The sequence below is a fragment of the Megascapheus bottae genome, chromosome 6, assembly GCF_031878675.1.
Source record: "Megascapheus bottae isolate mThoBot1 chromosome 6, mThoBot2.hap1, whole genome shotgun sequence".
Taxonomy (NCBI): domain Eukaryota; kingdom Metazoa; phylum Chordata; class Mammalia; order Rodentia; family Geomyidae; genus Megascapheus; species Megascapheus bottae.
In genome coordinates this window covers 64,509,477-64,580,285 of record NC_143514.1, presented here as the reverse complement: position 1 = coordinate 64,580,285, position 70,809 = coordinate 64,509,477, and the positions used below count along the sequence as shown (strand labels likewise).

General features: G+C 45.4%; 3 protein-coding genes across 8 annotated transcripts in view; 1 reads left to right on the top strand and 2 right to left on the bottom strand.

Moving 5' to 3' along the window:
- The window catches only part of Ak2 (adenylate kinase 2), a 21,814-nt gene extending 8,710 nt beyond the window's left edge, over positions 1-13,104 (bottom strand). Inside the window, exons 1-3 of one of the 2 annotated variants that reach the window (XM_090335307.1) lie at positions 12,920-13,104; positions 2,159-2,284; positions 1-62 (exon numbers count right to left, since the gene is read on the bottom strand). The exon at positions 1-62 is cut by the window's left edge and continues 49 nt beyond it. In XM_090335307.1, coding sequence (XP_090191433.1) covers positions 1-62; positions 2,159-2,284; positions 12,920-13,018 — 287 coding nt within the window. In that variant the 5' untranslated portion in view covers positions 13,019-13,104. The remainder of the gene's footprint in view (positions 63-2,158; positions 2,285-12,919) is intronic. The other variant, XM_090335308.1, reaches the window with a different exon arrangement.
- A 20,652-nt stretch (positions 13,105-33,756) lies between these two features.
- Azin2 (antizyme inhibitor 2) lies at positions 33,757-59,888 on the top strand. 5 transcript variants are annotated; one of them, XM_090335303.1, is made up of 12 exons: positions 33,757-33,881; positions 33,979-34,099; positions 34,708-34,889; positions 36,533-36,706; positions 44,040-44,212; positions 44,921-45,055; positions 45,760-45,925; positions 46,816-46,861; positions 47,107-47,247; positions 48,622-48,734; positions 56,618-56,832; positions 59,403-59,888. In XM_090335303.1, the coding sequence occupies exons 3-12, from the start codon at positions 34,785-34,787 to the stop codon at positions 59,539-59,541; spliced, it is 1,407 nt and encodes a 468-aa protein (XP_090191429.1). In that variant the 5' UTR covers positions 33,757-33,881; positions 33,979-34,099; positions 34,708-34,784; the 3' UTR covers positions 59,542-59,888. The 5 variants fall into 5 exon arrangements, with proteins under 5 accessions (XP_090191429.1, XP_090191431.1, XP_090191428.1 ...); XM_090335302.1 differs by having other exon boundaries at positions 33,758-33,881; positions 46,820-46,861; positions 47,085-47,247; XM_090335305.1 differs by lacking the exon at positions 36,533-36,706 and having other exon boundaries at positions 46,820-46,861; positions 47,085-47,247.
- A 7,838-nt stretch (positions 59,889-67,726) lies between these two features.
- The window catches only part of Trim62 (tripartite motif containing 62), a 24,945-nt gene continuing 21,862 nt past the window's right edge, over positions 67,727-70,809 (bottom strand). Inside the window, exon 5 of the mRNA XM_090335301.1 lies at positions 67,727-69,692. Coding sequence (XP_090191427.1) covers positions 69,142-69,692 — 551 coding nt within the window. The 3' untranslated portion in view covers positions 67,727-69,141. The remainder of the gene's footprint in view (positions 69,693-70,809) is intronic.

Genomic DNA, 70,809 nt, shown 5'->3' with positions numbered 1-70,809 from the left:
TTTTTGCATGCAGGGGTCTCCAAGTTCTTCTCAATGAGCTCTACTACCATCTCGTCACTCACCTGGAAGGTAAGAACAAAGCAGCTGGAGTTGAAATCTGTTATTAGGTGATATTAGCCCAACTCCAGAGTCATAAGTGAGAGAAAGAGAGAGAGAGAGAGAGAGAGAGAGAGAGAGAGAGAGAGAGAGAGAGAGAGAGAGAGAGAAAGAGAGAGAGAGAGAGAGAGACTTGCTCCTCCTCTTCTTGCCCTTCTCCTAGCAACTGTGCTCTGTCATGTGATCTCCACCTTGTGCTGCTGGTAGGAGCCCAGAAACAATAAAACCAAGTAACTTTCGACTGAATCCTCTGATACCATGAGCCAAAATAAATATTTCCTCCTTTAAGTTGATCTTGTCACAGTGATGCAAAACTGCCTGATACAGGCACCATTTGTAAGCCAAGATTTCCATATTTGCCATGTATATAATCTCTTCTCCTGAAACTCTCCTGTGTTCCAATAAGCTGGTGAGGGAAGAGGGTCTCCAAAGTCCATTGCCCTAACCAGGAAAGCTCCATGTCACAGGTCCTGAAGGCCTGCAAGTAGAACCAGTCTTAAACACAAAATAACAGCTTATTTTGATAACTAGCTGTTCTCAAGTCACAAGGAAAGTGAGGGCAATGGCAAGGAAATTACCTGAGGAGGACTAGACTTGGGACTGACTAGAAGAACGCACGAAGGTGCTAATTCTCCTGGATTCACAATTTTCACTAGGCTAACAGTATTATTACTGAGATGGGTGCTTGTTACATATTTGGGCAATCCTGGACATACATGAAATCCTGTGCTTTTTTTATTGTAGGGATAATGTATGGAGGGGTTACAGTTACATTTGTCAGGTCAGGTAATGGGTGCATGACTTCTCACACACTGATACCCCTTCTCATGTTTCTATTCCCATTTCCTTCCCCCTAGAAATCCCATGCTTTTTGCTCAGGCCAGTCTGGGACTGCAGTTTTTCTAGCTGGACCTCCTATAAACCTGACATTACAAGTGTGTACCACGATTCCTGCCTTCCCCGTCCTATATTCTGTGAGATTCATTTATCTTCAGTTAACTACCAAAAGGCCAGAAGTAGAGATGTGGCTCTAGCCACATGCTAGCCACATGCTAGCCTTGAGCAAAACAGCTCAGGGACAGCACCAATCCTCCTGGCATTCAAAAAAATTTTTTTCTTTTCCTTTTTGTGCTTTCATAGAAACAAAACTTCCTGTTCTATATCATATAGATTGGCAGGCTATTATCTCTTAGACCCAGCTATGAAGGTGGGGACAAAGTACAAACTCTATTACTAAATGAAGACTGGGGATTAGCAATCTTATTGCCACATGCCATTTTTTTCAGTACAGTATTTTCTGCCAAGACCCAAAGACCAAAATATCTAGCTTTCTGTTTGATTCAAAGTCTCACTAAAATAAAGGGAAAGCTAGAAAACAATGGGTAGATGGGCAGATGGGTAATAGTACCACAAAGCCAACAGGACATAACTTGGGAATGAAAATAAAGTTCAGCCCTTATTCAACAAATATTCCCAGTCACCCTAGGTTTGAGGATCAATCTCCAGCATGGTCAAAAAACAAAACAAGGGCTTGGAATGTGGCTTAGTGGCAGAGGGCTTGCCTAGCATGCATGAAGCCCTGGGTTCAATTCCTCAGTACCACATAAATAGAAAAAGCTGGAAGTGGCACTGTGGTTCAAGTGGTAGAGTGCTAACCTTGAGCAAAAGAAGCTCAGGGACAGTGCTCAGGCCCTGAGTTCAAGACCCAGAACTTGCCAAAAAAAAAAAAAAAAAGAGCAAATAAGTACAAAATGACTTCTAAAAGTTATTCCCGGAGGTCAAATTCCAGAATTAACTATTACAATCAAGCTCTGGCACTAATCAAAGAATTAGCAGATAATACATTTGTCTAATCAGACTAACTAAAACTAAGGGAAAATGCTATCTATCAGTTTGTTAAAAGATCCTCTAGTGCAAATTTCTATGAAGAAGAAAATGGCCTGTGTCTGTACTTGCTGGTGAAGGTCTAAAATACGGCTTTAGGTCTAAAATCCGACTTTGACACTGGACAGTGCAGATCTACACTGAGGATACTCAGCACTCACTGTATGACCAAACTTACCAGCTTTCCAGCATCCATAGTTGCCTTCAGCTTTTTCCCCAGTTCTGAGCCAGAAGCCACCATGGCCCTCAGCATATCACCAGTGGCCAAATGACAGACACAGAAGTTCTCAGCCAGTTTGGGTGCCTGTGAAGAAAAACACAAAAACCAAGCTAAGAGTTAATACTGCAGGCCTGGAGTCAGATGGCCTGGGTATGAAGCAGGTCTTGCCATGTTTATACATGTTTATATGTGGCTATGTGAATTCAGGCCTGAATTCATCTATCTTATATTATATTCCCATGTAAAATGGTTATAGGATTATGGTAACAAAGATGACAGCATATGTAAAATACTCAAAACAACACAGATAATAGAAGTCAATATAGCTATTATTACTACTTTCACCAAGCAAATATCAGTTTCCCTATTATAAATGGGAATAAAAATAGCAGTATTGGGGCTGGGAGCATGGCCTAGTGGTAAAGTGCTTGCTTAACATGCATGAAGCCCTGGGTTCGATTGCTCAGTACCACATACACAGAAAAGGCTGGATGTGGTGCTGTGGCTCAAGTGGTAGAGCGCTAACCTTGAAAAATCCCAAGGACAGTGCACAGGCCCAAGTTCAAGCCCCAGGACTGGCAAAAAAAAAAAAAAATTAGTATTATCAGGTGCTGGTTGCTCATTCCTGTAATCCTAGGTACTTAGGAGACTGAGATCTGAGGATCACAGTTTAAAGTCTGCTCAGGCAGTAAAGTCCTACGAGACTCTTATTTCCACTTAACTACCAAAAAGCCAGAAATGGAACTGTGGCTCAAAGTAGTAGAGCACTAGCCTTGAATACAAAAGCTCAGGGACAGTGCCTAGGCATTGAGTTCAAGCCCTAGGACTGGAGTATGTACAGGGATGCACACACACACACACACACACACACACACACACACAAGCACATGCAGTATTATTAATACTTCATATAGCTGTTACAAGGTGTAAATAAAGCCATATATATATGACATATGACACAAAGCATGACATAATGTACTGAATACTTGCCGGAGAAGTGAATGAATGAGTTACTGTCATATACAGCAGTGCCGGGATGGGAGGGGCCAAAAAAGAACAGGGGTTTACTCCAGTCAAATTTGGGCTCTTTCCCTTCCTTGTCAGAGGTAGCTACGTCACTGCCTTGGCCAATCCACTGAACTTTCCACAGACTTAGCTTCCTCATTTGCTTGATATAAAGCCACACGATCTTCTCAGAAGGTGGTTATAAGGCTTAGATGAGATTATTTAGACAGGAAACTTGCCAAGTTGTGCAGTATGGTCTCCCTGACTCACTTTACTTAGTAGTCTTGCCTTAAACTCTGGCTTAGAATAACTTTCTTTCCATTAAAGGCATGAACTTATAAATCAAACTGCCTGGGCCTTAGACTACAGGTCACCCATCTCTACATACGTAATAATTTGAGAAGTCACTACACCTTTCTAAGTTTTAGGTGTGCTCTGAAATGGAGATATTGACCATGGCTGTCATCACTGCGTCGATGAGAAGATGCTATGATACTGGGCATATATATGTAGCACAGCATCTAAGTCTTCAGTGAGCATCAGCTGTTAGTTATCCCTGCACTAGTCCTCCATTCACTTACATTGAAAGGAATCACTTACTTTATTAATGTCCCGCCAAAAAACCCTGATAAGAGTCAAGGAAGACCAGGAGTTTGGCCAAGCGGTAGAGTGCTTGCCTAGCAGGCACAAAGCCCTGGGTTCAATTCCTTGGTTACCATATACACAAAGAAAAGGCCAGAAGTGGTGCTGTGGCCCAAGTGGTAGAGGTCTGGCCTTGAGAAAGCTCAAGGACAGAGTTCAAACCCAGGACTGGCACCAAAAAAAAAAAAAAAAAAAAAAGCCAGGAGTTTGGCCTAGGTAGAACGAAGACCTGGTACCACATACATAGAAAAACTGACGTGGAGCTGTGGCTCAAGTGGTAGAGCGCAAGCCATGAGGAAAGCCCACAGAGAGTGCTCAGGCCCTGAGCTCAGTACCCAGGACTGACGCTCGCGCTCGCACGCGCACGCACACGCACGCGCACGCGCACACGCACACGCACACACACACACACACACAAAAGAGTTAAGGAAATAAATGAGCAGGAGATATAGGGCTTGTGCTCAAAGCTCATAATTTTGAACCAGGACTATGGCTTAGTGGCAAATAGTTCCCCAACGTGTACAAGGTCCTGAAAATCAAATCCAGTACAGTTTGGTGGACTATAAATCAGGATGCACAATAGAGGGGAAGGGATCTTGAATGGTTCAACAAGAGTTTTGTTATAGCTAAACAAGGAATGTAGAACTCAGGTGGAATTGAATCAGTTCAAGGAGCTCATGCCTCTCTTTCTGGTTCAATTGTTTTAGTTGGGTTCCAGTTCAAACCAGTTAATCGGGACTTTTCTTAGGTGCATACCACGAAAGTAAATAGATGGGTCTCAATGCAGGAAATTCTGGTTTGTGATTCATGGATTAATTCAAGTGAAGACATTTCTTCAGAACAAAATGTAACTCAGATGAGCAGGCATTAAAAACTGCATCTTCTGGTGAGGTTGTGGAGAAAAAAGAACCCTGCTGCACTGCTGGTGGGATTGTAAACTAGTTCAGCCACTCTGGAAAGCAGTGTGGAAGTTTCTTAAAGAACTGAAAATTGACCTCCTCTACGATCCCGCCATATCACTCCTGGGCATCTACCCTGAACATCACAATCCAGGATATGATAAGGACACCTGCTCAGCTATGTTCATCTCTGCACTATTCACAATAGCCAGGTGATAGAAACAATCCAGATGCCCTACTGCAGATGAATGGATACAAAAAATGTGGTATATACATACACAATGGAATTCTACATAGCCAACAGCCAAGATAAAATAATGACATTTGCAGGGAAGTGGATAAATCTAGAGCAAATCATGTTGAGTGAGATAAGTCAAGACCAAAGCAATAAAAGGCGCCTGGTATCCTTAATATGTGACTATTAGATCCAAAGAATACAAGAGCGAGGACTCAATATTTGCATACCCAATGCTATGGATATGGTATTAGAAATATAAACACAACTACATAGACCTAAAAATCTATGACTCTATAGACGTGTTTTATTACATAGATTAAATCTAAGTAAGTGCCAGTGATTGTATATAGAGTCCCTTCTTGAATAATTGTTTGTTAAATACATCATTTGAAATATGATGTAAAAATCAATGTTAATACATTTTTTTTAATAAAAAATCATTAAAAAAAAAAACCTGCATCTTGCCAGGCACAGTGGCTCATGTGCCTAGCTACTCAGGAGGCTGAGATCTGAGGATCACGGTTCAAAGCCAGGCACAAAAGGACCTGAGACTTTTATCTCCAATTAACCTCTAGAAAATGGGAAATAGGGCTTGGCTCAACGGTAGGGCCATAGACTTGAGCAGAAGAGTTCAGGGACAGCACCCAGGCCCAGAGCTCAAGCCCTATGACTGACAAAAAAAAAAAGACAAAAAAAATTCATCGTTATTATAAAGGCAATATAAAGTTACATAATCCAGATTTAAACAGTTACATAAGGGGGCACAATTATGTAGGTGAGTTAAAGTGTATATTTCTTTTTGGACAGTGTCATCCCTTCCCTCACTATACACTGCATCATAATGTACAAAAAGGAGACTGGCGAAGGGGAGACCAGTGGGTGGGGAAAGAGGAAAAGGAGATGGTCTCGGGGGTGGACAGGATGTATATGCATGTGCATCCATGCACACGTGTAGATAGTATACTAAAACCCACCAACACTGAAAAAGCACAAAGGAGAAAGGCCAGTTAAGGGTATATAACAGAGGAAGTGAATCTGTTCAAAGCACAGGGAATGCATCTATGTAATTAGCACAAGAACTCCTGTAATACTATTAATGTATGCTAAAAAATAATAGTAACCTTCTACCTTGGAAAAATAACGGTGGCAATGGAAAATAATGTTGACACTGGCCACATACCCAGAGAATGCTAACCTTGTATATGGTTGTTAAAGCTTGGGTAAATAAACCTAGGTACAGGTGGCTTACACCTGCAGTCCTACTCAGGAGGCTGAGATCTAAGAATTAAGGTCAAAGTCAGCCCAGGCAGAAAAGCCCCATAGGCGCTTACCTCCAATTAACTACCAGAAACTGGAAGTAGAGTTGTGGCTCAAAGTAGGACAGCACCCACGTGCTGAATTCAAGCCTCATGACCAACAAAAACAAACAAACCAAAATCCAAAATCAGCAACAACAACAACAAAAAAACTTGGGTAAACAATCAAGAGGTCAGGCTTACTCATGGGGGCAAAAATCGTGTAAACACCACAGAGAAGAACTGGGCCAACAAAACCAAACTGCTCAAGTGTTACCACTCTCAAACTGCACCAGGAGCCAGGCCTGGTGCTTGAACTCAGGGTCTGAGCACTGTCCTTGGGCTTTTTCCTCAAGGCTAGAGCTCTACCACTTGAGCCACAGCACCACCTCCAGCTTTTCTGTGTATGTGGTACCATGGAATTAAATCTCTTCATGCATGCTAAGCAAGTACTCTTCCACTAGGCCAAACTCCTGGCCCCTGCAGGACTCATATACTGTTCTGGGTGGCTGGGTTCTACATCTGCATAAAGCACACATACCAGTACGAAGATGAGGCCTAAAGTAAGACTATCCCCTTTACTTCCTGTTGGTCAGGTGGGATCCATGAAATTGGTTGCAAAGAATGTGGCTAGACTTGAATCCTGAGACTCTCAACAGCTATGTGATGTGGGACTACTCAGTTCTCTGACCTTTAAATGGAATAAAATACAAAATATCAGACATATAGAAGGCACTCAATAAATGGTCTTTCTTATGTTACCCTTTATTTACAGAGTATAGGAACCTGCTAACTTCATTGTAGTTCCTTAGCACTTTAGACTTACATTTTGCACCAGATCCTCCTCTCTAAATTACCTGGGCTGGTGGAGGGTGTTGCCAACACGCAGATTCTGACTCAGTACAGCAGTCGTCTAGCATGTGTTTAATTTTAAGCCATCTCTTCTACAGCGATGGCCTGGGCCACACTCTGAGAGCAGAGGTCTAAAGTCCACTCTGTTCTGCTGCTGACCACATGGACGCTGAGCCCAAAGAACAGGCTCAAAACCTGGACAAGAACCCTGGCAGTTGGACAGGGTGAGGGAAGACTGTTTTAAGGTGTGGATAGGAATGGCTAAAATCACTAGAGGAAGTGTTTGGGGCTTTGTGGTCTTCAGACTTTCGTCTACTTACTGATAGGCCCTGGGCTTGCTATGGTTTGAATTATGAATCCTCTTCTCTCTCCCTTTCCCCTCCTCTATTCCTCCCACACCTTTTTCTATCTTGTGCTGGTATCATGGCTCTGTCAAGGCCCTTTTGTTTATGGCTGGCCTCCTCTACCTCTGACTTCCTGTTGGTTAATTGGAGAAAGGAGTTCAATTAATCAACACATCTGTCTGTTTAGGCAAGATCCTTGCATCTCAGCCTCTTGAGTAGTTAAGAGTTATGGGTATGAATCACTGGAGCTCAGCTAAATGTTCTTTTCCTTTTCTTCCTTTTGAGTATGTGTGTAAAAACACAAGTTTATTCTGAAATGTACAGAAGACTCCCAGGACAACACTTCATTCTAGTTATAGCTGGTAAGAGGTGTTATGGAAGGGAACCTAGATATTTAAATAGAAATGGAATCAGGAGACTCCATAATCTTAGACAAAAGGAACAGATACATACAATTAAGTGGTTACATATATTTTACAGTACTGTGACATAGTTACTCTTTGGCCACATTTCTTATATCCAACTGTGGCCAGGTTCCCTTTCCAATGTCTTCATTCCTTTCTTGTTTTTGTTTAGAAGCCTTATCTTTCCCATCCTTTTCTTTTGGGCTGTTTCTTGAACTATTTCAAAGTTTTATTTTGTTATTTTCCTGGTCAGACATGCTTCCTGCCACCTCTTCCTCTTCTTTCTTCTTTCCTCCTCCTCTTCCTTCATATTTTTGGTGTGTATTGGTCCAGGGGTTTAAACACAGAGCCTGAGTGCTGTCCCGGAGCTTTTTTGTGCTCAAGGCTAGAACTCTACCACTTGAACCACAGCTCCACTTCTGGCCTTTTTTGGTGGTTAACTGGAAATAAAGAATCTCACAGGAACTTTTCTGCCTGGGCTGGCTTCAAACCAAGATCCTCAGATCTCAGCCTTCTGAGTAGCTAGGATTATAGGCTGAGCTACCAGCACCTGGCTTATAATGACTTTTAATGATGGGATACATTATCAGAATGTAACTCCATCAAAAGAAGCATCTGTGTTATCATAATCATCCAAGGCACTTGCTTAAAATACAAATACCAGACCCATTCTTGACATTTATGATTGTTCTCAGGTGGTATCTAGATTTTTTTTTTTTCCAGATACTCTTGATCCACTTGCTTCAACCTTCCAAGTGTTAGTATGATAGGCATGTACTACCACACTTGGCTAAGAAATACACTTGGTTTTGGTCACTCTGCAGGAACACCCAATTCTAGAAAGGAGAGAAAGAAACAAAATAAAAAATAGCAAGACTGGCAAGTATGGCTCCGATGGAAGAGTGCTACCAAATAAATAACCTCAAGTATTCAAAATGCTTTAAAACACTACATCAATACAAAGTCAGACCATTTTCAAGTGGCTGTTTTATTGTAAAATCAGGAGTTTTCAAAGGAAAGATGATTGCAGTCATGCCTATATGGAACACACGGTACAGTGCGTTATATATGTATAACAGGAACTAGTTATATAGGTATAACAGGAACTAGTTATATATGTATAACAGGAACTAGTTATATAGGTATAACAGGAAGTAGCAATGGGAAGAATACAAATGTCACTGAGGAGGTTCCAGTCACTAACCTCCACTTTAGGGATTATACAGCAAATATTGCCAACATTTGCCAATGGGGGCCAAGCAGGCATTGCAAATGAACGAGCCAAGTCTACTATAAGCAACAGTCAGTGAGGGGACAGGGGACAGGAAACCTCCTAATTAGCACTACCACTCTGCTGCTGAGGAGGCCCACTGCTGCCCAGTCTTCTCATTCCTCAGGAGAGACTGGAGCTCTAGGGTTTCACACAGCACAAGTGAAAACACTCCATCGTCCATTTTGTATTTTGAAAGTTGACAAAAGGAATAAATGAAGCCTTTGGCTTTATACAAACCGCAAAATGGGGTAAATGAGTAGAGAAAGGAACATTTCTTTTGATAGAGTATCGCAGCCAGTAATTGAAAATTGAACATCAGAATTAGGACACCAACCATTTTGTCATCCATAGTGAATGACTGCATCATGGCACTGAGTAAGAGTCTCTGGAAACAGCCCAGAGGTGACAGACAGCAGATGCTTCCTAATGGACAGCGGGCATGCCTTGTGGCACTGGGAGCAAACCCTACGTTTGACTAAGCATAGGCAGTAAACTAAGGAATTACAGAGACTATGACAGAGACAAGTGTTAAACACTAACAGGGCACATTTGAAAATTCCTAGAGTAAGGAATAGCACTTCTAGGACGTACTAGATTCTTCTACAAATGTATAATATAGAAAAAGTGAAAGGAGTAAAAACTTAAGATTTCAAATGATCACATTTGTAAGACAAACACAAACTTTGCAATTAAAATTGTTAACTTCTGGGTGCTATCCCAGAGCTCTTTTGTTCAAGGCTAGCACTCTATGACTTTGAGCCACAGCTCCACTTCCAATTTTCTGGTATAGAGAAAAGAATCTATGGGACTTTCCTGCCCAGGCCAGCTTTGAACCACTATCCTCAGATCTCAGCCTCCTGAGATCTAGAGTAGCTAGGATTATAGGGGTGAGCCATCAGCACCCAGCTTAAAACTGTTAATTTTTAAGAAAGAAAAAGGCCAGGAGTGTGGGCTAGTGATAGAGTGCTTCCTTAGCATGCATGAAGCCCTGATTTGATTCATTGGTACCACATACACAGAAAAAGCTGGAAGTGGTGTTGTGGCTCAAGTGTTAGTGTTAGCCTCGAGAAAGCCCAAGGACAGTGCTCAGGCCCTGAGTTCAAGTGCCAGGACTGGCAAAAAGAAAAAAAAAATAAAAAAAAGAATGTTAACTTTTTAGAGCACATTTGTGTGTGTGTGTGTGTGTGTATCAGTACTGGCACTTAAAATTCTGGATCTTTATTTGGCCTTTTTCATTCACAGCTCTAACATTTGAGACATATACTTCCACTTCTGGCTTTTTGCTGGTTAATCAGAAATAAGAGACTATTGGATTTGCCTGTCCAGCTGGCTTTGAGCCACGATTCTCTGATCTCAGCCTCCTGAGTAACTAGAATTGTAGGCATGTGCTTCTGATGCCCATCCTGTACTTCTATTTTTTGCCAGTCCTGGGCTTGAGCTCAGGAGCCGAGCACTGTCCTTGGGCTTTCTTAAGGGTAGAGCTCTACCACTTGAGCCTCAGCACCACTTCTGGCTTTTTTCTATGTATGCAGTACTGAGGAATCGAACCCAGATCTTTGTGGATGCTAGGCAAGCACTCTACCACTAGGCCAAACTTCCGGCCGTGTACTTCTATTTTTTAAGGAAAGAATTCATCTTACAGAGGTTCTGAAATATTCACAAGGGGGGTATTATGGTACCTGAGAGTAAGGACTTGTAATAATTGTAACTTGTAGGGAGAAGCAGATGGTTACTGGAGGGGGGGGGTAATTATACTATCTTTGTCTTCAGTGCATTCAGAACTCTTCATAATAAAAAGTTAAGTGTGGGGTGTGTCTGTAGGCTAAATGCTCCTGCAGACCTCTGCAACCTCTGACTTATAAACTTTTCAAATACAATTACCAGAATTCCTATTGTTCTGTGAATTGGGAGGTGTGCCTAATTATGTTAAATGACTTCTGTAACTCTTACCCTTTCCTTAAGTGCCTCTTCCAATCCCTCCACTTTACAAAGCTGTCTCTGAACAGTTCTCGCCATTCCTACAGCCTTGCCAACCAGCCTGTAAGTGTAATTTTCTTCAAAACTTTCTTTTTAACAAATCAGCTTTTATAAAGATATACTTCAAAGTTGGAGGCAGAGAGATGTGTTACAAAGATAAGGGAGTCAATATGCATTAAACACGTATTATGCTAGACCTTCCAGTATCCTTGTGACCTTTTTCTCTTTCAGGAAAGAACATGGAGGCTCTGAAGTTACTGAACTTGTTAGACCATAAAACTCTTTTTTCACTACTGGGATGGGCTATTCACTTCACAACTACTCAAACTACTGATGTAAAAAGAAAAAAGGAATCGCATTTGAACTATCCTGTTTGTACTTCACTTGTCACAGCACAAGTAGTTCATAGGATCTGGTGTGAAACATGCCTAGGCTGCAGATTAGCTAATAACAGAAGTTGGCAGGAACAGGAAAGAGGAGATATCGACATCATTGGGTGCAGAGGGGGTAAGGTACTAGTGAAGTCCCAAAGAGAACTAGCTCAGTTTACAGACAGACCTGGGAAAGCGGCCCTTCCTCATCTAGAAGTGGAGGTAGCAAGCAAAGTCAGGCTCATCACCTACATTAATTATGTCATTCATTCATTTCCACTAACCCCAAGCAGTCAAGCAGTGTGCCACAGCAGTCCCCAAAATGAGCAAGATGGTCTGTTTGCCCAGACTTTGGAACTTGGCAAGAGCCAGGAAAAGTGGGTAAAAAACAGTCCTCACTCATGTAGAGCCCAGACCTATTCAAATTCCCTCTTCATAGTCTAAGGATGAACAAAGGCAAGGCTTGACATGTGTGTAGCGAGGCAATGCTAAACCCCAGGCAGAAACCCAACCAACAACCCAATCCATGGGTTTATGAATCCTAAGTGAGATTATAAATCTGAGTCCTAATCTATTATGGTCTAGATCAAGAGAGAGCCTAGATCCCAAGAGAAACCCTGCAATCTGCTGGGGCAGAAGGCAACTACAATCTCCAGTCCTCTGTGAACCCAAAGCTTCTAAATTTAGCTTCATCTCCAAGAAATCAATTTCACTAACTTGGGCAAAGCCCGTTGATTTCTCTAGACCTGTTTCCTTACCTGTTGATCCAGGAAGTTATTTCAAGTTCCTTCTCATCTAAAATCATTTGAGTCACCCTGAGCTGCTCTGCCTTCCAGAGACTGATCCCAGCAGTCACCAGAGGCCTCGTGCCCATTAACCACCCTCCTGGCTCCGAAAGTTACAAACTGGATCTATTCTTCCACCTCAGCAGTACCTCTCCTCAGCACATACCAGCTCCCATTCTGCTCCACGTGCTGGAGACTGTCCTCCACCCCCAGTCAGAAAAGTTCTCCTACCCCCCAGCACCTGAGAGTACACCTGACTCGGGACCATCCACTCCTAACTCGCAGGTACTCCGGAAGTTCTGGCCTCCATGTGGCCGGTAATCCAGGGCCTCAACCCCGGGTACCTCCACCCCTTGACTCTTTCAGAAAGTCTATTACTCCCCCGCCCCCTAAGGCATCTAACAACCCCTTACATCCTCCCTCACTCCTTCCTTAAGCCATCCCCATCCTAACTCAAACCTGCCCACCTCCGATTTGGACCGTGAACACTTCACCAGACCGCGGGGAGTCCCTCCTCCCCACCGGGCCTCAGCCCACCACCAGATCCTGGACGAGAAAAGGGCTTGCCAGAGCTCAGGCCGCCCTGACCTTGGACTTTCTCGGGCTCCAGCACCGAGCCGATCTGGACGCTCACCTGGGTACCTTTGCCAGCTCCGGGAGGCCCCAATAGTACCGCCCGGATGCCTTTGGGATACTTCGGTTTGGGGTCGCTCGCTAGCGCGGTGGGAGCCATGTCCGCCAACACCTCTCACCGCCACCCGCCAAGCACACCTCCCAGGTCCAGTGCTTCCAGGCCAGCGCGCCACGCACACCACGCACCGCCCGCTCGCCAAGGCTGCACACTGGCTGGCCGCTCAGTCCGTCAGGCCTTTTGGTCCGCCCCCAGAGCTAACGGACAGTTCCGTTTACCAGTCGCTCGTCGATCCTGAGGAAGACTGCTTCTAATTGGACAGAATGGATTCTAGAGTAAGGAAGAGGCGGGACTGAGTGAGGCGGGGTGTTCAGGAGGCTCGCGGCCTGTGTGCAGAGTGGGCGGGAAAACGTGAAGGCTGGCAGCGGCCAGGACAGGGAATTCTAGTTCGGCAATCGACAGTTAATGACAACTGCAACTCCGTTCAGGTCCTGTGAAATTGCCCGTGGGCAATGGGTAAAATTACTCTTAGGAAACAAGTAGATACTATGTATCACCTACAAACTTTTTGGTCCCGGAATTCAAGGGACATAATGATACATAGTAAATTTTGTGTAACAAAGAGTACTACCCAAAGCCTAAAACAAAACAAAACGAAAAAGAAGAAGAAAAAAAGCAAACAAGTAGCTTCGATGTCTAACAATAAGAGATTGGTTAAATTAATTGCAATAAATGTGCATACTGAATCTCATTGCATGACTAAATCACATTGGGAAATACTCATTTGTGGTATACAAAATTACGGTTGTTTGATCATTACAAGTGGAGATCTCTGTCTTGTAACTAGAGGAGTGTCTCTCCTTTATACAGTTTTATATTTCCAAATTTTTCTGTAGTAAACATTACTTTTTAAAGGAAACTAAAGATCCTTTTTAAAGTACAAAAAAAAATTTTATCTCAGGAGAAATGACTGTCTTTTGGACAGTGAAATAATTTCTACAGCTTTTTTGGTGTGTGAAAGTTTCATCAAGCCCCAAGGGTCCCTTTGGACCTAAATTTAGTGAAAGTGTGATTAGGAAACCATTATGTTTTGCCTACAGGCTCATAGCAACTATTTTCTACCATTCGGTAATGAAATTGCTCTCCAATCATTTTTCACTTCTTATCTCCACACTGGACTTTTTCTTTTTTTTGAAAGCAAGTAAAATCTGATATACTGTGATCAAATCAAAGTTACACAATAACAGAATTACAAATAAGACTGGGATAAACTGGCACCTCAGAGGGCAATAAGACAAGTTTATTGGGGTTTACCGTGAGCAGGGCACTAAGAAAGGCGTAGTGGAGCAGTCCTACCTTTCCACCTCCAAACCGTGTAATGATTTCCATAGGCATGAATTCCTAGGAGGAAAATCAACTAAGATTACACATAAAGATGCAAAAATGTAAGATCCAGTTAAAATATTCAAGGCTGGGGGGGGGGCATAAGAATATTGACATCCCAGGACCCTCATTCATTTAGTCACACAACTATTAATCTCTAATTATAACTACATCCATCTACATATTACTAGGTGTTATGTGTCAAACGGTGGACTAAATAATTTACATATAATAGCTTACTTAGTTCTCACTGTCACTTGAGGATGAATAGCTACTTTATTATCTGGCTTTAAAAAAGAAATGTGTGTATGTATGTGCCTTTACTATTACTTGGATTCAGGGCCTGGACACTCTTCCTTAGCTTTTTCGGCTTCAGGCTGGGGCTCTGCTACTTGAGCCCCAGCTCCACCTCCAGCTTTCTGCTGGTTAACTGGTGATAAGATTTGTCTGTCCAGTTGGTTTCAAACCATGATCTTAAGATCTCAGTCTCTTGAGTAGCTAATATAACAGGTGTGAGCTAAGGGTGCCTGGCTTATCAGCATTTTTTTTTTTTTGCCAGTCTCGGGGGCTTAAACTTAGGACCTGAGCACTGTCCTTGGGCATTCTCAAGGATAGAACTCTACCACTTGAATTGCAGCATAATTTCTAGCTTTTTCTATGCATGTAGGACAGAGAAATCGAACCCAGGTCTTTGTGCATGCTAGGCAAGCACTCTACCACTAGGCCAAACTCCCAGGCTCCATATATATATATATATATATATATATTTTTTTTTTAAACAGACAGGAAGCTGACATACAGAAAAGTTGAGTATTGTATTGTACTTTGCCCGAGGTCACAAGACTAGCTGTGGCTGAACAGAGAGATTTGAGCTCTGGTCTGGCTAGCTGGCACTCAGCACCGCCAGGTAACAGTCGTGGAGCTCACAGTCCACCTGGATCCCATCAAGAGTAAAACAAAAGTACCTTGAAATGATAGACAGGATTTATTTGGCTTTGGGTAGGAGATATTTCAGCCTGACAGAATCTCCAGAAACAAAATACAGCCATTGTGCTGTGAGTTTTATTCACTTGGTTTGGGGAACTGAGAAGTTTGCCCTAATAATTTGCATTATTTAGAGATCATTTGCAGGACCAGATCGGAGATGAAGGAAACAGCAGTTAAAAGGTGTTTTGGGGGATGGTGGGAGGGAAATGGGGACAAAAACATGAGAAGGGGTATCAAATATATGAGAAGTAATGTACCTACTACCTGACGAATGTAACTGTAACCTCTCTATACATTATCCCAACAAAAAAAAGAAAAAGAAAAAGAAGTGTTTCTGAGCTTGGTGCCAGTGGCTTATACTGATATCTAAGGATTGCAGTTTGGGGCCGGCCTGGGCAGGAAAGCCCATGAGACTCTTATCTCTAACTAGGCAGCAAAAAGCTGGACATGGAGACATGGCTCAAGTGGTACGGCATTAGTTTTGAGCAACAAAAGCTAAGGGACAGAATCCAGGCTGAGTTCAAGCCCCACTACCTGAAGAATAAAAAAAGTGTTTCTAAGGTAGGGGCTGTGAGACTCCTGTATTCCCAGCGTTAGCAGAAAGTCTAGATAGGAAAATACCATCCAAGATCAGCCCTAGGTAAAAAGTGCAAGACTATCTGAAAAATAAAGCAAAGGAGGGCCAGGGCCATAGTGATTTAAGTGACAGAATGCTTGCCTAGCAGGCACAAGTCAAGGGATGATGGCAATTGCTGAAGCTGGAGAAAGAAAGCAATGGATTCTCTGTTGGAAGGAATATGGCCCTGCTGACTTCTGCTGATCCCTGGAATTTATTCATATAAACCCATTTGGTCTTCTCATCTTTAACACTGTAACATCATAAATTTACAGCAACGGACACGAATACAAATTCTTTTGGATGCAAGTAACAGGTACAGCTTCCGGCTTCATAAAGCAAAGGTGGAATTCATTGGGAAGTTACAGTTGTACAGCTATGGCCTTTGGGAATGAAAGGAACCAGAGCCCCTTTAGGTAAACTGGATACCAGCAGTAGTACCAGCAGTACTATAGGGGAACATTTATTCATTGTCCTTAGCTTCTTCCATGTGAAGGGATCCTCTTTACAGTGACACACTTGCCTATTCCCTGCATCTTCCTGTTATTTCTGAGAAGTGCAGGAATAATATGCAGTAACTGATTCGTGAGTTAGAGGAAAGTGAATGAGCTCATCTGAGCTTTTCTTTTCTCTCTCCTATGTTCCTGCCCACTACAAGCACATCTACATGCTTTATTCCAAGGGGTTAAGCCTCATTGAGAACTCTGTGCTTGGGGGTTTTATTTCTTTTTATTTTGTTGGTTGTGGGGCTTGAACCCAGGATCTGGATGCTATCCCAGAACTCCTTTTACGCAAGGCTAGTTCTCTACCACTTTGATCCGTAGTGTCACGTCCTGTTTTTTTTAGGGGGGGTTCTAGTTGTTTTATTTGTTTGTTTGTTTGTTTGAGGGAGGGAGTGTCTTATTTTGTTGCCTAAGCTGTCTTTGAACTCTTGTACTGAACGAATCCTCTTGCTTCAGTTTTGTGAATAGCTAGACCTCTAGTCATGTCCCACTGAGCCCAGCTAGGGCTATGATTTTCTAATATTACCTGGGACTGAGTGGAGAGGTTTAATTTCAGCCCACCAGTGAGCACATATCTCAAACAGCTATCAGAATAAAGAAGACATTCTGATCTCCCTCTACTTTATTTCCGTGGCTTTAGTTTATTTAGTTCTAAATTTTGGTAAGACCACTCCCCAAAACAAAAGAGTAATTCTGTCTGTCTCTCTCTCTTCCTCTCTCTCTCTCTTTAGGTCTCTCTCTCTTTAGGTCTCTCTCTCTTTAGGACTCTCTCTCTCTCTCTCTCTCTCTCTCTCTCTCTCTCTCTCTCTCTCTCTCTCTCTCACTCTCTCAATCTCTCTCTCTCCCTTTCCCTGAGACAGGGTCTTGAACTTGGTACCCAACACTTGTTACTCATCTCCTTTCTTTTTTTTATATAGACATTTCCCTTCAGTGTGCAGGAATTGGGAAACATAGTTCTCTAAAAGCAAATAACAGCAATTTCCAAAATAAGCAGAGAGAGCTATTGAGCAGAAACAAGATACACTCTGAGGTGATCTAGTACAAAGGTCTAAGGGAGTCTAAACTATAGAGGTTGAATTAATGGGATTTAAGTCCAGTCCAGATGGAGCTGAAGAATGCCTGAGTATGGAGCCAGGTAACTTAGAAGATGGTGGTCCCATTAATAGTCATCTCTCAGTCTTTTTTTTTGTACCAGTCTTGAACTCAGGGCCTGAGCACTGTCCTTGGGCTTTCTCAAGGCTAAAGCTCTACCACTTGAACCAGAGCACCACTTCTGGCTTTTTTCTATGTATATGGTATCAAGGAATTGAACCCAGGTCTTTGTGCATGCTAGGCAAGCATTCTACCAAAAGGCCAAACTCCTGGCCCCTCATCTCTCACGCTTGAACTCATTTAAAATACATTTGGTAGGTTCTTAGTAGGTACCCAGTATTGTGTTTGCTGTTCAGGATCCTGTGATGGGTATGGGTGGGATGCCCACTCCTGCAGTCTTAGGAAATGCACAAATAAAGCAAGGATGGTTGAGCACTAGAGGCTCATACCTGTAATCCTAGCTACTCATGAGGCTGACATCTGAGCATTCCAATTTGAAGCCAGTCTGGGCTGGAAAGTATATGTGAGACTCTTATCTCTAATTCACCACCAGAAAGCTAGAAGTAGAACAGCGGCTCAAGTGGCAGAGTGCCAGCCTGGAGAAAAAGCTAAGGGACAGTGTCCAGGTCCTGAGTTCAAGTTCCAGTACCATACCGCGCCCCCCCCCCACACACACAGGACAAGGATGGAGGATATATATAGGCTATAGAGAGAACATAATAGGGATACATCTGCCTCAGATTTGAGGGGTTTGGAGTATGTCATCCAAGGGGGAAGACACTTTGGGGACAAGGTTGAAAAGCAGATTCCAAGAGGAACAGTGTTTGTGCAAAGACCTGAGATAATGGAGCTGGGGGATAGCTCTCATGAACTTCAGTACTCTTATGAAGATTCTCTGCTGCAAGGGACTCAGCAGAAAACCTCTTCAGAGGTAGAAAGGGCAACGCTTCCCTGCCACCTGGCCACAGGCGCGAACATATGACTAAGTTTGCCGTTGGGTGTTTTTGCCCAGGACTTTGCCCTTTGAAAAGTGACTGGTCTGACCTTGGAGGTGGTGGAAGTCTAGCAGCAGTGGTTGTCCATTGGCCCCTAGTGGTTGTCCAGCTATACTGCTTGTGCCACGGCTAACTAATTGCTTTTATTTCCTACTTGGGTTTGAGATTGGTGAGAATCCTACATTGTTCAGATTTTTTTTCCCCACTGCTTAGGCTGGCCACTAAACATCCTGAATGGGGCAGAGCCAGGAGAGGGCCAGTCTAGCTGGAGTTACAACAGGAGAGGGAAAGCAAAACAAGGAAGGGGAAGTAGAGTCCCACAGAGTTTCTCCAGAAGCCTTTTTGGGGAAGGCTTTGCTTTCCAGTAAAAAGAAAAAGGAAACTGTGTTTCCATCAGTGACTCATACCAGTCACCCTAGCTACTCAGGAAGCTGAGAGCTGAGAATTGCAGTTCAAAGCCAGCCTGGGTAGGAAAGGCCATGAAACTTTTATCTCTATTAACTACAAAAAAAAAGCTGGAAGTAGAGCCATGGCTCAAGTGGTAGAGCAAAAAAGCTCAGGGATGAAGCCCAAGTTCAGAGTTCAAACCTCAGAACTGGCAAAACAAAGAGCTGGAGGGAGAAACTTCCTTCGTGCCTGTTTTTACATGCTGAGAGAAGATGCAGTGTCTGAAATCTTAGCTATCTTGGTACCATGAAGGACTCAAAGAAAAGTTAGCCAAGGTCTGATACCCTTCAATTGCTGAAATAAACATGAGGATCACCTTGCTCTTACACTTCTGGTGACAGAAGGAAACAACCTCTAATGTGTAAAGTGTTCTGTTTTTTTTTTTTTTTTTTTTGCCCATCCTGGGGCTTGAACTCAGGGCCTGAGCTCTGTCCTTGTTTTGTTGTTGTTGTTGTTGTTGTTGTTGTTTGTTTGTTTTTCCTCAAGGCTAGAGCTCTACCACTTGAGCCTCAGCACCACTTCCGGCTTTTTCTTATGTATGTGGTACAGAGATATCCAACCCAGGTCTTCGTGCATGATAGGCAAGCACTCTTACCACTAGGCCAAACTCCCAGCCTCATGTAAACTGTTTTATTCAAATATTCAGGTACCTGCTGCTGTAAACAGCATTTGATTTCTCTGGGCCTCCGTTTTTCTTTGCAGTCAGGTTCATAATTCCTACCTCACATGATGATAGTGAGTGCTGTGACACAACACTAAATAACAGAAATAAATATTTAGCACAGCACCTTACTTATGGTAAATAGTTAATGTTAACTATTATTACCTCAATGCGATTGTCCTAGAAGAAAGAGGGTATAGAGAAGAGAAAGGGGATGGAGACCAAAATCTGGGAAATCAACAATTAAGAAAAAAGAAATGGCCTGACAAAAAGTCAAGGAATGATTAGTGTTAAGATAAAAAACATGACATTTCTGGAAAACTCTTGTTATTCACCCTTTGAAATCTGGTATAAAGTTGGTCATTAGTGGCTCACATCCTGTAATCCTAGTTACTCAGATGGCTGACAGCTAAGGATGACCATTCAAAGCCAGCCCCTGCAGGAACATCAGGACTGACTCTTCTTTCTTTTTGTGGTTATGGGGCTTGGACTCAGAGCCTGCACACTGTTCCTGAGGCTTCTATTCAAGGCTAGTGCTCTACCACTTTGAGCCATAGCTCCACTTCCAGTTTTTCAGTGGTTAATTTGAAATAAGAATCTCACTTTTCTGCTCAGGCTGATTTTGAATCCAAATCCTCATATCTCAGCCTCCTTAGTAGCTAGGATTATAGGCATGAGCCACCAGCACTGGCTAGGGCTGAGACTGTCTCCAATTATTCATCAAAAAGCTGGAAGTATATCTGTAGCTTAAGCAATAGAGTGCTAGCCCTGAGCACAAAACTCTGGGATAGCTCCCAGGCCCGAGTTTAAGCCCTACAAGTAGCGTGCACACACACATTATCTGGTTTAAATATTCCACTCTCTATTAAGCCTTCTGGGCCATTGGTTTATAGACTCATGTTCCAAGCTAGCTGTTCTGATGCTCTGATTTCCCTCCTGTTCTTGCAGTTATCGTAATTTATTGTGTCATAATTTTTGTTTTTGCTTTGGTCTCATGGTGGATGAACTCCTGAGAAGACAAGAAGACTGCTGGATCTCATGTTCTTAGCCTGAGGTCTGGCAACTAGTAGTAATAGTAAAAGCTTGCCATTTGATACACAGTGTTAAGCATTTTACATGTGTTCAGTTATACAATCCTCATGACAAGTTGATGAAGTATGACTTGCTGAAGATGATGGCTAGCAGTATTATGGCAGAGCTATCTGCCTCTATAGCCTGCACTGTATCCACTCTATTATGTTCTCTCTTCTTTGAAGCAGATGTTGATAGTTCATTGGTTGATTTAAAAGATGAGGAAAGCCTGTTACCAAACTCAGAGTTTTTAGGGCATGTATTAGTTAGCATCAGTTAAATGGTGCTGCATGACAAATAATCCCCAAATTCTGCTTACAGAAAGGAAGGTTCCATGTGAGTTGTAGATCATGACCCTATCAAATATTAGGAACACAGCTTCTATTCCTAGCAAGAACAATGCCATTCCCAATGGAGAGAATGAGGTACATTGTTTCCGGACTTGACTTGCATTAAGGAGAGCTGATGGTGTGTACTTCTCAACCTCATACGAAGTAGCAGCTTAAAATTGGTCACAGTGGGAACCTTAAAGCTATGGAAGTTATGAAATAAATTTCCCTTTGGAAGAGCTAGTTGTTAAATAGATACCAGCACCATACTGGAAAAGGACAATGCATAGTACACATTCTTAAAGCCTCTGCCCAGAAGTGACCCAGGTCATGGAAGTACCCACATGTACCCACAGATACTCACATTGTACTTGTCAGAGAAGTCTCATGGACAAGTTGGCATTGGTAGGGCCATATGCTTCTCCCACTGAAAGGGGACTCTTTGAGTCAATGAATATAGTGAAGTTAAAACAACATCTAGCTCAGATGCTGGTAGCTCAGGCCTTTGATCCTAATTAGATGGGAAACTGAGAATAGGAGGCTCACCCTTCAAGGCCAGCTTGTGAGACTCATTCAACCCACAGTTAGACACAGTGGGGTGCATCTGTTGTCCTTAACTATATGGGAAGTTGAGATTGGGAGGATCGAGTTTCCAGGTGAGCTTAAACAGAGAAGCCTGAAAGACTCCGTCTCAATGGAGAAAAACTGGATGTTGTGTGTCAGCAATGATGGGAAGGCTGTAATAGGTGGGTGGAGGTCCAGGTGTATGCTCAGCAGAAAATGAAACACTATCTCAAAAATAATCAGCAAGGCCGGGAGAGGTGGCTCACGCCTGTAATCCTAGCTACTCAGGAGGCTGAGCTCTGAGGATCAAGATTCAAAGCCCAGGCACAAAAGGACCTGAGATTCTTATCTCCAGTTAACCTCTAGAAAATGAGAAGTGGGGCTTGGCTCAAGGGTAGGGTGGTAGCCTTGAGCTGAAGAGCTTAGTGACAGCACCAGGCCAAGTCCAAGCCCCATGACCCCCCCCCCCACACACACACAAAATAACCAGCAAACACATGGTGAGAAATGTAGCTCAGGTGTAGAGCACCTACCCACCAAGTATAAAGCCGAGTTCAAACCTCAGTACCACCAATAACCATGATCCACCTTTCTGGAGAAGAAAAAAATTAGAACTGAGAAAAGCCCTCTCGGAATCAACACCAACAACTTTGTCCGTGACCTCCAATGGAGAGCAGTTTCAGTTTCAAAAGTTGCTATGGCAGAATTATTGTTCCTACTTCATTCTCGGAGAAACTGAGGCTTGGCATGATTAGCTGTCTTGCTTGGAATCATATAGCTAGTGGAATCTCCCTCCACTGTTTTTTCTGTTTTTGGGGGGGTGGGGTTGGGGCAGACTACTGTTTTCCACAAAATGTTCTGTATCTCCTACTAGGATTATACATATTTCCTGTTTTGAGGCCAGTGTGTCCTAATACTGATTTTCATAAAAGCTTCCAGCTTTCAAAGAAAGAAAAACACCTTATGGTATTAAAAACAATTGTTAAAGAAAACAATCCAATAACAACTTGTTAAAGCAGAGAAAGGCAGACTTTGCTCAGGACCATGGTAATAGGTAAAATAGGACTACTGTAAAGGAGTCTTTTAACAGGGAAAAGACAATAGGGTCACCTCTGAATGCAGCAGGGGAAGTGGAGATTTTTAATTAGAGAGCAGAGGAAACATTCTAACTAAGGATTCTGCTGAAGGCAGGCCAGGGTGATGTGGAAGATGGTAGAGGATAAGGAACAGATCAGATACCAAGAATGATCCAATATCTAAGATGGGGATTCTTTTTCCTGACCCAATTTATCTGAATTCTTTGCTACAGTTGGTTTTATAAGAAAGTATAACAGATAGGTGGGTGCCAGCATCTCATGTCTGTAATCCTAGCTACTTAGGAGGCTGAGATCTGAGACTCCTGGTTCAAAACCAGCCCTGGCAGTAAAATCCATGGTTAGTTGAAGACTCTTATAGTCAAAAAGCTGGAAGAGGAGCTATGGTTCAAGTGGCAGAGTGTTACACTTGAACAAAAAAGCTAAAGGACAATGACCAGGCCCTGACTTCAAGCCCCTGTACTGATGTACACACACACACACACACACACACACACACACACACACACACACACGCACACACACACACAGGCCTAGTAGAAGACTCTGAAGTCTGACTACAGTTTGCCCAAACAAAAAACCTGTATCACAAATATACAACAATTGGAAATGTTCGACATTAAACACATCCTGTGAGGAAAGTCCTGTGGAATGAGCTAGAAGTTTTATTGGAAAATGACAATGCAGAGCAGAGGGCAATGGGAGCAGATATGCTTGAAGAACAACACTTACTGAATGCCTACAATGCCTGATGATCAGAACTCTGTGGTCTCTGAGTTAGGAAACTCTGTCAGTGGTAGAGACAGGCAAGTTAAGTAAGTAGGGGTGCTAAGACATGGTAACAAATAAGAACCATTATTCTATCCATCAATCCATCCTCTATCCACCAATACTTATTTATTGAGCTTTCCTGCTGTGATAGTGACTGGGCATTGAGTATAAACAAGGGAGGGACCATCCTTATCCTCTTCAGGTTAAGAGTCTAACAGATATGAGGAGTAGGTGCAAATTCCCAAGGGAACATTTAGCAGGGGACAACTGAGGTGGAATGAATGTGGAATTACGGGATACATTTTTTTTAGAGGACATGATCCTAGAGCTGATTCCTAAAGGATAAGAAAGAAGGAAGCAGAAAAGAAAAAATGGGAAGGACATTTGGGGCAGAGGAAACCAGAATAAGCAAAGGCCTGGAGGCATGAATCAGCTCATTAGATACCAAGTCATTGATGTGAGCTGAAAACATGAATATAAAGAAGGGTACTAAAGCTGGGCACCAGTGGCTCACTCCTGTAACCTTAGCTACTGAGGAGGCTGAGATCTAAAGATTGTGGTTCGAAGCCAATCTGGGCAGAAAAGTCCTCATGAAACGCTTATCCAATTAACTACTCAAAACCTGAAGTGGCACTGTGGCTTAAGTGGTAAAGTGCTAGCCTTGAGCAAAAAGAGGCTCAGGGACAATACTCAGACCCTGAGTTGAAAAAGAAAAAGAGAGAAAAAGAAAGAGGCTGGCAGACAGACAGACAAACTAGACAGATAGGAAGTGTGTGTGTGTGTGTGTGTGTGTGTGTGTGTGTGTGTGTGTGTGTCCTGGGGTTTGAACGCAGGATCTAGGCACTCTCCCTTAGCATTTTTGTTCAAAGCTGGTGCTCTACCATTGAACCACAGCACCACTTTTGGCTTTTTGCAGGTTAATTAGTTTCATGGACTTCCCTGTACAGGCTGGCTTTAAACCAGCCCCCTGAGTAGCTAGGATTACGGGCATGAGCCACCAGGGCTCAGTTGCCTTTTGGAATGATCTTTTTGGGGAACAAAGAAAAATGGTGTAGATGGTAACATATCAGAGCCAAGAAACCAAATTAGAGACACATCGGGGGCTTAATAAAAGAAGAGCTAGCTGGGTTGGAGAAGTGGCAGAAGGTTTAGGGCACATATCTAGAAATTGAAGTATCTAGAAATTGAATGCACAAGACCTGGTGACCGAGTGACTAGACTTCTAGTTAATTGTTTATTGGAGCCTGAAACTATAAATATATTTGAGTAATTAGCCACTTAATGTCTGAGATCCGTATCAGGCACAATTCCTGACATACAGCAGATGTATATGAGTGAGTGAATAAATGAGATTTCAAATGGTTGTGCTCCTGACCCCTTGGGCTGCTTGGCACATTGTTTTAAAGTGATGGATACCAAGCAGCTCTTCTTTGCTGGCAGCTTCTGAACTATCTCTTTGTCCCCAGTAGCCTATGGAGACTACTTTCTACAACCCTAACTCTCAGACCTGTGGACCACGTTGATCCGTTGACCAATTACATCCTGGTAACATCCTTGGCTTTCTTTCCCCACTATCCTTTCTCCTATTTTCTTTCAGTAGCATTAGGGCAGGTTGGCAAGTATAGTAAGCCACTCAACAGACATCAAGAATGAGAAGTCACACGCCCCCTGGTGGCATTTCAAGGCAGATGACTAATTCATTTGGCTTTGTCCCCGTTATCTGCAACTGGGTACCATGTCACCCCAACCTTGGTAGCATAACATCATCATCATTTTTATCTTACTCATAGAGGCTGAGTCAGGAATTTGGCAAGACCAAGGAGACATGACTGGTCTCTTCTCGTAACGGGCAGTCTCCAAAATGGCTCCAGGTGAACGGATTTTCCTGGTATTCATGCTACTGTGGAGCTTTTGTCCACATTGGATTATCTCAGTGTACGACCAGTGGAACGGGGTGGAAGGAATGCTGTGTGCTGTGGCTCGGGGATGGCCTATTGTGTCTCTCAGAGTTTCATGTGCTGAAAGCTTGGTCTTCAAGTATATATTGAGGGATGAAAACTTAGGGGAAAGTAATTAGGTTATGGAGGCGGCACCATTCCCACAAGTGATGAATGCTGGTCTTGTGGAGTAAGTTAATTGTACTAAGAAGGAGTTGTTGTAAAGAGAGCAAACCCTGAACCCTGAATCCTTCTGGCATCCTACCTTGTCCTTTGTTGTCTTCCTTCCACACACACATACTTCTGCCACTGTGATGCTACCTCTCATCAGAGGCCAACAGTCTCTTTTCTTTAAAAAGCACCCAGCCTCAGGTATTTTGCTATAGCAATAGAAAACTAACTGTAAGAGCTATTGTGACTTTTGGCTCTTGCTTCTCAGATCATTTATTTTGGGGAGAGCCAGCTGCTCTATTGTAAGGACTCTCCTTTGAGGTATCCTGCCAAAGGCCATGTGAATGAATTTAGAAATGGATCTTCAACCTGTAGAGAAAATCTTGGATGGCCACAACTGGTCAACATCTTGACTTTAATTCCATGAGAGATTTTGAGTAAAAACTATTCAGTTATGCCTGTCCTTTTTTAAAAAAAAAAGTATGTTTTTTTTCCTCACAAATGCATTACAGGCAAAGTGCTGGAATTGTACAAAGATCCTAACATGAAAGTGAGCTTGGATATTAGCAAAACAAAGAAAGGGGATTCACTGGTCTTATTTTTTTGCCTAGAATCGATTCCCCTTCTTTAGATAACACATCTCCAATTCTTCCTTTGGGGAATCATCCATTTTTTGCTTTGTTCAAAGTGAATGTGGGGGGTCATACCACATCTAAGCTGGTGGAGGGGGGTGGCTGAAGATCTAGCCAGTTAGAGACAGCCATATCAAAGAACTTGGCTAAGGAGGTGGGGTTGGGTCAAAGGATAAGAGCCAAAGAGGGCTAGGGAAGGAAAGCTTGGGCGATGACTGTGGGTGGACTTAGGAGATGGGCGTAGATGACTCTAGAGCAGAGTCCCAGGTGGACCTCATGACTGTAAGGGTCTGAGACTTTGTCCCAAGGAAAAAAATGGTAGATCATGAAACCTTTTTTTTTTTTTTTTTGCCAGTTCTGGGGCTTGGTCTCAGGACCTGGGCACTGTCTTTGGACACTTTTTGCTCTAGGCTAGCATTTTGCTACTTGAATCACATTGCCATTTTCTTCCTGTGTATGTGATACTGAGGAATCAGACCCAGGGCTTTGTGCATGCTAGGTGAGCACTCTACCACAAGGCTATGCTCCCAGCCCCGTTCTTTTATTTTTAATTTACTTTTTCAACCAGAGTCTCCCAGTGTAGCCCACGCTGGCCTCAAACTCATCCTCCTCCTGTCTCTGCCTCCTGAGGGCTGGAATTACAAATGTCATCCCACCAGGTTCTTGATGCTATTTTATTATGAGCACTCTGCCTGCAGTGTGGGGACTAGACTGATGGGGAGATGATTGATGACTCAGAGTAGGCATTGGATAGATTTGGTAGCTGTCTCCAATATGGCTCCAAGCATACCATGTCTCTTCATATGCATGCCTCATGTAGTCCCACCCCTCATGGAATCTAGGACAGCCAATAGAGTGCAGAGGAACTGATGCAGTGCCAGTGCTGAACCAAAGATTTAAGAAGACCTGGCAAGCTCTTCACCTCTCAGGAGGTGAAGACAAAGCCCAGCTCCTTTTCTGTGAGTCCAGGTGGAAGCTTTGACACTCAAGGGCCACAGAGAGGCCCAGTTACACCATTGAGCTTCTAGATGACTCTAGGTCCCAGTTGACATCAAATTACTACAATATAGGAGAATGTCTTTGTCTCTTCATATCTTACAATAAACTACCTAGATAAATTTCTAAACCCATGGACAAACTTCTTGCAGTTCTGGAGGATGAGAAGTTCAAGGTAAAGGCACCAGAAGGTTTGGTATCTAGTGAGGGCCCAATCCTCATAAATAGTACCATCTAGGTATCCTCACAAAGTGACAGGGTCAAAAGGATAAGGCAGGGGCCAGGAGTTTGGCCTAGTGGTAGAGTGCTCGCCTAGCATGCCAAAGACCAGGGTTTGATTCCTCGCTACCACATACATAGAAAAAAAAACAGAAGTGATGATGCTGTGGCTCAAGTGGTAGAGCTCTAGCCTTGAGAAAGTCCAAGGACAGTTCTCAGGCCTTGAGTTCAAGCTCCAGGGCTGGCAAAAAAAGAAAGAAAGAAGAGAAGGGAGGAGAGGAGAAGAGAAGAGAAGAAAAGAGAAAAGAAGAGAAGAGAAGATGATAGGGCATTCTCTGAAGCCTCTTTTCTGAGGGTATTAATCCCATTCATGGGAGACAAATCCTTTAGTGTCTAATTACTTCTCTCTCTCTCTCTGTCTCTGTCTCTGTCTGTGTCTCTCTCTCTCTCTTTCTCTTTTGCCAGTCCTGGGTCTTGAATTCAGGACATAGGCACTGTCCTTGGATACTTTTTGCTCAAGGCTAGCACTCTGCCAGTTGAGCCACAGCACCACTTCTGGCTTTTTTTCACTCTTTTTTTTTTTTTGCCAGTCCTGGGCTTGAGCTCAGGGCCTGAGCACTGTCCTTGGACTTTCTCAAGGCTAGAGCTCTACCACTTGAGCCTCAGCACCACTTCCGGCTTTTTTGTATATATGTGGTACCAAGGAATCGAACCTGGGTCTTTGTGCATGCTAGGCAAGCACTTTAATCACTAGGCCAAACTCCCGGCCACTTCTGGCTTTTTCTATGTATGTGGTCACGAGGAATTGAACCCAGGGCTTTGTGCAGGCTAGGCAAGCACTTTACCATTAGATCATACTATTAATTGGGGTAAAGTTCAAACATACAAAATTTGGAGGGATGCAAATATTTAAACCATAACAGACCTTAAATGAGATCTGCCAACACACACACACACACACACACACACACACACACACACACACAGAGCAGCTCAACACAGACTGGTCAAACTATTTGTATTGTAAGCAATAATAGAAATTATGAGTGGTTTTTTTAAGCCACTGAGATCTGGAGTAATCTCTTGCAAAGCAATAACTAATCAAAGCACATGTAAAAACTATTCAAGAAGTAGAAAGGAGGATTGAGAATGGAGGAAAATGTATCAGAGTAGATGTGAAGGAATCTAGTTTGGGGCTCATGAGTTCAGAAATGAGAAAGGAATCAAGTTGGAAAGAGATGATGAGTAGGATTTTGGATACCTTCTTCCAACAATCCTGTGAAGTGCTTTTTTCCAGGCTATACTTGAGCTAGAGTCAAGCAAGGGCAGAATGTCAGGAACAAAAGCCCACCCAATCGATGCAAACGACAGGCAGTAACAATGGAAATGCTGATTGTCGAATTTGTACATCCAGATTAGACCAATGGCTTAGTCCATTTTGATGACTATATCTTAGCCTAGTTAATTGATTATTTTGTTTTTGTCAGTCTTGGGCTTGGATTCAAGGCTTAGTCACTGCCCCTGAGCCTTTCTGCTCAAGGCCAGTGCTCTGCCACTTTGAGCCACAACTTCACTCTTGGTTTGTGGTGGTGAATTGGAGATGAATCTCATAGACTTTCCCGGGCAGGCTGGCTTTGAACTGTGATCCTCAGATCTCAGCCTTTTGAGTAGCTAGGATTACAGGCATAAGCCACCAGCACCAAGATAGACTAGTTAATTTATAAATCACAGAAATTCATTGCTTATACTTCTGGAAGCTTGGAAGCCCAATACCAAGGAACTGTCAGATTTAGTGTCTGGTGAGGACTGTCCTCTGCTTCAAACATGGACCCTCTGGTCCTTCCTGTAATGACCACTTTCTAGAAAGTGATAGCACATGGTGGCTTCTTAGGCTCAGAGCCGCCAGGAAAGTTGCACTCCAAGTTTGATCCCATTTATTTGGAACTTTCAATCCAAGACCCCAACATGATAGCCCTTGTTCTCAGTCTCCTGGCTTTGTGGCTTTTGGTGCTGTGTGTTGCTAAAGCAGGAGATGCAGTTGCTGTCTTGGTAGATGTGGCCCTCAGCAATCCAGATGCTGATGCTTGCTTGGGGGTATAAACACAAAGAGATGTGACTTTGAAAGTCTCCTGAAGCAAATCTTACTCTGAATACCTTTGTGCTATTGATACAAAACCTGAGCTTTTTGGAAAGTAGTAAAAGTAGGGGGTGATTTCACATGTATCCATAAAATGGGTACAGATATATCTGTTCAAGAAAATGGTGTTTTTTTTCTTTATAACAAAGGCATAATGAAATTGGAAGCCTATAATTTGTATTTTGGGGTTTGAAGGGAGGCAAACAAGTAAGATGGCTTAATTTGTAGTTTCAGACTTCTCAAAGCACATGAAATGAAAGAAGCTTTTACCCAGAACCCCAGGGTGTTGCCACTGTTCCATTATAACAACTACTTCCAGCACCACCAGAGGCTTTTCTTTTGGTTAAATCGACCAAGTTGGAAACCTAAGAGTTACCTAACAATTGAAAATTTCATCTCTGGGGAAAAATGTGCAAAGAAATATTCAAGCTGGACGCAGTGGCTCATGCCTCTAATCCTAGCTACTCAGAAGGCTGAGATCTGAGGATCATGGTTCAAAGCCAACCCTGGGCACTAAAAGTCCACTGTCCATGAGACTCTTATCTCTAATTAATTACCAGAAAACCAGAAGTGATGCTGTGGCTCAGGGGTAGGGTGGAAGCCTTGAGCTGAATCGCTCAGGGATAGTGCCCAGAACCAGAGTTCAAGCCCCATAATTGACAAAAAAAATACCTATCAATAGTTCAGGTACCCAAACAGAAAAAAGATAATGCCTCCCTGCCAGAGAGAGACTGGGGCAGGAAGCTGATGGATCTTTCCCTCCCTCCCTCCCTCCCTCCCACCTTCCCTCCTCCCCTTCCTTCCTCCCTCCCTCCCTCCCTCTCTCCCTCCCTCTCTCCCTCCTTCTCTTTTTTCTTCCTTCCTCCCCTCCCTCCTTGCTTCTTTCTTCCATCCCACCTTTCTTCCTTTGAGACCTGGACTATATATTTCAGAGTAACTTGGAAGTTATGATACTCCTGCCTTAGCTTCTTGAGTTCTGGGACTATACCAGCTGGTGACTTCTTCTAAAGCTTTAACCTCTTGGCTGCCATACTTCAAGGTCCTTCATGCTGAGAGGTTTTCCAAGTATATGATTCTGTTTTCACATTTGTCCGTAACCCTTAAGAGAATGGAAATAAACACAAAGAGATCCTGACCGGTACTAATGGCTCAGTCTGTAATCCTAGCTACTCAGTAGGCCGAGATTAGAGGACTGAAGTTCAAAGCCAATCCGGACTGCAAATTCCTGAGGGCATGAGTGACTGGAGGCACTGAAGTCACAGAAGGCAGAAGCAGAAATTTGCAATGTAGTCAGTTTGGCCTGAAACTCACCATCCTCTGCAGGGCAGGGATTACAGGAGTGAGTAACCACACCTGGTAGGACTTTTTGAGGTTGGAGCCATCCACATGTGAAGGATGAAAGCTATAAGGAACACTGTCTACTGAACATTATGCTATTTCTGACTGTATTATCTGTGTTAATAGTAATTGCTAATATGTCTGAGTGCTTGCTATTGTATATCTATCCTGTTATCCTGCCTACTCAGGAGGCTGAGATCTGAGGATCCTGTCTCAAAGGCAGCCTGGGCAGAAAATGTCTGTGAGACTCTCATCTCCAATTAACCAGTAAATAATGGAGTGGCTTAGAGGCATGGCTTAAGTGGTTTAGCTCTGGCCTTGAGCTGAAAAAGCCAAACAAGAGCAAAAAGCCCTAAGTTCAAGTCCTCATATTAACACACACACACACACACACACACACACACACACACACACACACACACAACCCAACCACGTTTTTTTCCCCATCTTAACAAACCTGCCAAATGGGAAATATTATACTTACTCCATAATGTCCTGTTCTACTGTTGTTTCTTTTGCTCACATGTTATGGTTTTATTTCTTCTTCTAATATCAGAGCAGAAGTCAGGGCTTTGTACTCAGTTTGCTTATCTGGCATTCTACCATTTGAGACATGAGAGACAGAGCCTCATGGACTTTCCTGTGCAAGCCAGCTCTGAATCATGAGCCTCTAGATATTGGCTTCTAGAACTTCTCTACATAGCTAGGACTGGAGGCATGAACCACTGGGGCTTTATCATCACTGGGGCTATTTTAAAGACTATTCTCTAGTCATTACTTTTTGTTCTATCTAGTACAGGAAATCCTTCCTCCCCCTACCTTTATTCCCTCATCTTTTTTCTTCTCCCTTCCCCTCCTGTTCCTTTCTCCACTCTTCTCCTCTACCACTGAGCCACACCCCTGGCTCCTTCCTTCTTCTTTTCCAAGAATCTTTTGGCTGTTTTTTTTCTTCCAGTCCTAGGGCTTGAACTCTGGGCCTGGGCGCTGTCCCTAAGCTTTGGTTCTTCCAGCCAAAGCTTGAGCCTCTTCTAGCTTTTAGTGAGTAGTTTATTGGAAACAAGAGTCTTACAGACATTCATGACCAGACCGGCTTCAAAATGAGATCCTCAGATCTCAGCCTCTGGAGTAGCTAGCATTACTGGTGTGAGCTCCTGTCACCCAGCCTTAACTAGTTTTAGAATAGCTGTTCCAGGTGTGTGTGTGTGTGTGTGTGTGTGTGTGTGTGTGTGCAACTTAATTTCCTACTTTTCTTTTTTTGCCAGTCCTGGGCTTGAGCTCAGGGCCTGATCACAGTCCTTCGGTTTTTCTCAAGGCTAGAGCTCTACCACTTGAGCCACAGCACCACTTTTGGCTTTTTTTCTTTGTATGTGGTACTGAGGACTAGAACCCAGGTCTTCATGCATGCTTGGGAAACACTCTATCACTAGGCCAAACTCCTGCCCCCTCCACTTTTTTCCCCCTTTTTTTCTTTTAACCAGTCCTGGGGCTTGAACTTAGGGCCTGAGCACTCTCTTTGTACTTTTCCCCAAGGCTAGCATTCTATCCACTTGAGCCACAGCACCAATTCCGGCTTTTCTATGTATGTGGTACTGAGGAATCAAACTCAGGTCTTTGTGCATGCTAGGCAAGCGCTCTACCACTAGGCCAGACTTCAGCCCCAATTTCCAACTTTTTGCTGGTTAATTGGAGGTGAGAATCTCGTGGTCTTTCCTGCCCAGATTGACTTTGACTTCAATCCTCAAATCTCAGCCTTCTGAGTGGCTAGGATTACAGGCATGACCACCTGTCCCCCCCCCCTTTTTTGAGATGGTCTTGCTATATATCCCAGGTGGTCTCCAGTTCAATACCAATTCATCCTCTTCAGTGCTGGGATTACAGACAAGTACCACCACACCTGGCTTTTGAATCTTTTTTGTTTTTTCACTTTCAGCTATCCCAGGCTCTAGTACTGTAAAGAGATAAGCTGTCTTCGGAGTTTACAGAGCAGCCAAGTGTCATCATGACAAGAAATGGAAACATCAGGAACCTTAGCTACAAGAAGAAAGACTCCCATGAGTGAGATGTCGAGGTAGACATAAGTGCCACCAGTTATAACATTGTCTCTTGGGTCTAGAACAGTCATGGAAGGCGTAAGAGAGGAGGCAACACTATATTGGACAGTGATGAATGAGCATTGAAGAAATGCTTTGAGGAGAGTGGAGAAAACCTCTTGGAGGAGACACATTTTAGTCAAGATTTTTTTTTCCTTTTTGTCGGATGTGGGGATTGAACTCAGGTCTGAGTGCTACCACTTGAGCCACAGCGCCACTTCCGAGACACCTTTTACTTGACCGTGAATTCGTCTGATTAAGAGGGTGAGGGGCAGAGGAATCGTGCTGAGCCTGTAAACTCCCCAAAAGATTCTCTGATCCCCTTGGAGCTGGGGTATGAATTTAAAAAATAACTTTATTAGAAAACAATACGAGATGACATCTGACTTAGTCTTCAAGAGATCAACAAATACTTCGCCAGGCCAAGAGAGTTCAGCCAGTGACAGAAAAGCTTTGCAAGGAGTCGAAAAGTGGCCTTCTTGCGCACTCTCCAAGACCCAAGATGCAGGAAGGAAGGTTTCCATCCGCGCAGACGCTGGGGACCCGTGGGTGACGGCCCCGCACTTCCCCATTTCCCAGCGTGGGCATCTAAAGAGAGAGAGGTCAACGCTGAGGACTGTGGCGCAGGTTTGCCTAGCTGGCCGCCGCCGCTGAATGCTTTATGTCCGAATCGACCAATGAGCTGGCGGCACCCGGTTGCCAAGGATACGGGGCGGGCGGAGGCGGGGTCTGAAGGCGAGGGGCGGGGCCGGGGCGGGGCTTATATAAGCGGGCCGCGGGCGGAAGGCGGGGCGTGGGGTCGGTGGCTGCTGGGCGCGCGGGGCGCAGGCCGCGGGGCCGGAGGCGGGGGGAGCGAGCGAGCGGAGGCGCCGAGGATCCGGTTCACTCGCTGGGGAGACCTATGGGCCGAAGCCGTGTAAATGCGTTTTAAGGCGAGTGCAGGGAGTGGCTTGGGGGAACCCCGGGGAGCGAGCGCCCCGGGGCTCGGGATCTGACCTGTCCCCACCGGCCCCTTTTGCCTCCTCTCAGCAGGGGCCTCGGCTCCGCAACTGCCACTCCTCCTCGGGGTGTTGCACAAGTTTCGAGGTCACCGGCGACCCCCCCTAGCAGCGCGCCTGGCTCTGGCCCCCGCGTAGGAGGACGGGGCTTGGTAAGGGGGTTCGGGGGAGGGGCGGGGCGGGACTTTCGCCCTGCACTCGAGAGGGGTTACCCGGATAGAACCTCGGCTTTCAGTCCTTGCCCGGGAGCCCGCGGACCCCACCCGCTGTGTGGCGACCCCCCCCCCACCGCCCCATGCACGCTTAGAATGATCTAGCACGTCGGGACCAATCGTTTACCAAGCGGGAAACTGAGGCCCCCAGGGGAGGCACGCTGCCCCGAGCGCTGCGGGTCCCTCAGCTCCAGTTCTGGGGCTGAGAATCTCGGGCCTGGGCCACCGGCGCCCTCGTTAGGTGGGCGTGCCCAGGGCCGGGGCCTCCTGGAAACTTGCACACCTGGGTTTCTCAGATGGCCTCCGCCGGACTTTAATCCTCTCCGAATTTTAGAACTGGAAAGCAGCTCCAAATCCACCCATCCCCACTCTTCCCGGTGAACCTCGCCACCCCTCCTCCCCCGCCACCCCTCCTCCCCGGCCAAGTTTGTGCTGGGGGTTGGGCTGGGCAGGATTTGGAGTCCTGATCTGGGGAGGTGAGCCTACCAGAAGAGAGATCTCCATCTCAGCCTCCTTCCCTCCCCCCTCCGGCCCCCCCCCCCCCCCAGTGTGTTGCATACTTTCTAAGGCGGCTGAGGCGGCAGTTGCTGCGGGGGCTCCATCCAGCCAGTGGCTCCTGGTCGGCATGGCAGGCTACCTGAGTGAATCGGACTTTGTGATGGTGGAAGAGGGCTTCAGCACCCGAGACCTGCTGGAGGAGCTCACTCTGGGGGCCTCCCAGGCCACCACGGTGAGGAGCTGGGAGTGGGGGCAGGGACCTGTGCCTTTATCTTGTATACTCACTTATACAAGAGACCAGCTGTTTGATCTCCACTTCCTGGACCTTGCCCCCAAATCCATCGCGTTTCTATGTTTCGTCGTGTGAGGCTTTACCAACAGCCTCCAGACTTACAACCCAGACATTTGTGTGCTCTCTCTCTCCCTCCCCTCACACCTCACCTCTAGGTATCACCAAGCTCTCTGAAGTCCTTAAATAACCCTGCAAGCAACTCATGAAGAACTTATCTTTGTAGCCCAGTTCCAGTCTCCCTAAGGGCCCTCTGAGCTCAGTTTCATTCCACTCCTTCTTCCAACAGAGCCCTCCTTAAAAGCACAAGTCCTTGGCAAGTTCCCCATTGCTACAGGATCAAGTCAACCTCATCAAGTCTACATTAGCCCCGTTTCCCACTCCATTCACGTCTCCCAGTGATGAGATTACTGGGAATCTTAATTCACATGCCTTTGCCTGGAGCATTTCCTGCAACCTGGGGCATCCTTCTGCTGGCCTCTCCCCTTTGCCCATGTCTAATGTTTCCTTACTTCCCATCAGTGTTGCAGCATCCTGGATGCCCCAAAGAGGTTTTCTATTTTCTTTTTTCCATGGTCTCTAATACCTTTTACAGAAGCTCAAATGTAGCATTTATTGAAAGGACTTGCAATTAGTTTAGTGTTCATGTTCCTCCAGACCCAAGCCCCATTAGCTCTAGATCTCTTTCTGGTCATCTCTGTCCCTTAGCATTGCATCTGGTACCAATGGATATCAATTAAAATGTGTTGTGTGAAACAGGGAGGGTTGGGTAATATAGTCTCACCCACCTCCTCATTCACAGTCAGCTGTCAGCTGGTCTGTGGTGCCCAGTTGACCACAGTGGCAGTGGGATGAGCACGTGTATGTAAATGTCAGTGGGTTGTAGGCCACAGCTTCTGCCTTCCCCCAAACTGACCCTTTCCTGGAGCAGACAGATGTGTATATTATTCTAATGCACATGTGCTTTGGAAGCAAAAATGCAAACAGTCAGCCAGGCGCCAGTAGCTCACACCTGTAATCCTAGCTACTCAGGAGGTTGAGATCTGAGGATCACAGTTCAAAGCCTACCCGGGCAGAAGTGTTTCCATGAGACTCCTGTCTCAATTAACCACTCAAAAACCAGAAGTAGAGCTGTGGCTCAAGCACAAAGAGGCTTGAGGACAGTGTCCAGGTCCTGAGTTCAAGCCCTGCAACCACCACCACCACCAACAACAACAAAAAAGCAACAGTCCTGAGAACTTTCATGATTACCTTATGGGTTTGGGGAAGAAGCATTTAAGCTGAAATTTGAAAGTAGACCGTGATATCCCCAAACCTATCAGAGAAGGCTTGGAGAGAGAATATGATCCAGTATGAGTTTTGGCTGCATTGATGGAGACAGACTATAATGCAGGATTACAGAGCCTTGATGCCAAGCTGAGGAGTTTATGTTCCATTCTCTAGGCTCGGGGAACACCTCCCCCCACCCACCAATGACAACAGGGTAGTTTCTTGTGGCTAGAGTAGAACTGGGGGAGGGGTGAAAGCATGTGCAGGGAGGTAGCGGGGTGTGGGGGGTGTCTCACATCCATATGCCTCTTGTATAGGATAAGGTTGCTGCCTTCTTCGTGGCTGACCTGGGTGCTGTAGTGAGGAAGCATTTCTGCTTTCTGAAGTGCCTGCCTCGAGTCCGGCCCTTTTACTCTGTCAAGTGCAACGGCAGCCTGGGTGTGCTGAAGGTCCTGGCTGAGCTGGGGCTGGGCTTCAGCTGTGCCAACAAGGTGAGCCCTGACCCCACGCATACACTGACCACTGAAACCTGCCTGGGAGTGGATCCTGGGGAACAAGAGTGACCTGCAGTTGGCCACAGCCCTTTAGGAAGGTCACCCAACCAGGAGGAGGCTGCAGGGAAAAGGGAGGAGGAAATGTGTATAGAATTTGTCAGCCTTGAAGTTCCAAATTGGATTCTTGTGTGCCCATGAATAGAACGATCACTTTTTTAAAGTGGAAGTTTTCAGTTTGTTGTCTTTTTCAAAAATCCAGCTGGAAGTTTTAAAGTGTGCTAGCACAGAGCTATACATACTATTCTAACTAAAAGCAAAAATACTTCTATATTGTTGGCTTTATTTAATTAATTTTATTTATTTATTTGGTGTGTCATGGGGCTTGAGCTCTTCAGCTCAAGACTACCACTCTTCCCCGGGCCTGGGCATTATCCCTGAGCTTTTCAGCTCAAGGCTACCACCCTACCCTTGAGCCAAGCCCTACTTCCCCGTTCCCCTTTTTCTAAAGGTTAATTGGAGATAAGAGTCTCAGGTTCTTTTGTGCCCAGACTGGCTTTGAACCTTGTTCTTCAGATCTCAGCCTCCAGAGTAGCTAGGATTGCAGGCATGAGCCACCATGCCCCTCTTTATTTTATTTTTTGTAATCAACCTGTAAGCACATTTTTCTTAAGTAATCCTTGAATGATTCTATTGCTATTATTGTTGCAAATTCTTACTTGATTTCTACTATTAATTATAAATTAATTTCTTTCTGCTGTCCTTGTTGATTAGGCTTACATCTTGTCACTCAGCAGTCACTGAATGGCGCTATGGTAGTTGACTGTGCTGGGGAGGGCTGCTGGAGAGCCAGGCAGACCTTGAGTAGAATGCTTGATTCATCTACTTTTCTTCTTCCTTACTTGATTTAAAAAAAGAAAAAAAGAAAAGCCTTGAGCCATGAAGTTTCCTCAAGGTACAGCTTTGGGCGTGTCTCATTTATTCATTCAGCAAATAGTCACTAAACAAATACTATTGCCGGATATATGGTAGGTGAGAATATAGGCCAGAATAAAACAAATTTTAAAAAGCCTTTCCTTCATGGATCTGGTATTCTAAACCGACAATGAAAATATATAGGATTATAGGTGGGAAACAGGGAATGCTGAATGACAGTTTGGTCAAGGAAGGCTTGGCAGATTTGAATACAAATCCTAAGGAAGCAGGAGGTCAAACCAGGTGAAGTAAGGATGAGCCTTCTGGTTAGAGGGACTAGTAAATGCAGAGGCAAATCTCTGGGCTGTGGCTTGTGACATTGGCACAACTGGTCACTGGTCTTTTCACAGCTGGTCATGGTGGTTCTGGAGCAAATTCCTTTTAACTCCCAGATTGGTAGTGTGGCTCGGGGTTGTGAGGAGAGTTCTGGAAAGAATTCCTGAAGGAGAAGGGAGGTGAGCTAGCCAGGATAGGATGATAGGGCCCGAGCAAGTAAGATGCTCAGAATGTGTAGGCTAGCCTTTGCCAAGGACCAGATGCTTTTGATTTTTGCTGTTTGTAGTGGACAACTCTCTTCTTCTGGCCCTGGCTTTCCTACACCTTGTTTCATGTATACCTTACATGAAAATCTAGGAAACATTCAGAGGAGACTATGCAGAACCAGAGCTTTGCCCTCTTCTGCTGTCTTCCATGGCCTGGTGGGCCTCTCTGCAGAGTTACAAGGGATAACATTCTTTTCACTCCTTGGGAATGAAAGATAGGACCAAACCCCCACTGACTAGAATCCTTTTCTTCTGGAATCAGGTGAGTGGCTGGCCCTCTAGTCTCAGGGGCTGGCTTCCCAAGGGCACAGCAGTAGGGGGTATGAGGGAATAGAAGTCATTAAAGACAGTAGGGGACAGAAGAAGCTTCTACTGTTGGTTGACTGCAGCTGCTGGGCCTGGTACTTTGCCAGGCCTTTTCCTGTGCACGGTCCTGTTTTATTCTTGCAATAATCCCATGAGGTCATTATTGGGAAGATACACTGAACATAGAAGGAAAGGCAGAGCTTGAGTGACTCACCCAGGGTTATGCAGTAGGAAGTGGCAGCCTTAATTCACCAATGTGGTTCTCTCAGCCTCTATTACTGGTGTATTTTCCAAGATCCTCAGGGAGGAAGTGGCTGAGCTGGCACTTGTCCAATGATGGGACACCTTGACCTCATTTTTCATCAAGGGCAACAAGAGCCCTAAACCACATCCCTGGGGTGGGTTAGGTGGAGGTTTTGGTGCAGTTACTAAGATAAGAGATGGCTCCTGAAACTCCCCTGCCCCTTACGCTGCACATTGAACCCAGAGCTTCCTGTATGCTAGGCAAATGCTTTCCCTACCTCGCTCGACCCTCAGGTACATAACTTAGAACATCTTCTAATGGGGTATGGCTGCCCTCTTGTGGTGAATTATAGTGGTTGGTCATGCATAATGGAACCACAGGCTTCTGGATGTTGACCAATGTGCTTGATTTGACCTCGGGCTCATGGAGAAACCCATTGGACAGGCTCAAGAGCCAGGGACATAGGCTATGACTTGCCAAAGGAACACTGGCTTACCAGACCTTTTTCCCAAAGTAACTTGTATTATCTATTTCACCCATCTCCATCCCTGCTCTTTGTTGCCTAGGTCACTCAGCCTTTTATTAAAAACACACAAAACCAACAAGAAAACCACCCTTCCCCGGATAACATATCTGCCTGTAGTCCAAACACTTGCTCCCTCCTTGTGAACAAACTCAGCCGAGTTGTTTCTGTTTGCCTGTCTTTCGTTGGCCACTGCTTCCTGGCCTCTGCTTTGATTCCTCCAAAGAATTTCCTTGTAACAAAAGTACTCAGGGGGCCTGGAGTTTGGCCTAGTGGTAGAGTGCTAGCCTAGCATGCACAAAGACCTAGTTTTGATTCCTCGGTACCACATACATAGAAAAAGCCAGAAGTGGTGCTGTGGCTCAAGTGGTAGAGTTCTATCCTTGAGAAAGCCCAAGGACACTGCTCAGACCCTCACTTCAAGCTCTAAGACTGGCAAAAAACAAAGTACTCAGGGATATCTATGATCCAGCAAGCACTTCATATTCAACAGTAATTGTTAGTACTTAACTAATACATTGGTTCATTCACCCAAACTGAAAATGAGACACCAGCCTTATATCTCCACAGATAATCACACATCATGGATTTGGTAGATATATAGCACTTCAAAATTCACAAAGGGTTCAGAGGAAGTCTTTTAAGATGTGTTGTGGTGTTTTAAATGAAGCATGAAAGGCATTCCTAGGGTGCATCGAGTTCCACGGTAACTTTTAACTCAGCAGGTTTTGGAGCTCTGCCCACATGGATGGATTTGGACCTGGCCTAAGGGACACTCTATGTTCTTCTGTCTCTCTCATCAACATTCTCCTTTTTAAAGTAGTCAATAATAAAATACACTCCCAGTTTTTAAGACTTCAATAGATGGGAGATCTGCTTGCTACTCCCCCCTCCCCCACCCATGTTCTAGCACTTCTGCTGCCTAAGAATGTCATGATCACATCTGTAGTGTCCTCTCTTCTTTACCTCTCCCCTTGTGTCCAGGGAGACCTGCTTTCCCAGTATCCCCCTGGGTTCTATCATCCCCCTTCCCCTACTCCTTGTAAACTTTTCCTCCATTAGGGAATGTCACTTTCTTATCCCTTTAAACACTGTCAAGTTTTGATAACTGCATGTACCCAGCACCTGGATGGTCACATACATTCCTGACCCCCCAGCATCCTCTCATGAGGACCCGGATCTACTGGGTAGGGGGGGGAATCCCTTCTCATTCTCACCTCACATTGCTGCTTTCCAGCCGGAATACCTTTTGAAATGGGTGCTGTCACCTGTCCCGGATGACTGATAGCTACTAACCAGTCTCCCCAGAATCCTCTCAGGTCCCTTCTTGAGTGGCCAGACGATAGACATTCAAACCATGTTATTTCATGTTCATGTCTCTCCTCTCTCTCTCTCTCTCTCTCTCTCTCTCTCTCTCTCTCTCTCTCTCTCTCTCTCTCTCTCTCTCTCTCTCTCTCTCTGTCTCTCTCTCTCTCTCTCTCTTATTCCTCTCCCTCCCCCACTTTGTCATGTTGATACTGGGTCTTGAACTCAGGATTTGAGTGCTGTCTTTTAGCATTTCACTCAAGGTGTGTTCTGTCACTTGAACCACCACCCATCACTTCTGGCTTTTTGATGGTTAATTGGAGATAAGAATCTCATTGACTTTCCTGCCCAGTCTACCTTCAAACCTCAATCCTCTGATCTCAGCTTCCTGAGTAGCTGGGATTGCAGGCATGAGCCGCCGGTACCCAGTATCATGTCCCTTCTTGAAATCTTCACCATCTTCTCCCACCACGTTCAGGGGAGAGGTCCATCCGCAGCCTTCTTGGTTCCTTGATGGCTCTGCCCATCGCTATCTGACCTCCAGTTCTCCACTGCAGTACTCCTGCCCAGACTGCTCCAGCATTCTCTGGCCTGCTGGCCTCAGAAGGTTTCTCTGCTGAAAGCAGCCTTCCTTTCCCTCAAGGGCATTTGTGACTGCTAGTATTCCCTGAACACTGTGTGAGGGCCGAACCCTGGCTGCTTTCTTTGCTTGTCTGCATCATGCATGTCAATAGATGATCAAAAGGAATCTGCCAGCGGAGGCTGAGGTCTGACAATTACTTTGCCAGATATACCAGTGGGAGATATGAAACTTTGGATAGTCACTCAACTCTTCTGAGCCTCAGCTTCTTGCTTCATATGATTATTATGAGGATTGAGTGAGAATCCAAGTGCATTTTTCATGCAGAAGGCTGACACCTAGTAAGCTTCCTTTCAGTGGCATGCTTATTCACTAATCAAGGCTCAGTCACAGCCTCTCGGTGCCGTCATTGCTCTTTTCACTCGTTTCGTGTAAAAGCACATTTGCCCAACCACCCAAACTCTTGGTGGGAGCGCATTTGCCTCTAGGAAGTGAGCTTCATGGCCCCCAGTTCAGCTCTGGAGATGAACATTTGTGTCTTCTGTGCTGCTCGTGACCTGTCATCACAGGCAGCAGGCCCCAGTCAGATTTTTCCTCTGGGAAATATGGCCAGTCAGTACTTCCTAGCATCCTTAAAAGAATTATAAAAAATAATTCATATAAATACCTGGTGCTGGAAAGTTACCAAATTCGAATTCATCTTAGGATGGCTACAAATGGCTCTTTCATCTCCTATCATGTTTCAAAACTGGTTCTTCTAATTCTTTCCTCTCTTTTGTGGTGAGTCATACCTGAGTGTGAAAATTGGTTTTGCCAAGTACTTGCTTCATCGCCTTAGTAGGTTGCTTTCTCTGTAGAATAGAGCTTATACCCATTCCAATAGGTCCTACCCCAGTCATTCGAGTTCACTTTGGCATGTCTGCGGTTGCTTTCACGCTGCCATGGCATCACATTGAGGAACTTCCTGTGACTTCTCTCTCTCCCTCTTCCCGGCCTTACCATGCAGCAATCAAGCTGTACCATGTCACATAAGGGAGGTAGGGCTGCGAGAGGAGCTCAGAGGGACTGCATCCACCTAGCATATACGAGGCCCTGAGTTCATCCTCGGCACTACAAATAAACAAGCAAACAGGCCAGATGCTAGTGGGTCACATTTGTAAACCTAGCTACTCAAGAGGCTGAGATCTGAGAATCTCAGGGAGAAGGCAACCCAGGCAGGAAAGCCTGTGAGCCTCTTATCCGTAGTGAACAATCAAAATGCTGGAGGCAGAGGTATGATTCAAGTGAGAGTGTGCCAGCTTTCAGCAGGTTAACTAAGAGAGAGTGTGGGCCTCTTAAGTTCAAGCCCATCTACCAGTGCAAAAAAACAAAGCAAACCAAAAACAACGCCAGAAAGGTGAGGAGGAAGAGGAAGCCTCGGGAAAAGCCTGCATGGACTCACTCAGCACAGCACCCCACACAGCACAAACCTTTGGAACTGAGTGACCTGTGTTGGAAAAACTCTTGAGCTTGTAGGCTTTCAAGTATACCAAATAACATTGTGTTTTATTTATTTAACAAGTTAATGATAGTTATGTATTTACCATATGCACAGGATGTTTGGTGGTATTTTTTGTTTGTTTTTGTTTTTCCTTTTCTTTTCGGGTCCTGGGGCTTGAACTCTGGGCACTATCCCTGAACCTGCCCAGGCTAGCTTCAGTTCATGATCCTCAGATCTCAGCCTCTTGCGTAGCTAGGATTACAGGCATGAACCACCAGCACCCAGGTCACACAAAATACTTTGGTATATGTTACATTGCTGAGTGGCTAATTCAAATTGACACATGAATTAGCTCGCATACTTACTGTATTCTTGTGATGAGAACACCTAAGATCCCTTCTTTTAGCAGTTCCCAAGTAAGTAGTACTCTGCTATTACCTATTGTCACCATCATGTAAAGTGTGGTCTTAAACTTATGCCTTCTAGCTGGACCTGTGTATTCTTTGACCCACCTCTCCCCATGACTCCACCCCACCCCCAGCTTGGAAATGACTGTCTGCTGTCTACTTCTCTGAGTTTGACTTTGTAGATTCTGTATGTAAGTGAGATCATGCAGTGTTAGTCTTTCTGTGCATGTCCTATTCCTCTAGATTCATTCATGTTGTCACAGATAACTTCCTTTTCAAGGTGAAATAATATTCCATTGTGTGTATATATTATGTTTTCTTACCTTTCTTTTCCCTCCTTCCCTTCCTCCTTTCAAACAGTGATCCTCAGATTTCAGCCATTTGAGTAGCTAGGATTAATAGGTAGCTTTAAAAAAGATACCTAATGGGACTGGAGTTTGGCCGAGTAGTAGAGTACTTGCCTAGCATGCACAAAGACCTGGGTTCGAGTCCTCGGTACCACGTATATAGAAAAAAACGCCGGAAGTGGTGCTGAGGCTCAAGTGGTAGAGCTCTAGCCTTGAGAAAGTCCAAGGACAGTGCTCAGGCTATGAGTTCAAGCCCCAGGACTGGCAAAAAAGGGGAAAAAAAGCCCCAATAATGAATATACTGGTTTTGTTAGGATGAGATTGTTGGTTTTTTTGCAATGTTGGGATTTTAACTCAGGGCCTCATGCCTCCTATGTAGGTGCTCTAACTTGCATAGCCATGCCTCCAGCCCTGATTTTTTTCTTGGTTATTTTCACTAGATTGCACCTGGGTGGATGACCATAAAGTCCTAATGGTGGCTAATCTGCTGTCTTAAAGGGCTGTGTACTTGTTATGGGATCCCGCCATGAGCAATTAGGACTTTCCCCTTCATCTGAGCTTCGTTGTGCTCCCTGGGCCAACAGGTCCTGGCGCTTCCTTACCACTGTTCTTGGGATCCCACAGGCAGAGATGGAGCTGGTCCAGCACATTGGTGTCCCTGCCAGTAAGATCATCTACACCAGCCCCTGTAAGCAAATCGCGCAGATCCGGTATGCTGCTGAGCATGGGGTGCAGCTGCTGAGTTTCGACAATGAGATGGAGTTGGAAAAGGTGGTCAGGAGCCACCCCAGTGCCAAGTAAGCCAAGAACTGCTTCTAAGGTGGGGGAAGCAGGCAAGGATCCTGGAGTGAAGGACCTGAGGAATGAATGGAATATGGGGAGGGCATAAGTGGAAAGCTGCAGAAGCAGGTGCCTGGGTGTCGGGAACAGCAGGGGGCATCAGAGGGATATGTAGAAATTTGTTGTGGCTCAAATGTGCTGAGCTGTGTGTGTGTGTGTGTGTGTGTGTGTGTGTGTGTGTGTGGTATAAGTGTATGCACACACTATAGGGAAGGGACCCGATGAATGACACTGGGCATAGATCAGGTACCTGAGCAAATAGTTTCTGGAAGGGTCCAAGACTGGCCATCTTGCTCAAGCTGTGGGGTCCAGGGGGACTGGGGTAAGGCAGGTTGTTCAGAGGGCTACTCTGGATCACTCAGCTTGGGTTTCACTGTGAGATTTTGGTGCCCGTCATCTACCATGAGTTTTAAAACTGCTTGGTGTGGAGCGAGTTCGGAGGACTGGAGCTGTCTAGAGGAGAGCTGCTGAACTCTCAGGAACTGTGGGAATGGGTCCTTGGTGGTGGCTTCTTAGAGATTGGTTGATACACAGGTAGAGAAAGGAGTAGGATTCCTGTGTGCCCAGTGAGACCTGAGCCATGCGGTTCACAGTCCTGGTTTCCCAGGAGAAGTGGCGAGGAAGGAATGGGGGCTCCCCCTCCGCCATGCCCTGTGTCTCCTCAGGATGGTTCTGTGCATTGCTACGGATGACTCCCGCTCCCTGAGCTGCCTGAGCTTGAAGTTCGGGGCGCCGCTGAAATCCTGCAGACACCTGCTTGAAAATGCCAAGAAGAGCCACATGGAGGTGGTGGGTGTGAGGTGTGCGCTGGGAGTCCCCCCTCCCCCCCACCCGCTGTCACTTTCCTAGGAATTAGCCATGCTGCATAAGACTTTTCCCTAAAAGTTTGGGCCTGGAATTCTGCAGGTTGGGAAATTCCTCTCCTTGGAAAGGAGGTTTATAGATGTTCCCCTACCTTAGCCCCATAGTCCAGAAGGTTTTGTCCTGGGAAGGCCCTCCCCCTCCCCTCCCCGCCCCGTACCTATAGGCCATATAGGTTAGCCTATAAGCCACAGGTTATGTAGCCTGTTATATAGCTTCATTTATTTAATTTAGTCATTAGTCATTCATTTATTCATTATTACTTCCCACACTATGCTGAGAGTCTCATTTCCATCATTCCACGGTCTGTGCTGCAGGCACTTATCCTTGCTTAATAGACAGGGAGACATGTAGAGGTCAGGGGTGAGGAGCTTGCCCAGGCCACAAACTGACAGGTATATCCAAGACTGGATACCTTGGGGCCCTGGCTCACCTTCTAGAAGTTTCTCTCTCAGGGAAGCATTGAGGGAAGGAGCACCAACTGCCTCCTGTCCACTCCTTGCCACATGGCAGCCCATTTAATATGCCAGGCCTCAGTCACTGTATCTGTAACATGTGCACATTGTCCCATGCATCTACTCAGGGTTGAGGTGGTAGCCCCTGGGGCTCTGCATGTGAGCTGAGGCTCTTCCTCCCTTCCCAGTTTTCACATTGGCAGTGGCTGTCCTGACCCTCAGGCCTATGCTCAGTCCATCGCAGACGCGCGGCTTGTGTTTCAAATGGGTGCCGAGCTGGGCCACACGATGCACATTCTGGACCTTGGTGGTGGCTTCCCTGGCATAGAGGGAGCCAAAGTGAGACTTGAAGAGGTAATCCTGGACTGGAGCCTCTTGCTGGGCTCTCTGGGTGGAGAATGGGGAAGGCTGGGAGGTGGGGATGGGATAGAATGATCAGAGGTCCTACCTGGATTGTGTCACCCCTTAGCAATCCTGTTGCTGTTGCTGAGCAAACGAACCGGCACCAGCCTATGAACTTAACCAGCGTAATTGAGGCTTAGCCTATATCTGAGCATGTGGCAATGCTCCTTGAGGATCTGAGCATGTCCTGTTCACCCTCTTGACAGGCTGATGGGAAATCTGGCAAAAAAAGGAAAACCCACCTGTAAGATAAGGGCAAGAAAAATGTGCAATAGCAGTCCCTACTCTAACCACTAGGGGCGCTGCTCCTTTGGAACAGGCTGCTTCTAAAATCTCCACCTTTAGAAACTGACAAGGATCTGAGAGAGTTCAGGAAAGGATCTAAATAATTAGCTTCATGTTGGTGGCTCACGCCTGTAATTGGAGCTACTCAAGAGGCTGAGATCTGAGGATTACAGTTCAAAGCCAGCCCAGACAGGAAGTCTATAAGACCCATCTCCAATTAACAAACAAAAAACCAGAAGTAGAGTTGTAGCTCAAGTGGTAGAGCACCGCCTTGAGCAGAACAGCTAAGGAACAGTGCCCATCTCTGAATTCAGTGAATTCAAGGTGGCACTCACACACACACACACACGCACACACACGCACAGAACGATTTTATATACACACAGCCCCATCATATTTATAATGAAAATTGTGTTTGCAGATTGTGCATAGAAATAATTAATGAAACTACTCTAAAAAAAGTCATCTGGATAATAGAATTAGGAACGTTTATCTTTTAATTTATCTATATTTTAATTTTTTTCTATAATGTATTATTAACTGGTTATTTGTGAAAGAAAGATCCACATCATGGCTTCTGGAATCTGGTCCCCAAGCATTACAGTAAGTGCCCCTTCCCATTGTGGGGTGTTGAGGAGGGTGTCCACCAAACCCTGTCCCCCTTCTGCCTTCCTGGCTAGCTGTCCCCAGTTAACAGCTGGGCCTTAGCAGCTGCCAAGTTCTTCCTGAAATCAAAACAACTCTCAAGAAAGAGACTTGGGTCGTTAGCAACTCTGCGGCAGAAACCCTACATTTCAAGCACACAATTGTTCCCCACCCCCACCAGATTGGTTCTGTGATCAATTCAGCTTTGGACCTGTACTTCCCTGAGGGCTGCGGTGTGGACATCCTTGCAGAGCTGGGCCGCTACTACGTGACCTCCGCATTCACCGTGGCAGTCAGCATCATCGCCAAGAAGGAGATTCTTCTGGACCAGCCCGGCAGGGAAGGTAGGTGCTTGGTGGGCAGTGAAGCCCAGTTCTGCCCTACGGCTGGTTACAGGGTAGGGGGGTACTGAGCAGCATCTGGTTCTGGGTGCAGTAGCAGGTTGGGGAACTCCTGATACAGGGATTTACTGAGAGGAGATGTGTTGTCTTTTCTTCTCATCCTCAAATATATATATATATATAATTTTCTCCCCTAGGCATGTTCAAATTTTGTGCAGGTTCAGATTAAAACCATATCAGGGAGATGAAATACTCTTTTGATCCCTATTTGACAGATGGGGAAACAGAGTCAGAAGGAATACAAGTGAAATGGTTAATTGCTAATCAGAAGTGAAGCCTGAAATTGACCCCATATCTGTCTGCTCTGTGACGTACAAGCTGCTCATATTCATCCTGTCTCATCACTTCATAAAATCCATGAATGACAACTAATATTTAAGTCCATGTTACAGGTGACAGAATGTAGCTACGGAGAGGTCAAGTCACCACTTCAAGGTCATACACTTGATAAAGAGTAAAGTTCAGGGCACACTGAGTCAGAGGTTGGGTGCTCACACTGCCAACATCAAGTGTTCCTCCATGTCCGCTCCAGGTAGATTAAACCTACCCAAGGGATCTTTCAGAAGCTTATGAGTGGCAGGGGTCATGGAATCTGGTCTCAACTAAAAGCGGATAAGGGAGGGCCGGGAGTTTGGCCTAGTGGTTAAAGTGCTTGCCTAGCATGCATGTACCACCTACATAGAAAAAAGCTGGAAGTGGTGCTGAGGCTCAAGTGGTAGAGTTCTAGCCTTGAGAAAGTCCAAGGACAGTGCTCAGGCCCTGAGCTCAAGCCCAGGACAGGCAAAAAAAAAAAAAAAAGCGGATAAGGGGTGAGGGGTGGAGGGAGGGAGAGAGAAGATGATATACTTACATAGAGAGGTGGTGGGCTCCAGTTAGAATGGTGTGTGTGGGGGGGTGCTTGTTTGTGCATGCACACATGCATGATTGCACATGTTGACATTCTTCTGGCCATCTCTGTAGACCTAGGAGACAGTCCTGTCTAGCCCAACCAGTAGCCTGGAAACCTGTTTTCTCATTTCATAGCATTCACTTTTTCTGTCAAATGCTTGCTTCTTGGAGTCTGGGCAGGCCTGCTCTTCTGCCTTTGCTGGAGCCTCTAGGGGCTCAGGTGTAGACAGAGGAGTGGTACTAACAGAGAGGCTCAGCTGCAAAGGACAATGTTCCCACAGTGGCAGTGAACCCTTGTCACCATGATGGCCGATGGTGAGGAAGATGTAGCTCCATTGCTCTTGTTGAGCCACCATGGTTCAGGCCCCCTACTCCCAGGCCCCTCACTTTCTGCTTAATACTGCTCCTTGTCCCCTCCCTTTCCTGCAGAGGAAAATGGCTCCACCCCCAAGACAGTTGTGTACCACCTTGATGAGGGCGTGTATGGGATCTTCAACTCAGTCCTGTTTGACAACATCTGCCCTACTCCCATCCTGCAAAAGGTGAGCCTACCATCATGTGTGTCTTCATTGTGTGTACACCTTTCAATAACATTACATGTGTTTATATCACATTCTATTTATGTATTCTCTTCCCAGGAGCAAACCTAAGTTCTCGGCACACTAGGCAAGCATTCTAAACACTGAGCTATACACCAAGCCACATATTTTTACTCCTTAAAAATGAGATACAAGGCTGAGGATATAATGCAATGGTAGAGCAATTGTCTGACATGCATGTGGACCTGGGTTCATCCTAGATTAATTTTACCTCAAAAAGTACGAAAAAATGGACAATAAGAGGCTAGGTGTAGTGTATGCGTTTAATCTCCAGGAGGCTGGAGCAGGGGGATCTTGTATTTAAGGCCAATCTGGACTTCACAAAGAGATCCTTTCTCAAGAAAAGAAAAAGAGAACCAAGTTGAACATTATATTTCCTTTCAATCTTTTAGAAAATTCATTGTGCTTTGCTTTCATAAAGTTAGGATCATATTGTTCTGAAATTTGTTTTTTTCTTTATATGGGTCATAATTATGTCTATGTCATTAATCTTTCACAACATGCTTTTCCATTGCTACATAGTATTTCAACCAATCTGACTCCAGTGGTTGGCCACTTGGTTTTTTGTTTTGTGAGTTTGTCTGGACATCCAATTTTGGTTACTGCCCTGGGGGTAAATTCCTAGAAAAAGAAAGTTCATCTGTGATGGAGTTTTCATATTAACAGGGGAAAAAGAACAAAACATTCCTGGGTCTCCAGTGGCTTCAGTGGAAATCTAAGAGGGAAAAAATGAGTCATGTTGTTGTATTTTCATAGCTATAGGTCTTTGAAGTCAGCTTCTCCTGGGAGCTTTTCCAGCCTCTCTTTTCTCTGTGGGCAGGGGGTCCCTCTTGATCTTCTAGGGGCCTAGATACTGTGCATCAATGTGGTGGGTCCTCATTCCATAGTTAAATATGACTCTGTGTTTGTCTGAGGGAATTTCCCAGATGTGCTCAGGAATTCAGAGTTTTCTGTTCAGTCCTACACCCTCCTGGCTGCATGCTTTCCACAACCTGCATCCAACAGACCTCATCACAGCAGAAAAAACACTGGGCTGGCCTGGGCTGGCCAAGCCCAGGGGGCCGAGCAGGCAGCAGCTCCACGCCTGTAGTCACCTTCTTCCTGCTTGATGCCATCTCTGACACACTCTCTCTTCTTTTCATCAGCTGCTAAGAAGTATAGATACTAGTCCCTGACCACCAGTGCTTCGACTCATTTGTATCCTGTCCTTCCAGGGTCTGCTTTGACTCATCTCTGGATGGCCTTCCTGACTTGGGTACCAGGAAAGATGTGCCTGTTCTTTGTGGTCTGTGCTGTGCCTCCTGGGGTGACTTACCTCAGTTTCCTCCTTTGGGCTGTCAAACACTCACAGCAGTGGTTACAGGAGATTTGGGATCCTGTTCTTCCTTCCCAGGGCCTTTGATTTTGGCTCTATGGCATAAAAAGTTGCATTATCTGGGCGCCAGTGGCCCACACCTGTAATCCTAGCTACGCAGGGGGTTGATATATGAGAACTACAGTTCAAAGCCAATCCAGGCAGGGAAGTCTGTGAGACTTTTATCTCCAGTTGAACACCAAAAAGCCAGAAGTGGAGTTGTAGCTCAAGTGGTAGAGTGCTAGCCTTGAGCACACAAAAAAATACTCAGGGACAGTGCTTAGGCCTTGAATTCAAGCCTCAGGACACACATGCACACACACACACACACACACACACACACACACACACACACACACACTATATATATATATATATATATATATATATGTAACTTTAAACCTTCAGTGAACTTAAAAAAAAATAAAACCCTCTTAAACCCCCTGCACTAATGGAAATCTTTCCACGTCACATTTTCTTTTTTGTCAGCATGCACAAGAAGGGCTTTGTGTTTTTTCACCACACATATGTGAAGGCTAATGACGAGTACTTACTGTAGCAGGTACTGTACTAAGCATTGGGCATGGCAGTTACTCCCCCACACTTGCCAAAATACTTTAAAGTAGATATTGTGGATCATTTTACACCGAGACCACTGAGCTCACAGAGGTGAGTTCTCTTGTTTAGTCACATACTTAATAGAAGGTAATGCTTATTAACTATAGACTGTGAGCCCTTGGGGTCTAGGGCTCATGGCTTAGTCATCTCTGACTATCTGTCTGGTGTCAGAGAAAGCTTTTAACTCCTTTCCTATGGACCTGCCATCTTCCTATAAAATTGCTGTATCATTGGACATTTAAGCATTGATTGCTCTTATTATTTCGTGATATTCCTATAAATATCACTAGTGTGTTCTTTGCTAATCTCCCTGCCAGGATGGCTTATTCTACATGGTAGAATACTTGCTAGGCAAGTACTCTACCACTGAGTCATACTGCTAGCCTTTCTTTTTCACGCTAGTACTGAGGCTTGAACTCAGAGCCTAGCTTTTTCATTGTTAATTGGACATTAGAATCTCATAGACTTACATGCCCAGGCTGGCTTCAAACCACAGTCCTCAGATTATTGCCTCCTGAGTAGCTAAGACTACACAGACATGTGCCACCAGGGCCTGGCTTCCTAAATGAGATTTTAACCATAAGTTTTTGTTCTATATCACTTCCCTCTTTTTATGTTGCCTTGTTCATTAATTTTTTTCTTTTAAAATACTTTGATATACTTTATGTGTGCAAAATTTATTAGGAATTATTGATTTGTTTTTAGAAGCTGGGGAATTAACAAGGAAGCGTACCAGATCCTGTATGGTTTTAGTGTTTGACCTTATTTCTTCTGGAGAATTAGCCCCATTTTGGGCCTCCAAGGAAAGTAGCTGGGTGAGTGCTGGCTCAGAATTCTGCTTGTCTGTCTCAGGACCTGTAGCAAGTCACGTCTCCCTCCGAGTTTTCTAATCTCTAAGATGGTTTAAGCAGCTATGCCACCTTGCCTCTTAGACAGGATGTGAAGTTGTGGTGGGCACACTGTAAACAAGGAACCCCTGACCCTTCTCATAGAGGGGCCCAGTGGCCAGAACATTGGGCATCTTGGATGTTTACAGGCACGTGTCTATTTGCCTTCAGTTCCAGACATGTAGACAAGGGTGAGGTTTTATCAATTTATTGTCATATATTTTGGAATATTTATTTCATAGATTCCTTTTTTGTTGTTGTTGTTGCTCATGGGGCTTGAACTCTGGGACTGGGCACTGTCCCTAAGCTCTTTAGCTCAAGGCTACTGCCCTACCCCTGGGCCTGGCTGTTGTTCCTGAGCTCTTCCTGCCCTACCCCTTGAATAACAGTACCACTTCCCATTTTTTTTAATGATTAATTGGAGATAAGAATCTCACAGTCTTTAGTGTCCAGGCTGGCTTTGAACCGAGCTCCTCAGATCTCAGCCTCCTGAGTAGCTAGGATTACAGGCATGAGCCAACATGACCAGCTCCTTTTTTGTTTGTTTGTTTTTTTAAAATAGTTAAAAGGAAGCTTGCATGCTGGTATATGACTATAATTCCAGCTTCACAGGAAGCAAAGAGAGGAAGACTTTTGTTTGAGATTAGCAAATGCATAAGACACTATCTGAAAAGAAAGACACGAAACACTAAAGGTGCTGAAGATGTGGCTCAAATAGGAGAATGCTTTTTGCCTAGGAAGCTTGACACCTGAGATCAAACCCCAGTACCCCACAAAGAAAAAAATAGTAAGGGTAGATTTGCTTTATTTTTTTGGTAAAGTTTTAAAATCTTATTTTTATACTTTTTAAATAAAAATGACAGAATGCTGATGTATAGAACTCGAGAGGTGAGGGCAGGGAGTTTGGGCTAGTGGTAGAGTGCTCACCTAGCATGCATGAAGACCTGGGTTCTAGTCCTTGGTACCACATACATAGAAAATACAGGAAGTAGCAATTCCACTACTTGGCATTTACCCACTCGTCCAGAAACAAGGACATACTAAATCCACTAGCACAACCATGTTCATTGCAGCACTATTTACCACAGCAAAGATATGGAACCAACCCAGATGCCCCTCAGTTGATGAGTGGATCAACAAGATGTGGTATTTATATACGATGGAATTCTATGCTGCTGTCAGAAAGAATGACATCGTCCCATTTGTAAGGAAATGGAAAGACTTAGAAAAAATCATATTAAGTAAAGTAAGCCAGACTCAAAGGAACATAGGCTAAATGGTTTCCCTCATTTGTCATAATCAGTAGAAACTTGGGCTCTCTTAGCAGAGATTTACAAAAGAGCAAAACATAGATACATAGGCCATTTAGTATGACGCTAAATGTAAGGACCTCCAGGATATAGAAACAAAAGCCATATAATGAGTGACTATTGTCCTTAATGTACTATGTTATCTCTCATCTCTTTTACTGTCCCTTGGTTATCTCATATTGTTACAGTATTTCACCTTGTTATCTGATATATTGTATATGTATGTGTATTTGGTTATTTGAAGCCGGATAGGGAAGGGAGGAAAACAAGATGAGGGGCAGGGGTGGAGGGAGGGAAATGGAGACCAAGACATGAGAAAGGGTATCAATGTTTGCGAAGGAATGCACCTTCTATCTGGTGACTACAATGTAACCCTTCTATTAATTACAATAAAAATATATGGGGGGGGTGGAGGGGAGGGTAATGGGTACCAAGACATGTGAAAGGGTATCAATGTATGTGAATTAATGCACCTTCTATCTGGCAAATATCGTGTAACCCTTTTATTAATTACAATAAAAAATTTTTAAAAAAAGGAAATTTAGGTAAAAAAAATATATGGAAAAAAAGAAAGAAAATGCAGGAAGTGGTGCTGTGGCTCAAGAGGTAGAGCAATATCCTTGAGAAAGCCCATGGACAGTGCCCAGGCCCAGAGTTCAAGTTCCAGGACTGGAAGAAAAAAAAAGAATTTGAGGTGCTTGTTCTTGTTATTGTGGGAGAACTATTAAAACCTGTTTTCTTAAACATCATTATGGATATATTTATAGAATGTTTCTTTCCTAAAACTTTGAGTGTTAGCTTAATGTATCTTAATGATGACAGCTAAGGGAGATGATTCAGAGCAAGAGATTAATTTTACTCATTACCAAAAAGCTTATAACTAAGAACATACTGTTAAATGAACAGTATTTGTTTCTCTCCCCATCCTGGAACAGGAGCTTAACAATCATAGGAACCATAGATTTTTGTGTACGAGCACTCATTGCTGCTCTTCACCTCCTGTACTAAAGCCTGGCACATAGCAGATGCTCAATAAGGATTTGGTGAATGAACAGGTCAAAATACAGAAGAGTTCTCATTCTTTTTTTTTTCCCTTTTGGGCATATTGGGGTTTGAACTCAGGGCCTTGCATGTGATAGGCAGGTGCTCTATCGTATAAGCCACTCCCCCTAGCCCTTTTAGCTTTCATTATGTTTTGATTAGACCCATACTATCATATCCAGCTTTTCTTTGTTAAGATGAGGGTCTCCTGAACTTTTTGCATGGACTGGCCTTGAACCATAATCCTCTTACTCTCAGCCTCCTAAGTAGGTAGGGTTACAGCTGCTCACTACGACTGCCCTTTGCTTCATCTTGAGTTGAATAATGCATGCATGTTTTTTCTTTATGAATAGGGCTGATTTTTTATTAACTACTTTCAAATATGTGAGTGTTATTTCTGCTTATAGAAGCTGAGGCATATTTTTCCCTCAGTTTTATTCATTCCTTCCCGGGCTCTGGTGTTGAGATGATTTTTCTTTCTTTCTTTCTTTCTTTTTCCCCTCCATTGATCTTACCTTCTCCTAGGCTTCTCTATGGCTTCAATTTGTATCCTTTTAAAAATTTTCCTTCTCATTCTCATCATCTATCCATTTAAAAATATTGCAGTGGGGCCGGAGTTTGACCTAGTGGTAGAATGCTTGCCTAGCATAAGGCTCGGGTTTGATTCCTTGGCACCATATACATAGGCGGGAAAAAGCCAGAAGTGGTGCTGTGGCTTAAGTGGTAGAGCTCTAGCCTTGAGAAAGCCCAAGGACAGTGCTCAGGCCTGAGTTTAAGCCCAGAACTGGTAAAAATATATTGCAATGAACAAGTCACTGGTGGCTCATACATATAAACCCTAGCTACTCAGGTGGCCGAGGTCTGTGGATCATGGTTTGAAGCTATCCTGGGCTGGAAGTAGAGGTGTGGCTCAAATGGTAAAGCACCATTTGTGAATGGATGAGCTGAGCAACAAGAACATGAGGCCCCGAGTGCAAACCCTGATAGCCACACAAAAAATATTACATTAAGCATCTGTCTACTTTGTGCTGGATTGCAGGGTCCAGGAGTTGGGGAAGACCTGTACTGATGCCATCCCTGGGCTTGTAGAGTTTAATGTCTGTCAAGAAAGGCCAAACCAAATTCTTCACAACAATCTCATTATTAACTATAGTAAATGTCATAGGGATAAAGCTTGGACAGTGTAGAGCTTTAGGAAAGGTTACCAGAGCCTATCTCTTCTTGGATCCACAGGAAAAATAGTGGCAGATTTGGGGTCTCAGGGCCCAGCCTGGGGCTTTGAAGGAAAGGATTGGGGGGAGGAAAGCTATTGTTACAGGAGAGTCCAGAATGGCGGGAGGAACTGGAGTGAGAACGCAGTGGAGTGGGCTGAGAATGTGGCTTAGTAGTAGAGTGCTCGCCTAGCATGCATGAAACCCTGAGTTCAATTCCTCAGTGCCACATACACAGAAAAGTCTGGAAGTGGCACTGTGACTAAAGTGGTAGAGCACTAGCTTTGAGTAATAGAAGCTTAGGGACAGTACCTGGGTCCTGAGTCAATCCCCAGGAATGAGGGGGCGGAGGTGGGAGGGGGAGAAGAGCACAATGGAAGGTAGAGTGGGGATGAAGGCATGTTGTCTTTTGGTGCTGACCTATGCTGTGGACCTCCTGGGCAGGGTGGGGGAGGGGCACGGCACTGTGACCAACTGCACTGACATCTGGGTTGTCCAGAAATGATCAGTACCACCGATTTCTTCTCCAGATCTGAAGAAAAGTTTTAAGAAAAATTAAAAATACAATGTTCCTTATAATCTATTCAATTGCTACATTTAATTTTTTTCTTCTTCACTTCCATCACATTTTATGTACTGAGGTACAGGGATTTCGTCCATTTTGCATTATTTGTAGGGAAATTTTGTAGAAGACTTTGATAAATGGATGAAAATATTATGTCTGTCTCCAGTGGAAGGCTGAGCTTCTGTGGGATCTCTATCTTTTATTGTCTGAATTATTTTATGTTGTTGTAACTTACATATACTTATGGTAATGCAGATAATTTTCAGATAATTTTCTTCTATAGAAGTGCAACTTTTATCTTTTGGAATTCAGTTGATTATTGCCCGATGGACATTAAGCAGATGGGAAAATTTATATCGCTGAAGCAAGTTTGTTTTTCTCTTCTTAATGACCTATATATGTGTGGGTTCTTAAAATTATTCCTTTGAGCTGTTTGCTTTACTGATCGATTCACTAAAAACTTTGACATATATATATATATACATTTTATATCTGCACAAAAGCATGATTTATCTTTCTTGAAAAGCTATTTAAAAGTGAATGTTCTATATATAGAACCCACCTATCTTTTTAGTAGCCCTGTGTATAGGTACTATTTATCGTTCCCACTTTACGAATGAGAAAACTGAGGCAAAGAGCACTTTATCTTGTCCAAGATCACATAGCTATTAACTGCTGGAACCTGGATGTGAGACCAGATATCATGGCTTCCAAGTGCAGGAGGCCACAAGTACGGAGAAGTAGAGAGGGCCTTAATGCCAGCATCTGGGGGAGGATGGGGGAGGAATACTCGGGCTGTGGTATGCCCAGGAGGGCTGACATTATCTTTGTCTTCCACAGAAACCAGCTGCAGAGCAGCCCCTGTATAGCAGCAGCCTGTGGGGCCCGGCGGCTGACGGCCATGACTGTGTGGCTGAGGGCCTGTGGCTGCCACAACTACACGTAGGGGACTGGCTAGTCTTTGACAACATGGGCGCCTACACCGTGGGCACAGGGTCCCTCCTCAGGGGAGCCCAGGCCTGCCGCATCACCTACGCCATGTCCCGAGTAGCCTGGTAAGGAGGTCTTGCTGTGAAGTGGGGTGGGGTAGGGAAGCCTGGGGACTGAGACCCCAGGTCGCTGCTGTGCAATCCACTTTGACAGGGAGTCCCCTGGCTGCTAGCCCTGGGTGAGGTAGGTGCCAGGTACCTGGCTGTGGCCAGGGATGAAAGCTCATAGCTCTGTTGTGGATGATGCTGTGCTGGGCAGGGCTGCCGCTCCCTGTGAATCTCAGGCCTGTTCCCTGAGAGGTGGGGACAGTGGGCAGTGGGTAGGTGGGAGAAGTGGACAGGGAATCCTGGAAGAAGGAATGCAGTGTGTTTTGTCTCAGGTACTATTACAGGGTGGGTATGAGCAGAGAGGAGGCAGCAGTAGATCAGGCAAGACCTTGGAGGCCTAGTGAAGGGCTGAAGTGGCAGGAAGCAAGGACGGTTTGGAGAATTATGCCTGGAAAGACCACACTGTAATTTCTGGGTGCATTAAAGGGGACACAGATACACAATTCAGCAGTGATATTCACTAGATACTATGTTGGAAATGGGTGTGGGGAGGTGAGATGGAGGGGAAAGACTGGAAGAGAACAATGGAGCGGGGATGACACTGTTCAAAAAGAAACATACTCTTTACCTGGCTTATGTAGCTGTAACCCCTCTGTATATCACCTTTACAATATTTTTTTTTTTGCCAGTCCTGGGGCTTTGGACTTTCTCAAGGCTAGAGCTCTACCACTTGAGCCACAGCACCACTTCCGGCTTTTTCTACATATGTGGTACCGAAGAATCAAACCCTGGTCTTTGTGCACGCTAGGCAAGCACTCTACCACTAGGCCAAACTCCCAGCCCTTAAATTTTTTGTTGTTGTTGTTGTCGGAAAAAAATTTTTTTAAAGGATAAACAGGTTAGATAGATAGCTGGTCAGGTGGTAGCTCTGTGACCTGGAAAAGGCTTGGCTCTACTCATTGAACCTCAGCTTTCTCATCTAGGAAATAGGCCCAACACTAGCCCTATCTACTTTACCAATTGGTACTGGGATCCCGTGAGGGAAATAGAGAGTCATGCCTATGAAACCCTGACATGAGGTAGCTTGGGTTCTCACCACACACAGTCCTGTAGAGGTCTGTGTTATCACCAAGCAATGTTGCTGTCCTGATGGGTCACATGGCTGGTTAACGGGAAAGGGTCAAGGGGACAGGAACACTTTTGAAACGTCACATGGTGTCTTGAGGCCCCAGGAACACTACTGAACCCCAGGTCCTGAGAAGACATTAGGAAAGTTGCATTTCATTACCCATTCAGCATACCTGTGAGAGGCACAGACCAGCCTTAGTCCTGAAGGCAGTCAGGACCCACTGAGGGTTTTTAAGAAATGGTGTCAACCCATGTTTAAAGATAAGGAGACAGAGATTGAGACAGAGGGCACCAGGCCCAGAGCCCTCCCCACAACGGTCACCAGCCTGGCTCCCAATTTGTTGTTGATCCATGCAGATCAGCTGAGCGAAAGACCTTCTTGCCAGTGTGGGACTAGAATGCACTTGAAGTATGGAAGGACTCAGGGGAAGCACTGGTTAGAAGAGGGAGAGTCTTGTGGGAAAGCAGATCCCAGCAGAAGTAAAGGCCAGGATCTTTCTCTCTCCACCATCCACCCCTTCCCAGCCCAGTGGTGGCTTGCTGCCCTGCACACTAGCAGTAGGGGACACAGAAGTCTTCCCTACTCAGCTGTAGGTGAAGCAGTGTCGGGGTATGAACATTAAGCTTGTTGTTTCCAAGGAGAAGCCAACTGTGTATGGGACTTGGAGGGTGTAGCTGAGATCTGGAAGCAGTGGAGGAGTTAGTAGGGTGAGGCAGGAGACAAGCATTCTGCAGATCCAGGAAGATCTGCAGAGAGCCAGGGAGGGTGTGTGGGGCTGTGCTGAGCAGAATGAGGGCAAAGTAGGCTGGGTTGATCTCAGGGGGCCTGAGCACTGAGGGAGGAGCTGGTGATTGAAGAGCAGGGGTTTGCCTTTTGGAAAGATGCACCTGGGCCAGTGCTGGCTCCATCTGAAAGGGCTGAGAGCCAGTCAGAGAGCCTGTGCTGGCAGTATGAATGGATACAGGTAAGTGGGCTGCTCAGGGGCTGGGTTTGCTGGGGCTAGGCTGGGGTTGAGACAAGAGTCCCTGCTGTGGCCAGAGCAGCTGGCCCCATGTTGGAACTCTATCCATTAGGGGATGGAGGAGAAGAAATTGTGTGTGGGATTGGCTGAGGGAAGCAGAGAATGGATTGTTCACCGTCCCCAAGCCTAGGAGCTGGGGGCTGGGAGGTGAAAGTTGGAATCTTGGTTCTGCTACCAGCTGGGAATCTGGTGCTGCGTGGTTGTTCCTGATCCTCAGATTCCTCTCCATTATGACAGAAGAGATGCTTCCCCATAGGGGATCTCAGGATTTGGGCAAAGATGTAATTAAACACGTGGAAAGTGCCCGATAAATATAGGTTCCTTTCTCTGGGCAGTGGAATCTGGTCATCTGCTTCCCTTGCCTCAACCCTTGGAGTGAGGCTTAGAGGTGAGTCCACACCCAGTGGGGCCAGGACTATACATGTCTCTTGTTCCCAGGGAAGCGCTTCAAGGGCAGCTGCTGCCCACAGAAGAAGACCAGGACGCCGAGGGCGTGTGCAAGCCTCTATCCTGCGGCTGGGAGATCACAGACACCTTGTGTGTGGGCCCTGCCTTTACCCCAGCGAGCATCATGTGAGCGGGCCTGCTCCCCCCCACCCCCGAACCCCAGCGGGGCCGCGGAGATGCCTCTGGGAGAGGTGGGGAAGGCGGTGAGCAGGCACCCTCTGGCCAGGACTCTGGTGCCTGCTCTGCCGCCCCCACACTCCACCTGTAGTGTTTCTGCCCTGTAAATAGGACCAGTCTTACACTCGCTGTAGTTCAAGTATGCAACATAAATCCTGTCCCTTCCATCTGTGTCTGCCTTCTCTGCAGCGCAAAGGGCCTGGTCAGCCAGGTGTGGGGGTGTTCTTGGGGGTCTCCCTTAGTCTCCTTCTCACCTTTGTAAATATGAAGCAAATAAATATTTAGTTGTTCTTTTTTAAATATTCCAGTGGAATCTGGAAGTTCCATTTGCAAAGCTGTCAGGACCCCATCTGGGGAGAAACTTGCCCAGCCGCCATGGATAAACCCCTGCCCTTCTACTTCAGTTCTGTCATGCAGCACTGGCTGCAGGGTGGCCTCTCCCAGTGGTACCCACCTCTTCTGATTCTCCTCTGTCCTCTTCATAGGCCTCTGTGCCTGGTTTCCTAAGGAAGGGCGACATGTTGGGGGTCAGGCCGGGGTCAGAGCAGCTTCCTTTCATGGGCACATGACTAGCTAGTGGCCTCTATGTGACCCAGTACCTAGCCTGAGGTCTGGCTCAGAGCAAAGAAAACTGATTATTTGATACAGCTGTGGATGAAAGGGGGCGGAGTCTCTACATGTTGCTTTTTGTTTCTCAGCACTGCATCTTGTGCATACCAAGCCAGTGCTCTACCACTGAATTACACCTCCCTACCTCATTTTTTTTTTCAGGGAGGTTTTAGTAAGCCTTGTACCCTTTCAGTAGAGTACTGCCAACACATTGTGGTTGGTTTAGGATCTCTCAGTCAATGAGTGTTAGAATGAGGCTGGCTATAGAGTTTGTTGTGTCCAATGCCAGCAGGCACTGCCTCATTCTGGCAGTCCTCAGACTCGCAGTTGTTGCCAGGACAAAAGCTCTTTCATGCTTCCATGATTCCAAGCTATGAACCCGGAGTGTGTGAGTGTCTGAGCAAAGGACATCGGATTTTAGATTTCCTACAGCTGTTATAGGGAGACCCTAAAGATTTTCACTCTTTTATCTACTTATTTTTCTTTTTATGCTGGTACTGAGGCTTGAACTCAGAGTGTTTTGCTCTTGCTTGGTTTTTACCACTTGCAGCTTGTTCTCTACTTTTGGAACCATAATTTCAGCTCTGGCCTTTTGATGGTTAACTGGAGACCAAGAGTCTCTAGATTACTCAGCCCGGACTGACATTGAACCACTATCCTCAGATCTCAGCCTCTTGAGTAGCAGGATTATAGGCTCAAGCCACTGGAAGCCAGTGATTTTTATTTTTAAGTGGAAAAAAGTTAGATATAACTCAAGTAGCATAAAAATCTAGCCCTTTAAGGTATAAAAGTGAATAGTCCCAGTGTATTCAGTTGTGCAGCTATCACAACTACCAATTCTGTACCTAAAACTCCTTAAGGAAGCTTCTTATCCATCAGCTGTCACTCTGTTTCCCTCTCCTCAGCCCCTGGAAACACATCTGCTTTCCATCTCTATGGATTTGCCTATTCTGGACAGTTCACCGCAACCATCTTCATATTTTCTTGAGGGCAGGCTTGGCCACCCATCTTAGCCAGTCCGGTGGCCTGCACATGGCATTGAGGTCATCTAATAAGGCCATGTGCCATGTGCTCACAGGAAACTAGGTGCTTGCCAAAAGCATCAGCTCCATTTGCGAGGCGGGGCCTCATTTTCCTACTCAGGACATCAGGAGACTTAGCACACAAAGAGGTCTCTTGTCTGTTTGGTAGCCACCCAGAACCATGCTGTCCAAATATTCCCATACTGGTCTCAGGGCTCTGCCTGTGAGCTTGTTTCGGAAATGTCTTTCATTTTGATATTTAAAAAGCAGCTGAGTCAACTCATACAGCTGCTTTCTTCTTCCTCCTCCTTTCCCCTCCTCTCTCCCTCTCCCCCTCTCACCCCTTCTTTCTTTCTCTCTCTCTCTCCCCTACTCTTACTTCTTCTTGGTGGTGGAAGTGGGTCCAAACATTTGGTTTTCTTTTGAAACTGATAACTGCTGGCAAGCTGCAGATATAACTCAATACTTCGTTGGAGGTTGATCCTCTACCTTTTGAAGTGGCTAGTCACTTGACCTGGAGCTTCAGCAGATTTGTCCCACTGGGACCTTTCTTGTGTGTCATGTGCTATTTGCTGTGAGGATAGGAAATTTCCTTTTCTGAGAAAGATATGTACAGAATCTTGATGTGACTTGCTTGCTCCAGACAGGCACTCAACCTTCCCCTCTTAGGGCTTGTCCCTTCTTCCCTTTCTCAGCCCACCCTCATTCAGCAGTCAAATCTGTCATGCCTGTGACTCTATTTCACCAAGAATGACAAAATCTTCACCAAACTACCTCTGACTCCCTCTCCTCCCCCCTCACTAGTTCTGGCCACACACTGACCTTTTCTCTGTTCCTCACACCCTACTTCCGGTTTTGCATGTACTGTCCACTCACTCTGGAATGGTCTTTCCTGTGGGGCTCACTCACTTCATTTAAATACTTTCCTCAGGCTAAGTCTTCCAGGACCACCCTTGAGAACACACCACTTCCAGATCCCTTTTTCCCCTGAACTTGCTTTTCTTTGACAGTACCTGTCACTACGACTCGTGTTTGTCTGTGGATCAGTTGTCATCCTGTCTAGAATGTGAGCTCCTTCCTTGGCAGCAGGAACCGTGTTTATTTTTTTACTTCTGTATACTCATCACCCAAACAGAGCAGGTGCTCAAAAGTATATGCCAAATAAACAAACATAGCTCTTACACAACTGTTATCTCATTTGTAAAATGTGGCTGCTCAATGTATTTCCTTCAACGGGTAGTTAGGATTAAATGAGTATAAGGCACTCAGCCTAGTGCCTAATATATCATTAGGTGCTTAATAAATGACACTGGAAATCATTCCTTGGATATTTATTTCTTACTGGGGCCAGGCTTGTGTAGACTGGTGATGCAGAAATGAGTCTTCAAAGAACATACAGGGCAGGAGTCATTGAGAACTTGAACGAGACAATTTGTAGGAATATGGAGTATTATACACTTCTGAAACACAAGCAGACAGGACTTTTAGGAAGATAACTGAAAGAGCGTTCAAAAGGAGGGAGGAGGGATGGGATTGTGACTTAGTGGTAAAGTGCTTGACTAATGTGAATAAAGCTCTAGGTTTCATTCCTCAGTACCATATAAACAGAAAAAGCGGAGGCTGGGAGTTTGGCCTAGTGGTAGAGTGCTTGCTAGCATGCACTCGAAGACCCAGGTTCAATTCTCGGTACCACATACACAGAAAAAAGCTGGAAGTGATGCTGAGGCTCAAGTGGTAGAGCTCTAGCCTTGAGAAAGCCCAAGAACAGCGCTCAGGCCCTGAGCTCAAGCCCAGGACTGACAAAAAAAAAAAAACAAAACAACAACAACAACAAAACAGAAAAAGCTGGAAGTGGTACTGTGACTCAAGTGGTAAGAGTGCTATCCTCGAGAAAAAAAAAAGTTCAGGGACAGGTTTCAGGTTTCAGGCCCAGAGTTCAAGCCTCAAACTGGCAAAAAGGAGGGAGAAGGCCCAATGGTATTGTGTTTTTACTTTATCCCTCAGCCTGAGAGAGGTAGACTTAATCAAGGAGCCTGACTAAACTCAGAAGGGATGAGTTGTCCTCTGTCTGCCCCTGCTCAGGAGGAACCCAAGCAGGAACCACTTTCCTAACCCACCTTCAAGAAGTCCACCTGCCCATGACAACTCATTCCAGCTGCCAGGGACCAGAGGAAGGCAATTGCATAATGATTCTTTGCTACATTTTAAGCTCTGTGAAATGAGTAGCTAAGTTTGTGCTAGGGGGTCAGAGAAGATTCATGTTTTGAAACATGAATCAATCCTGTCAGTCATCTACTATAAATCCTCTAGCTGATTTCCACTGAGATGCCAATAAAAGCTAAACTGGCTGAGATCCCTGCCTACTCTTTTCTCATATTGCACTTCCTCAGTATCTTGAACAAACTAATTTTAACAGCGTGGAAGATAAGCCCTACATCCCCAGGAGGGATTCACTTACCTCCTTCTCCTTAGTTCTTGAATACTCTTGTGTAGTGACCATTGGAGGCTGGGAGGCCTGCCATTGACCTCAGGGTTACAGTTGAGAACAACTCAGGTCAAGACATTTAGTGCCTTAGCCTTTGCCCAGAGACATACATGCATATAAGATACCCTCAATTCCGGGTGACCCTGGGATTAGAGTGCCAGATTTAAGAAATATGGTACACCCAGTTAAATTTCTGCTCAGATAAACAAGTGATTTAAAAAAAAAGTCTTGTGAGATATTTGGGATATGCTTGATATTGAAACACATTACTCGTTTGAAGTTCAGCCTTCACTTTTTTTTGTTTGTTTTTGGTCGGTTGTGGGGCCTGAACTCGGGGCCTGGAACCTGTCCCTGAACTTTTTCGCTCCAGGTTAGCGCTCTATCACTTTGGGCTACAGCACTTCTTCCACTTTTCTTGTGGTTAACTGGAGATTCAAGAGTCTGAAGGACGTTTTCTGACCAGGCTGGCTTTGAACCGCGACCCTCAGACCTCAGCCTCCTGAGGATTACAGGCGTGAGCCCAGCTGGCGTCTGCATCTCATCTGCTAAGTCTGGCAACCCAGCCTGGCAAGGTCTCGTAGGCTGGCTGGATTCCCTCCATCCGTGGATCCTGGCTAGTTCTGTGGCTTGTGGAGAGCCTCCTCTAGCGGCGCCACCCCCACGTTCTCCTGCTCAGGACCCTCGGGTTTCTCATTCCAGTACCAAGCCCGGCCTGGCGGAACCTGACTGCCCGGCTGGTAGCCCCTCGCATCTCCCCGCACGGTCTCTTAACTCCGGCGGCTTCCTGCGTCGTGACGTCACTTCCGCCCCTGAGCCGCCGCAGGGTCTCGCGCTCTCTGCCTGTCCGGAGGAGGAACAGACCGAGCTATAAAAAAATCCAATGGAAGCCATTGGCTGAAAGACATAGAAGCGCAGCTCCGCCCCGCAGGGAAAACTTGGCCGAGGGCGGAACTCCCACGGGAAAGAGGTCAACCCGGGACGGGGCGGCGCCGCCGTACCGGAAGTGGGCTCTGGTCTGCGGAGAGTCGTCTCTGCTGCTTCCTTTTCCTACTGGAGCCGGGCCGTCTTTCTGACCGCAGGAAAGCCAGGGCTGTGGGTGAGCTCTAATGGCAAGATGTTCGGCATTTAAAAATAATGAACCCGCTGTCTGCGCTGCCCTCGCTCTTCACTAGTATTGTTTCATCTCATACAATTTGGATTTTTTTTTTTCCATTTCTGGAGTTTGAATTTAAGGCACAGACCCCCAAGTTCTCCCCGCCCCTATTTTTCCGGTAGATATCGTAATTTTTCAAGTGAAGGCTTTACTTTGGGGGTTGGCCTGGGACAGCATTCCCCACTCCCGGCATTTTTCTATGTAGATGGTACCCAGGAATCAAACCCGGGTCTTCCTGCATGCTAGGCAAGCACTCTACCATTGGGCCAAACTCCTGGCCCCTAAGACATCATTTTATTTTATTTTTTATTTTTGCCAGTCCTGGGCTTGGACTCAAGTCCTGAGCACTGTCTTTGGACTTTCTCAAGGCTAGAGCTCTACCACTTGAGCCTCAGCACCACTTCCGGCTTTTTTCTATGTATGTGGTACCAAGGAATTGAACCCGGGTCCTCATGCATGCTAGACAAGCACTCTACCACTAGGCCAAACTCCTGGCCCCAAGAATTTTTTTAAAAACATTTAAGAGCTGGGAACGTGGCATAGTGGTAGAGTGCCTGTCTAGCACTCATGAGGCCCTAGGTTAGATTCCTCAGTACCACATAAACAAAAATAATAAAATCATATTAAAAAATAAAAACATGCCAGGTGTGGTGGCTCACACCTGTAATCCTAGCTACTCTGAAGGCTGAGATCTGAGGATTGTGGTTCAAAGCCAGCCTGGGCACTAAAAAGTCTATGAGGCTCTTATCTCCAATTAATCACCAGAGAACTGGAAGTGGCACTGTGGCTCAAGGGGTAGGGTAGTAGCCTTGAGCTGAAGTGCTCAGGGACACATCGCCCAGGCCCAGAGTTCAAGTCCCACAACTTAGAAATAAAAAATAAATAAGTACTTAAAATGTAAAAGTTCCTAGCACATGGTAATCAATCAAATGATTTCTACTCACAAATTAGAAAATTGAAGCTTAGATGTGAAGTAACTTATTTAACAACAGGTAGAGCAGGTTGGGAAAAGTTTTTGCCTAATCTAAGTGACCTATCTATCACCCAAGCTGCTTTATCCAGATTCACACTGAGGCCAAGTGTTTTGGGGGAAGTTCACCAGGACTGACTCCAGCACCTATCATGGTTTACCTCTGTTGTAGCTCAGGGTAGGGAGCCCCTGTGCCCCTGGGCCAAAATGTCAACCTTCCCTTACTTCACCTGCCTCCTAGGAAGAGAGACAAATACTTTAGAATAGTCAGAAATAAGAACTTATTAAAATTTGAGAGCAGTGGGGCCGGGAGTTTGGCCTAGTGGTAGAGTGTTTGCCTAGCATGCACGAAGACCCGGGTTCAATTCCTCGGTACCACATACATAGAAAAAAGCCAGAAATGGTGCTGAGGCTCAAGTGGTAGAGCTCTAACCTTGAGAAAGTCCAAGGACAGTGCTCAGGCCCTGAGCTCAAGCCCATGACTGGCAAAAAAAAAAAAGAAATAAAAAAAATAAAATAAAATTTGAGAGCAGACTGAAGACTGCTGTATTTTGTATTAAGAGTAAAAACAAATAATTTTCACAAATACAAGGACCAGACAAGTGAGCACACTTCAGAATAAAAGCATTTTCGGTTTCTCACTACTCTAGTATTTTGGGGCAGCTGAGTGCCCAGGTGGTATCACCTCACTTTTCTTTCTGCTCTGGTCTCTATCACCTCCTCCTTTGTGTGGCTTAGGATTCCCAGAGAACCAGGGTAAAAGCATAGGTCCCACAGGAAGGAGAAGTAAGCATGTCCTGGTAGGCAGTTAGGATTCATCTATTCAGCACCTCGGTCAGTACCCTGCTCTTTCTTTCCCTCCCTGAAGCCCCATGCCTCTAAACATATTAGGAACCTTTGCAACTGACCTCCGTGGGGGTGAGAGGTAATAAGGAGATAAAGGGGAGGGGCTGGAGAGTACATAAACTGAGCCTGGATCTAGGCAGGAGAGGAGGAAGCGAAGGCTACCCAGGTATGAACAGCCAGACTTCTAGGATAGAGTCTGGCTAAAGAGAAGGCCTGTTTCCAGAGCCCCAGAGATGAACATTGTGATGCTACCAGGCCTTAAACTGTTGCTTTCTGTCTTTACTACCACTCTAGAGACAAGTACCCAAAGATACTGGTCTTGTTAGAGACTAAGTAGGCCAAGCTGTGGGACCCAGCCTTAGAAACTCAGAATCCTGGACCATTGGTATCTGAACCCTAACACACAGTCAAATAGATCTCATAAGTCCTCTCAATAAACACGGAAATTGAAGCCCAGTGAAGTAGAGAGACCTGCTCAAGATCACCTCGGGTCATCACAAATTGATCCTGGGCACCATGGAGACACAGGAAGCCTGGCACCAGATTGATTGAGATTTTACTTAAAATCACACAATTCCATGATGGCTGGTTTAAGCTCCATTTTGAAGGTCAGGGAATCGCAGTTCTGGTGGCTGTTATCTACCACTGGAGCCATCCTCAAAGTTTAGTTATAAGCATTATGGGATTTCCCCAGTAGGATCACCCAGAGACTGGCCTAATGCAGTCATGATCATTGTATGTACCTGCCTGGGATGGGACAGGCGTTTATCAGAATGAATGCAACTGATCACTGGTATCCTATAACTTTAATAAAAATTGACCATAAATCACAAAATGGGAAATGTTTAAATAAAAATACTGCTGGAGGTGACCCAGACACTGGGAGTTAAGGGGTAGGATAGGGCCCACTTGCTCATAGGAGGCCCCAGTATGTGGCAGTAGTGAGAGTCAAGTTCAGCTGTCTGGCTCTTTTCAGATGCACCCCAAGTACAGAATGAAGTCCCAGGATTAGAAAGGCCAAGGCTAAGGAGACATTTTGGATTGATCTTTTGGATTTCCTCTTCTAGTTGCCAGTCTCTGCATTCTAGAAGGTTCCAGATGCCTAGCTGATGAGGGCTCTTGTCTAGAAGCTGTTGTGGACTTTAATTGTTCTATGATACATGTCCTTTAGGTGCCTTTAGTCACTGCAAAGTCACCTCCAGGTGTGTTTCTTCAAAGCCAAGGCCTTAAGGTGGATTCGTCTTTGTTCTTCATGATTGGAGGCTGTGGCAAAGGGTGCGAATGAACTTGTTCAACAGCCACGTGTTTTAGTATGGCTGAGGCTGGAAAGAAGAAGACTACATTCCCTAGACTCCCTTGCAGCTAAGGAGGGGGTTCTGACTCAAGTTTCCATCAACAGAATCCCCTGTAGATATGTGTATTTGGGACCTGAGTTAAGTGGAGAAAGGCAGGCCTCCAAACAAGCACTTGCTGGTGGGGACGGTGGCAGTAGGAGCACAGTTCTCCTGTCAGTGGCTTCCTGCAGATGCAAGCAGCTTTCCTGGTTATGATAGATATGGAAATATGACAGCTGGGAATTGTTCTGGACATTCAGCAAACACTGCTCCTTCGGCCCTTTGAATAATTTTGCAAGCCATCAGGGGGCTGGTAATAAATCCTTGTCTAATTAAGCCAGCTGGCTCTTGTTTCTGCAGCCGAATTCTAAGCAAGAGAGATGCCACATCTGAAAAAGGTTCTAGCCTGCAGCCCCTCCAACAACTGCTCTTCTCGGCCTCTCTGCATTCTAGTGGGTCACAGAGACCTGGCTACTGAGGGCCCTTGTCCAGAGCTGCTGGGGACACTGATAATTCAGTGACGCTGGTCTTCAGGTGTCTTTAGTTAATGGGCTCTATTTCAGCCTCTGTGGAGCCCTTATTCTGCCTCTAGGCAGTGGACAGGAAAGTGACATGGTAACTTAACATGTGCGCTCAACTACTGGGGCCTTCCAGACGCAGCACTGTCATCTCTGACTTGCAGACCATGGCTACTGGCCATGTGCACTGTGGGCTGGGATGAAGAGTTAGGGTCATATTTTAGCCATAAGCATATGAGGATTGTGTATGTCTTTTAGGCTGCCAAGTACTGGCCACATCTGATAACATTCCAAGGCCAGGGTAACTGGACAGGAGAAAGGCAGAAGGAGGGAGTCCCCAGGCCTTGAGGGGATGGGGATGAAGGTAAGCGGAAGCTGCCCTGAGAGGCCATGCCAAGGGCAGGACCACAAAACATCAATGCTGAGAGAGAGGTTAAGAAACATGGAACACAATCTCCATGTCACAAGACAGGACGAGGCAGCTGGAGGCTGAATCACCAGCTTGAGGTCTCAGAATGGCCATGGTAGGCTCATGTCCAGGCCTCCCATCTGCTAGGAAGGGCGCATGCTGGTGGTAGTGGCCCCAGGAGGCACTGGTCCTCCTCCTGAGCCTGCACTAGATGCGGACAGTGTTGATTCGCAATGGCTGGACATTCTTGCCGTTGGCGTGGCTCTGGCCTGGGCTGAAGTAAGAGCAGAGCTTGCCAGGGAACTTCTCACGGAAGGTATAGAGCCAGGACATGTCGTCAGCATTATAGAAGATGAGCAGGCCCTGGTCGTAGTCCAGGAAGACACCCACCTTGTCAAGCTTGTCCCGGACATTGAGCCGAGTCCAGGGCTCTGTGCAGGCGCTGTACTGGTTGCCGTCGTGCATGACAATGCAGTAGAAGCCACGGCTTGGCTGGATCTGGATGCTGCCCTTACGGCTGGCCGCTTCATGTGCCAGCCCGATCACCCATTGGGTCTTCTCTGCCACCACCACCTCCCAGTAGTGGACTCCACTACTGAAGGCCTCAGAACCAAGCACTGACACCTCCACGTCGAAGCGCTTTGGTGAGTCTTGTAGCGGCTGTGGGTGTAGGTTCCCATAAGCCACGATGGTGCAGTCATCAGACAGGATCAGGCGCTGGTGGGCAGTGCCTGGGTCCAAGGTCAGGGCAGCAGGCACTGCAAGGTGTGGAGAATGGACATATCAATAAAGAGAAGGCTATAGTGCCTCCTCCAGGGAAGGGTTGGGGCTCAAGCTCCCAGGAAGGCCTCTGACTTACTATGAGGCCCTGAATAGAAGCCTGACCCCTCTAGGTCTCATCTTCCCACTCTGTAAAATGGAATGGATACTGATTAAAAGTCTGCTAACTTTACACTCAGCTGCAGGCAAGCAGGAACCAGGCTGCCTAATAACTGCTGATGCCTGCAAAAAGATACAGAGTGACCCTTCTACAGATATGGAAGGTCCAGAGTTGAGGAATTTCAGAGCCAGAAGAGAGCATCAAGATATCCAGGTGCTACTGACTCCTAGATTTGGAAATTTTCAAAGAGATTTACATTTACTTTTGACGCAGGTGGGATCCAGGATATAGACCCTGTGTGAGAATGCACAGGACAGTCCTACTGTAGGTTTGCTTTTGACACAGGTGGGATCCAGGGATGCAGAGCCTATGTGAGAATGCACAGGACAGGGGCTAGGAGTTTGGCCTAGTGGTAGAGTGCTTGCCTAGCATGCACGAAGACCTGGGTTCGATTCCTTAGTACCCCACATACATAGCAAAAAGCTGGAAGTGGTGCTGAGGCTCAAGTGGTAGAGCCCTGGCCTTGAGAAAGTCCAAGGACAGTGCTCAAGCCCGGAGCTCAAGCCCAGGACTGGCAAAAAAAAAAAAAGAGAATGCACAGGACAATCCTACTGCAGGAAGGACTAGCTCATTGTCCAGCTCACCAGTGATGCCCAAACATCATGTGGATGGAAGCTTTCATATAGACCTGAAACCATAGTCTAATTCTATTTCATGTGCAAATGTGAAATAAGTTTTCAGTTTTAATATACATCAAGAATCAGTGATGCAACTACCATACTAGAGGAAGGCTGAATTGTTTGTTTGGTTTTTGGTTTACAGTTTCATTCAGGATTGTCTGCCTTCATGGTAAATATATCTCCCAGGGCAATATCTGTGGGAGAGACAATGTCCCTGTACCTGTGGCACATGAGGTAGAATAGTGTTTGACCTACAACAATAAGTATCTTGCAACACTGTTACATTTTCCAGGGTGGTTCTGAGTGAGTTTCTAC

What these genes read in the sequence shown, in the direction of transcription:
- Azin2 (XM_090335302.1), top strand. Translation starts at nt 34,785, where the DNA reads ATGGCAGGCTACCTGAGTGAATCGGACTTTGTGATGGTGGAAGAGGGC. An exon ending in GCTTCAGCTGTGCCAACAAG is followed by an intron (nt 36,707 to 44,039) that starts GTGAGCCCTGAC and finishes GGGATCCCACAG; the next exon opens with GCAGAGATGGAGCTGGTCCA. An exon ending in GGACCAGCCCGGCAGGGAAG is followed by an intron (nt 47,248 to 48,621) that starts GTAGGTGCTTGG and finishes CCTTTCCTGCAG; the next exon opens with AGGAAAATGGCTCCACCCCC.